Genomic DNA, 70,184 nt, shown 5'->3' with positions numbered 1-70,184 from the left:
GGGTGTGTATGGGGATGGATGGATGGATGGATGGATGGAGGGTGTGTGTATGGGGATGGATGGATGGATGGATGGACAGAGGGGTGTGAATGGGGATGGGTGGATGGATGGGTGGGTGGATAGAGGGGGTGTGTATGGGGATGGATGGGTGGACAGAGGGGTGTGTATGGGGATGGATGGATGGATGGATGGATATAGGGGTGTGTATGGGGATGGGTGGACAGAGGAGTGTGTATGGGTATGGATGGACGGGTGGATAGAGGGGTGTGTATCGGGATGGGTGGACAGGTGGATAGAGGGGTGTGTATGGGGCTGGATGGGTGGATAGAGGGGTGTGTATGGGACTGGATGGATGGATAGAGGGAGTGTGTACGGGACTGGATGGAAGGACAGAGGGAGTGTGTACGGGGATGGGTGGACAGAGGGGTGTGTACGGGGATGGATGGATGGATGGGTGGACAGAGGGGTGTGTATGTGGATGGATGGATGGATGGATGGATAGAGGGGGAGTGTATGGGGATGGATGGATGGATGGATGGATAGAGGGGTGTGTGTGGGGATGGGTGGACAGAGGAGTGTGTATGGGGATGGGTGGGCAGAGGAGTGTGTATGGGGATGGATGGATGGGTGAACAGAGAGGTGTGTATGGGGATGGGTGGATGGATGGATAGAGGGGTGTGTATGGGGATGGATGGATCTACAGAGGGGTGTGTATGGGGATGGGTGGACAGAGGGAGTGTGTATGGGAATGGATGGATGGATAGAGGGGGTGTGTATGGGGATGGATGGATGGGTGGATAGAGGGTGTGTGTATGGGGATGGGTGAACAGAGGGGTGTGTATGGGGATGGATGGATGGATGGAGGGTGTGTGTATGGGGATGGATGGATGGATGGATGGGTGGATAGAGGGAGTGTGTATGGGGATGGATGGACGGATGGATGGATGGACGGACAGAGGGGTGTGAATGGGGATGGGTGGATGGATGGGTGGGTGGATAGAGGGGGTGTGTATGGGGATGGATGGGTGGAGAGAGGGGTGTGTATGGGGATGGATGGATGGGTGGATAGAGGGGGTGTGTATGGGGATGGGTGGATGGATAGATAGAGGGGGTGTGTATGGGGATGGATGGATGGAGGGGTGTGTATGGGGATGGGTGGACAGAGGGGTGTGTATGGTGATGGATGGATGGGTGGATAGAGGGGTGTGTATGGGGATGGGTGGACGGGTGGATAGAGGGGTGTGTATGGGGCTGGGTGAACAGGTGGATAGAGGGGTGTGTATGGGGCTGGATGGGTGGACAGGTGGATAGAGGGGTGTGTATGGGGCTGGATGGGTGGATAGAGGGGTGTGTATGGGGCTGGATGGGTGGATAGAGGGGTGTGTATGGGGCTGGATGGGTGGACAGAGGGGTGTTTATGGGGATGGCTGGATGGATGGGTGGACAGAGGGGTGTTTATGGGGATGGCTGGATGGATGGGTGGACAGAGGGGTGTTTATGGGGATGGCTGGATGGATGGTTGGACAGAGGGGTGTGCATGGGGATGGATGGATGGGTGTACAGAAGGGTGTGTATGGGGATGGATGGATGCATGGGTGGACAGAGGGGTGTGTATGGGGATGGATGGATGGACGGACAGAGGGGTGTGAATGGGGATGGGTGGATAGAGGGTGTGTGTATGGGGATGGGTGAACAGACTGGTGTGTATGGGGATGGATGGATGGATGGATGGATGGATGGAGGGTGTGTGTATGGGGATGGATGGATGGATAGATAGAGGGGGTGTGTATGGGGATGGATGGATGGATGGATGGGTGGATAGAGGGAGTGTGTATGGGGATGAATGGATGGATGGATGGATGGATGGATGGATGGATGGATGGACGGACAGAGGGGTGTGAATGGGGATGGGTGGATGGATGGGTGGGTGGATAGAGGGGGTGTGTATGGGGATGGATGGGTGGAGAGAGGGGTGTGTATGGGGATGGATGGATGGGTGGATAGAGGGGGTGTGTATGGGGATGGGTGGATGGATGGATAGAGGGGGTGTGTATGGGGATGGATGGATGGAGGGGTGTGTATGGGGATGGGTGGACAGAGGGGTGTGTATGGGGATGGATGGATGGGTGGATAGAGGGGTGTGTATGGGGATGGGTGGACGGGTGGATAGAGGGGTGTGTATGGGGTGGGTGAACAGGTGGATAGAGGGGTGTGTATGGGGCTGGATGGGTGGACAGGTGGATAGAGGGGTGTGTATGGGGCTGGATGGGTGGATAGAGGGGTGTGTATGGGGCTGGATGGGTGAACAGAGGGGTGTGTATGGGGATGGATGGAGAGAGGGGTGTGTATGGGGATGGATGGATGGATGGGTGGATAGAGGGTGTGTGTATGGGGATGGATGGATGGATAGAGGGGGTGTGTATGGGGATGGATGGATGGGAGGATAGAGGGTGTGTGTATGGGGATGGGTGAACAGAGGGGTGTGTATGGGGATGGATGGATGGGTGGATATAGGGTGTGTGTATGGGGATAGGTGAACAGAGGGGTGTGTATGGGGATGGATGGATGGATGGAGGGTGTGTGTATGGGGATGGATGGATGGATGGGTGGATAGATGGAGTGTGTATGGGGATGGATGGGTGAATGGATGGATGGATGGATGGATGGATGGATGGACAGAGGGGTGTGAAGGGGGATGGATGGATGGATGGATGGATAGAGGGGGAGTGTATGGGGATGGATGGATGGACAGAGGGGTGTGTATGGGGATGGATGGATGGATGGATGGATGGATAGAGTGGTGTGTGGGGGGATGGGTGGACAGAGGGGTGTGTATGGGGATGGATGGACAGAGGGGTGTGTATGGGGATGGATGGATCTACAGAGGGGTGTGTATGGGGATGGGTGGACAGAGGTGTGTGTATGGGGATGGATGGATGGGTGGATAGAGGGAGTGTGTATGGGGATGGATGGATGGGTGGATAGAGGGGAGTGTATGGGGATGGATGGAGAGAGGGGTGTGTATGGGGATGGATGGATGGATGGATGGGTGGATAGAGGATGTGTGTATGGGGATGGATGGATGGATAGAGGGGGTGTGTATGGGGATGGATGGATGGGTGGATAGAGGGTGTGTGTATGGGGATGGGTGAACAGAGGGGTGTGTATGGGGATGGATGGATGGATGGATGGGTGGACAGAGGGTGTGTGTATGGGGATGGATGGATGGATGGATGGATGGGTGGATAGAGGGAGTGTGTATGGGGATGGATGGATGGATGGAAGGATGGATGGATGGATGGATGGATGCACGGACAGAGGGGTGTGAATGGAGATGGGTGGATGGATGGGTGGGTGGATAGAGGGGGTGTGTATGGGGATGGATGGGTGGAGAGAGGGGTGTGTATGGGGATGGATGGATGGGTGGATAGAGGGGGTGTGTATGGGGATGGGTGGATGGATGGATAGAGGGGGTGTGTATGGGGATGGATGGATGGAGGGGTGTGTATGGGGATGGGTGGACAGAGGGGTGTGTATGGGGATGGGTGGATAGAGGGGTGTGTATGGGGCTGGGTGAACAGGTGGATAGAGGGGTGTGTATGGGGCTGGATGGGTGGACAGGTGGATAGAGGGGTGTGTATGGGGCTGGATGGGTGAACAGAGGGGTGTGTATGGGGATGGATGGATGGATGGATGGATGGATGGAGGGTGTGTGTATGGGGATGGATGGATGGATGGATGGATGGATGGATGGATGGATGGATGGACAGAGGGGTGTGAATGGGGATGGGTGGATGGATGGGTGGGTGGATAGAGGGGGTGTGTATGGGGATGGATGGGTGGACAGAGGGGTGTGTATGGGGATGGATGGATGGATGGATATAGGGGTGTGTATGGGGATGGGTGGACAGAGGAGTGTGTATGGGGATGGATGGACGGGTGGATAGAGGGGTGTGTATGGGGATGGGTGGACAGGTGGATAGAGGGGTGTGTATGGGGCTGGATGGGTGGATAGAGAGGTGTGTATGGGACTGGATGGATGGATAGAGGGAGTGTGTACGGGACTGGATGGAAGGACAGAGGGAGTGTGTACGGGGATGGGTGGACAGAGGGGTGTGTACGGGGATGGATGGATGGATGGATGGATGGGTGGACAGAGGGGTGTGTATGTGGATGGATGGATGGATGGATGGATAGAGGGGGAGTGTATGGGCATGGATGGATGGACAGAGGGGTGTGTATGGGGATGGATGGATGGATGGATGGATGGATAGAGGGGTGTGTATGGGGATGGATGGACAGAGGGGTGTGTATGGGGATGGATGGATGGATGGACAGAGGGGTGTGTATGGGGATGGATGGATGGATGGGTGGGTGGGTTGATAGAGGGTGTGTGTATGGGGATGGATGGGTGGACAGAGGGGTGTGTATGGGGATGGGTGGATGGATGGGTGGATAGAGGGGGTGTGTATGGGGATGGATGGAGAGAGGGGTGTGTATGGGGATGGGTGGACGGATGGATGGGTGGACAGAGGGGTGTGTATGGGGATGGGTGGACAGAGGGGTGTGTATGGGGATGGGTGGATGGATGGATGGATGGATGGACAGAGGGGTGTGTATGGGGATGAGTGGACAGAGGGGTGTGTATGGGGATGGATGGATGGATGGATGGACAGAGGGGTGTGTATGGGGATGGGTGGACAGAGGGGTGTGTATGGGGATGGATGGATGGATGGGTTGCTGGAAGGGTGTGTATGGGGATGGGTGGATAGAGGGGTGTGTATGGGGATGGGTGGACAGAGGGGTGTGTATGGGGATGGGTGGATAGAGGGGGTTTGTATGGGGATGGATGGATGGATAGAGGGGTGTGTATGGGGATGGATGGATGGATAGAGGGGTGTGTATGGGGATGGATGGGTGGATAGAGGAGTGTGTATGGGGATGGATGGGTGGATAGAGGGGGTGTGTATGGGGATGGATGGATGGATAGAGGGGGTGTGTATGGGGATGGATGGATGGATAGACAGAGGAGTGTGTATGGGGATGGATGGATGGATGGATGGATAGAGGGGTTGTGTATGGGGATGGGTGGACAGAGGGGTGTGTATGGTGATGGATGGATGGATGGATGGATGGAAGGATAGAGGGGGTGTGTATGGGGATGGGTGCACAGAGGGGTGTGTATGGGGATGGATGGATAGATAGAGGGGTGTGTATGGGGATGGGTGGACAGAGGGGTGTGTATGGGACTGGATGGATGGATAGAGGGAGTGTGTTTGGGGATGGATGGGTGGACAGAGGGGTGTTTATGGGGATGGGTGGACAGAGGGGTGTGTATGGGGATGGATGGACAGAGGGGTGTGTATGGGACTGGATGGATGGATAGAGGGAGTGTGTATGGGGATGGATGGGTGGACAGAGGGGTGTTTATGGGGATGGGTGGATGGATGGGTGGACAGAGGGGTGTGTATGGGGATGGGTGGACAGAGGGGTGTGTATGGGGATGGATGGATCTACAGAGGGGGCGTGTATGGGGATGGATGGATCTACAGAGGGGGCGTGTATGGGGATGGGTGGACAGAGGGGTGTGTATGGGGATGGGTGGACAGAGGGGTGTGTATGGGGATGGATGGATCTACAGAGGGGTGTGTATGGGGATGGGTGGACAGAGGGGGCGTGTATGGGGATGGGTGGACAGAGGGGGCGTGTATGGGGATGGGTGGATGGATGGATGGGTGGACAGAGGGGTGTGTATGGGGATGGATGGATAGGTGGATAGAGGGTGTGTGTATGGGGATGGGTGGACAAATGGGGGGGGGTATGTGGATGGATGGACGGGTGGATAGAGGGGGAGTGTATGGGGATGGATGGATGGACGGGTGGATAGAGGGGGAGTGTATGGGGATGGATGGATGGACGGGTGGATAGAGGGTGAGTGTATGGGGATGGATGGACGGGTGGATAGGGGGAGTGTATGGGGATGGATGGATGGGTGGATAGAGGGAGTGTGTATGGGGATGGATGGATGGATGGATGGGTGGACAGAGGGTTGTGTATGGAGACGGATGGATGGATGGGTGGACAGAGGGTTGTGTATGGAGACGGATGGATGGATGGGTGGACAGAGGGGTGTGTATGGAGATGGGTGGATGGATGGGTGGACAGAGGGGGTGTGTATGGGGATGGATGGATGGGTGGACAGAGGGGGTGTGTATGGGGATGGGTGGGTGGATAGAGGGGTGTGTATGGGGATGGGTGGGTGGATAGAGGGGGTGTGTATGGGGACGAATGGATGGATAGAGGGGTGTTTATGGGGACGGATGGGTGGATAGAGGGGTGTGTATGGGGATGGGTGGATGGATGGGTGGACAGAGGGGTGAGTATGGGGATGGGTGGATGGATAGAGGGGTGTGTATGGGGATGGGTGGACAGAGGGGTGTGTATGGGGATGGACGGATGGATGGACAGAGGGGTGTTTATGGGGATGGGTGGACAGAGGGGTGTGTATGGGGATGGGTGGATGGGTGGATAGAGGGGGTGTGTATATGGGGACGGATGGATGGATAGAGGGGTGTGTATGGGGACGGATGGATGGATGGGTGGACAGAGGGGTGTGTATGGGGATGGGTGGATGGATGGGTGGACAGAGGGGGTGTGTATGGGGATGGATGGATAGAGGGGTGTGTATGGGGATGGGTGGACAGAGGGGTGTGTATGGGGATGGGTGGATGGATGGATGGATGGATGGGTGGACAGAGGGGTGTGTATGGGGATTGATGGATGGATGGATGGATGGATGGGTGGACAGAGGGGTGTGTATGGGGATTGATGGATGGATGGATGGATGGATGGATGGATAGATAGAGGGGTGTGTATGGGGATGGGTGGACAGAGGGGTGTGTGTGGAGATGGATGCATGGATGGGTGGACGGAGGGGTGTGTATGGGGATGGATGGATGGATAGAGGGCTATGTATGGGGATGGATGGATGGATGGATAGAGGGGGTGTGTATGGGGATGGATGGATAGAGGGGGTGTGTATTGGGATGGATGGATGGATGGATGGATAGAGGGGGTGTGTATTGGGATTGATGGATGGATAGAGGGGGTGTGTATTGGGATGGATGGATGGATGGATAGAGGGGGTGTGTATGGGGATGGATGGATGGATAGACAGAGGGGTGTGTATGGGGATGGATGGATAGAGGGGGTGTGTATGGGGATGGATGGATGGATAGAGGAGTGTGTATGGGGATGGATGGATGGATGGATGGATGGATGGATGGATGGATGGATGGACAGAGGGGTGTGTATGGGGATGGATGGATGGATGGATAGAGGGGGTGTTTATGGGGTTTGGTGGACAGAGGGGTGTTTATGGGGATGGATAGATAGATAGAGGGGTGTGTATGGGGATGGGTGGACAGAGGGGTGTGTGTGGAGATGGATGCATGGATGGGTGGACAGAGGGGTGTGTATGGGGATGGATGGATGGATAGAGGGGGTGTGTATGGGGATGGATGGATGGATAGAGGGGGTGTGTATGGGGATGGATGGATGGATGGATAGAGGGGTGTGTATGGGGATGGGTGGACAGAGGGTTTGTATGGGGATGGATGGATAGAGGGGTGTGTATGGGGATGGGTGGATAGATAGAGGGGTGTGTGTGGAGATGGATGCATGGATGGGTGGATAGAGGGGTGTGTATGGGGATGCATGGATGGATAGAGGGGTGTGTATGGGGATGGATGGATGGATAGAGGGGGTGTGTATGGGGTGGATGGATGGATAGACGGGTGTGTATGGGGATGGGTGGATAGAGGGGTGTGTATGGGGATGGGTGGATGGGAGGATAGAGGGGTGTGTAGATGGATGGGTGGATAGAGGCAGTGTGTATGGGGATGGATGGATGGATAGAGGTGTGTGTATGGGGATGGATGGATGGATAGAGGGGTGTGTATGGGGATGGATGTATGGATGGGTGGACAGAGGGGTGTGTATGGGGATGGATGGATAGAGGGGTGTGTATGGGGATGGGTGGATGGATAGAGGGGTGTGTATGGGGATGGGTGGACAGAGGGGTGTGTGTGGAGATGGGTGGACAGAGGGGTGTGTATGGGGATGGATGGATGGATAGAGGGGTGTGTATGGGGATGGATGTATGGATGGGTGGACAGAGGGGTGTGTGGGGGGATGGATGGATAGAGGGGTGTGTATGGGGATGGGTGGAGAGAGGGGTGTGTGTGGAGATGGATGGATAGAGGGGTGTGTATGGGGATGGATGGATGGATAGAGGGGTGTGTATGGGGATGGGTGGACAGAGGGGTGTGTGTGGAGATGGGTGGACAGAGGGGTGTGTATGGGGATGGATGGATGGATAGAGGGGTGTGTATGGGGATGGATGGATGGATAGAGGGGTGTGTATGGGGATGGATGTATGGATGGGTGGACAGAGGGGTGTGTGGGGGGATGGATGGATAGAGGGGTGTGTATGGGGATGGGTGGAGAGAGGGGTGTGTGTGGAGATGGATGGATAGAGGGGTGTGTATGGGGATGGATGGATGGATAGAGGGGTGTGTATGGGGATGGGTGGACAGAGGGGTGTGTGTGGAGATGGATGGATAGAGGGGTGTGTATGGGGATGGATGGATGGATAGAGGGGTGTGTATGGGGATGGGTGGACAGAGGGGTGTGTGTGGAGATGGATGGATAGAGTGGTGTGTATGGGGATGGATGGGTGGATAGAGGGGTGTGTGGGGGGATGGATGGAGGGGTGTGTATGGGGATGGATGTATGGATGGGTGGACAGAGGGGTGTGTATGGGGATGGATGGATAGAGGGGTGTGTGGGGGGATGGATGGATAGAGGGGTGTGTATGGGGATGGGTGGAGAGAGGGGTGTGTGTGGAGATGGATGGATAGAGGGGTGTGTATGGGGATGGATGGATGGATAGAGGGGTGTGTATGGGGATGGGTGGACAGAGGGGTGTGTGTGGAGATGGATGGATAGAGGGGTGTGTATGGGGATGGGTGGAGAGAGGGGTGTGTGTGGAGATGGATGGATAGAGGGGTGTGTATGGGGATGGATGGGTGGATAGAGGGGTGTGTGGGGGGATGGATGGAGGGGTGTGGGGGGGATTGTAGTGAAGGAAAGACTCACCGGTGCGGCGCCTCCTGCTGGTCATCTTGGGAATTATCTCTTGTTCAGTCCAGAGCGCCCTCTGCTGGCCAGTGTCCCTCCTGGACAGTAGTGCCCCTTTACCTCGGGGCTCTGCCCCCAGCAGTACCCCCACACTCTGGGTCTCCCCTCCCAGGGGAACCCCCAACCCTCTAAACCCACCTTGCCTCAGTGGCTACTGCCAGTCGTCGTCCAGCCCCCGCTCGCTGGGGCAGACAGACTCTGTACTGGCCACTCATCATCGGCAAGCGGGTAGGACCTGCTGCCTTTGCCTATCCCCGTGTGCACCGTTTGGGGCCTTTAACAAGTCCTCAGCCTGGGGAGTTACCAGCTCCCTTTGCCCTTCCCCAGCACAGCTCCGCTTCAGGTACCCCGAGCTCCGTGGCAGCCGGGCCCTTCCCACTCCAGGGCTAAAGTGGGACTCGTACAGCTCCTGGCCCCCAGCCCTCTTATCAGGGCCAGCTGGGCCCTGACTGGGGAGGCAGCCACCGGTGGCTGCCTCCCCAATCAGCCTCGCTTGGCTGCTTTTAACCCCTGTTCTCCAGGGGTGGGGCAGCCGCCCCGCTACAGGGATGGATTGATGGATAGAAAGGGGGGGGGGTGGATAGACAGAGAAGAGTACGTAAGAGGATGGATAGAGAGGTGTGTAAGAGGATGGGAGGATGGATGGATGGATGGAGAAGAGTGAACATGGGAGATGGATGAACTGCTACAAAGGAGTGATGGGCAATAGACAGGTAAATAACACACCCTCTGAAAATGTGTTGCTCCTGCCATCATGACATCAACTGTCCCACAATGCAGACACCACAGCAGTAGACAGCCGTGCCCGCCCCTTGATCACAGCTCTCCATCTATCATTGACCCGCATTTAACCCTGAGGCCCGTGGGCCCAGAGAGCGTCTTGGGTCCAGAGACTCAGATGAAGACCCCGGAACCTTGTTCTTTAAGGTCTACGGCCCCAACCCGGCCGAGACGGACACATGTGGTTGAGCATTTCCCAGTGGTCAGATGACTCGCGTGCAGAAAGTTAAATAGGTATGGAAGCTTTTGCAGGAACAGAGGCTCAGCTGGCCGTCAGGACGGTGTACGACAGATCTCTCTCTTTCTCAGGGATTTTGAACCCAGACCAATCTAGAGAGTTTGGACAGGAGGTTGGGTTTAGAGCTCGGAGACACTGGTTGAGTTGACCCAACTGATTCAACTGGACTCCCCCTGGTTTATGTGGTGGCAGGACTTGGCTCCATGGGACTGGATTCATGAATTTTCCGGCCGAGAACAAACGGCTGGTAACCGACACACGGTAGTCTTCACAGGAAGTATGATTTGGGGGTTTGACAACGACATGCCCTAACGTCAGGGAGAGCATGATAAATTGCATTTTCTTTGCAGTTGGAAGGTTTTCCTTTAACAAATTTTTTTGCCTAGGAATTTCCTTTTTTTTTGTTTTTTGTTTAAATGAGATCGGATCCAAAGTCTACAACGGGTTTTCTTCTCTCTCGTCCAGACGATGACACCGGAGCTCGTCTCGAGACCGGTAGTGCCTATCTAGCCACATCCTGCGATGCAGTGGAGTTAGGAAGCAAATAAACAAGCTGCTATTGTGAGATTGGAAATTTACCAGCTCTGGTGTTAAACCGATTTTGTTGGGAAACATCTGATATGGGAAATTGCTCCACATTTGTTCATTAAAGAAGCGTCTTTCAAAATCCTCTGTGAGATAGCTACTGCTTAAAAACCTGCATCCCAGGGCTCACCTCTCCGAAGATGCAATGAATCTTCAAACAGAAGCATCTTAATTCATGTGGTTTGGTTACGATGGAGGAGCATGGGCTGGCCGTGTGTAAGAGATCGGAGATTTACCCCTGCCAGCATTTCGCTGGCTGGCCTGCGGCAAGGCACAGCTGCAAAACTGGCCACTGTATTTTGATTTCCACTTGCCAAATTTATCAGTAATAGTATTCTACTGCTGCTAGCTCCTGCTGAGATCAGGGCCCCATTGTGCTAGGTACTGCAGACACAGAGTGAGTGACAGTCCCTGCGAGGAACGGCTTACCAAAACGACAGATGAAATTCAGTGTTGATAAGTGCAAAGTAACGCACCTTGGAAAAAAATAAACCCAACTACACATAGAAACCAATGGGGTCTAAATGAGCTGTTACCACTCAAGAAAGAGATCTTGGTGTCATCGTGGATAGTTCTCTGAAAACATCTACTCAACGTGCAGCGGCAGTCGAAAAAGCGAACAGAAAGTTGGGAATCATTAAGAAAGGGATAGATAATGAGACAGAAAATATCATGTTGCCTCTATATAAATCCATGCTACACCCACATCTTGAATACTGTGTTCAGATGTGGTCACCCCATCTCAGAAAAGATATACTGGAATTGGAAAAGATGTAGAGAAGGGGAACAAAAATGATGAGGGGCATGGGACAGCTTCTGTATGAGGAGAGATTAATAAGACTGGGACTTTTCAGCTTGGAAAAGAGACGACTAAGAGGAGATGGGATTGTCATGGAGTGTGGGGGGGACACAAGGCCCTGCACCCCCGGCTTCCTGCGATTCACCATGACTCTCAGCCAGCCAGTAAAGCAGAAGGTTTATTTAGACGACAGGAATACAGTCTGTGACGAACTGGGATTGTTCTTACTGTGGTCTGTGAATGCTGAGTGGGGAGCGTTGGCTGGGAAGGTTGCAGGGGAGTGTAGCTAGGACGGTCTGCATGGGGGGATGGGAGACTAGCCGTGAGGGAGAATACCTGAGCATGTAACATGAGAACCCAGGAAGGGGTTAGAGGCCAGGTGACACCTCTGCCCGGGAAACTGAACAAAGGCTGGGGAGGGAGTTTCAGAGCTGGCTGGTGGAAGGGCTGGGAGGCAGACGGGGCTCTGACCCCCAAGGGGGCTGTGGTGCCCTGGGACCCAAAGATGGACCTATCTGAGGGGGTCCTGTTGTCTGTGCCTGCAAGACCTGTCTTGGACTGTGTTCCTGTCGTCTAAATAAACCTTCTGCTTTTCTGGCTGGCTGAGAGTCATGGTGAATCGCAGGAAGCCGGGGGTGCGGGGCCTTGTGTCCCCCCACACACCGTGACACAGTCCAAGACAGGTCTTGCAGACACAGACAACAGGACTCCCTCAGTTAGGTCCATCTTGGGGTCCCAGGGGCACCACAGCCCCGTTGGGGGGTCAGAGCCCCATCCGGGCTCTCCTCCATTACCAGCCAGCTCCTGAAACTCCAACTCCCTCCAGCGTCTCCTCCCCCAGCCTTTGTCCGGTTTCCCGGGCCAAGGTGTCACCTGGCCTCTAACCCCTTCCTGGGTTCTCATGTTACATGCTCAGGTATTCTCCCTCATGGCCAGTCTCCCATCCCCCAATGCAGACCATCCTAGCTACACTCCCCTGCAACCTTCCCAGCCAACACTCCCCACTCAGCATTCACAGGCCACGTTAAGAACAGTCCCAGTTTGTCACAGGGATAGAGGTCTATAAAGTCATGACAGGTGTAGAGAAAATAGATAAGGAAGTGTTGTTTACTTCTTCTCATAACACAAGAACTAGGGGTCACCCAATGAAATTAATAGGCAGCAGGTTTAAAACAAACACAAGGAAGTATTTCTTCACACAACGCACTGTCAACCTGTGGAACTCCTTGCCAGGGGATGTTGTAAAGGCCAAAACCATAACAGGGTTCTAAAAAGAATTAGACAAGTTCATGGAGGACAGGTCCATCAATGGCTATCAGCCACGATGGTCACGGATGCAACCCCATGCTCCGGGTATCCCTGAACCTCTGACTGCCAGACGCTTTGGAGTGGACGATGGGATGGATCACGCGATAATCGCCCGGTTCTGTTCATTCCCTCTGAACCATCTGGCACTGACCGCTGCCAGAGACAGGACGATGGGCCATTGCTCTGACCCAGTCTGGCCGCTCTTATGCAAACAAAGTGGTGGGGAGGAGAAAATAAGGCATAGAGGGGAAAGGATTTGGCTGAGGTCACAGAGGAGGTCAGGAATAGAACCCAGGTGTCCTGTCTTCCCAGCCCAGCACCTAAACCATACTGCCTGATGTGTTAACGTAACATAAGAACATAAGAATGGCCATACTGGGTCAGACCAAAGGTCCACCTAGCCCAGTATCCTGTCTTCTGATAGTGGCCAATGCCAGGTGTCCCGGGGGAATGAACAGACAGGGAATCATCAAGTGATCCATCCCCTGTTGCCCATCCCCAGCTTCTGGCAAACAGAGGGTAGGGACACCATCCCCGCCCATTGATGGACCTATCCTCCACAAACTTCTCTAGTTCTTTTTTGAACCCTGTTCTAGTGTTGACCTTCACAACATCCCCTGGCAAGAAGTTCCACAGGTTGACTTCTGCTTGATCTAGAGCGCCTCTTTTAGAAAGCGTGACCCAGTCCTGATTAACAGACCCCAAGCGATGGAGAACCCAATTCTAATGGTTAATTCCCTTCCCGGTTAAAAATGTGCACCTTATTTCCAGTCTGAATTTGTCAGCTTCCGGCCGCTGCTAGATTAAGAGATCTTCTCCTCGCACAGGGGATGGATTCACTTCTTCACCTTCTCTTCCACCAGCTAAATAAACCGAGCCTCGTACATCCGCAATGTGAGAGAGAGGACTCAGGCAATCTTAAAGCGACCAACTTGCCAGTTCAGCAGTAGCTGCTAAGGAAGGTTGTGATTGATGCATCATGGAGAGGCTTCCTGCACCTCAAGAGAAACATATTTTCCCAGAGCCCAGGTCTTTCTTTAAAAGCAAAAAAAAGCTTTTACGAATCACGCACCGTGATTTATCTGAGAGGAAACCGCACAGAATCTGGGAGATGTAAATAAACCAGCATGACATGATACAACGGGGTCTAAATATTTAGCAAATGACAGAAGGAAAGGGGGGGTGGGGGTGGATTCAGACCTTGCCTGGGAATTTACTTTGAGAGCCAGAGGCCAAATACTTTAGCCATGAGGATTTCCCTGGCTTTAAGCGTAACGCATCGGTTCTGCACACTCATACATCTGTGACCCCCTGACAGTGAATTTTGGGATGGGATACAGGATCCATTGAAGTCACAACGCCGGCCTAAATTTTGATCTTCCGTGGCTTTGGTCAATTAGGAAATTCTTGTCACTTTTCTTCATGGTATAAGAAGTGTTGTGGATAAGACATTAAATTGCAAATCAGGAGGCCTGGGTCCTATTTCCGCTTTGCAGCCAGCTCTCATCCGTGCTACGTGCCTCAGTTTCCCCTCTATTTAGACTAATTTTTTTGGGACAGGGGCTCTTTCTATGAATGCGTACAGTGTCTGAAAGAACAGGGGGCACTCTGCCTGAGTCTACAGAGAGCCTGAACCAATTGCAACGAGAGGTAGAAAAGCCCTGAGTGTAACTGACACAGTGACAGCCGGAGACAAACGCTCTGAAAGGAGAGAACCACCCCTAGTGTAACTGACACAATCCTGCCTGAGTCTGCAGAGAGCCTGAAACGCTGTCATTCTCCATGCTATGTCAACTCTAAAATTCAGTGATTTTCGGTGCTGATGTGGCATGTTTCAGAGAGGATAGTTTTAGCAGATGGAATGGGGGCAACAGTAGGTGGGAGTTGGCTGGAAATTGGGAGCTGCTGTGGTGGGGGGAAAAAATGCAGAGGGAAGAACAGAAGAGAGACAGATGGGGAAGGAGAGAAGCAGAGAAAAGAGGGATGGGGGAAAGAAAGGATGCAAAGGAGAGAGAGCAGTGACCTAAATTTATCATGGAATCTGGCCCTCTGCCCCAAATTGAGCCTGACACCCTTGATCCAGACACCCGAGGCCCCCCTTTATGCATCCGATAGCGTGACTGAGAATTAGACTCATGAAGAACCAGCGGCCACAGGAGTAAAAGCCAAACTAATTCAAATACGAAATAAAGCACATTTGCAACAGGGTGGGCGATTAACGACCTCATGAATTTTGACCACTGCTCACTTAAAACCCAATACATGCACCAAAATTCACAGGCCGCAAGGCCATTGGCAAGTGAAACCTTCCCAGAGCTGTTGGGGATAATCTACAGTGTGGCTTCAGCTTTTCTGCTCAGGAATCTGATCTCAATCCCGGTTTTCTGCTTTTGAAAACTTTCAAGAAAAACGCCTGTACATTGTATTTTTGGGGGTCCCCCCCCCTTTTTTTTTTTAAAACACAGCTGCTGCATGATGTAGCTGCTAGGACTGACTCCTGGCATGACAACAATGCCAGCATTGTACGGCGCTGGCATTTTAAAAGCAGTTAGGCCGAGCGCCTGAGAGAAGGCAACTGAGTTATTGTACCTGCAGCGGTGGATGAGCGAGGGCAGTGAGCGTGAAAAGGAGAGACAGGATGGTGACACTTTTGAGCAGTGGGGATTAACGTCGACTCGGAGCAGCGTTTTGAACACTTGGAAGGAGCGATGTCTGGAGTTTGCAACGGAGGGGTGAAATTGGGTTCTTTTGTGCTACCCCCAGGCTCTGCCACTAAGCTTGCGGTGTGACTTTGGGCAAGTCATTTCCTTTCTCTGCCCCTCTGTCTAGTCAAGACTGTGAGTTCATGAGGAAAAATGCCTGGCACAATGGGAGGCCCTGACCTTGGGTGGGGAAAGCGCCCGGCGTGAGGGGGGCACTGATCTCGAACAAAGAAGTGATTTCAGTAAGAGGGTCTGTGCAGCGCCTGGCACAATAGGGCCCCTGATTCTGGTTGGGCTCTGATTGTTACGGTCATACTAAATCATAACAATACAATAAATACCTACCCCACCGAGACGTAATGGTGAGACGTAATGAATTGCTGACAGTCCGAGATAAAGTGTCACGCCTTTAGACTCAGGAACGTTCTCCACAAAGAACTGGTTCAATTCTCATTGCTTGAGACATTTAAAACTAGGCAAAATGTTGAGAAAACCACACCATCAGAACTGACGAGGTGCCAGCTAAGATAGACGGAGGAGAGACGATCTACCAAAATGGAGCTTTTCCGTCTCTGGGCCCAATCCAGAGCTGATATAAATTGGTGTCACTCCTCTGCAGTTTACAACCTTCTACGATTGGATGAGAGAACCCAACGGCTCCTGGAGTTTGATGATATCTGATGTTAGGGCAGAAGAATCTCCCCTGTAGTGTAGACCAGGGCACAGAAGGTCACTGTTTGGTTTTATCTTGACCTTTCTCTGGGATGTTTCAGCAAAGCAGTGGTAAGCCTTGGATTTTTGCTGGTCTGCTTCTTTATTGGGTCCTCTGATCCTTCCTTTTCCTCTTCCGTTTTCATACACTTTTTACCTCACGTAGGCTAATTTATCCCTGATTGCCTTGGCTTGATGTTGGACCTTTCCCCTCCTCAAAATTTACCCATGCCATAATGCGCCCAGAAAACTGCCGCTCCATGAGCTTGGCAGGTGGTGAGTTATCATGGCTGCTGCCGACTAGGAGGACTGAGCCAAAAGAAATCTGATGAGGTTCAACAAGGACAAGTGCAGAGTCCTGCACTTAGGACGGAAGAATCCCAGGCACCGCTACAGGCTGGGGACCGACTGGCTAAGCGGCAGTTCTGCAGGAAAGGACCTGGGGGGGTTACAGTGGACGAGAAGCTGGATATGCTGGAAAGGCATAACGAGTGGGGTTCCGCAGGGGTCTGTTTTGGGACCGGCTCTGTTCAATATCTTCATTAACGACTTAGATATTGGCATAGAAAGTACGCTTATTAAGTTTGCGGATGATACCAAACTGGGAGGGATTGCAACTGCTTTGGAGGACAGGGTCATAATTCAAAATGATCTGGACAAATTGGAGAAATGGTCTGAGTTAAACAGGATGAAGTTTAACAAAGACAAATGCAAAGTGCTCCACTTAGGAAGAAAAAATCAGTTTCACACATACAGAATGGGAAGAGACTGTCTAGGAAGGAGTACGGCAGAAAGGGATCTAGGGGTTATAGTGGACCACAAGCTAAATATGAGTCAACAGTGTGATGCTGTTGCAAAAAAAGCAAACATGATTCTGGGATGTATTAACAGGTGTGTTGTGAGCAAGACACGAGAAGTCATTCTTCCGCTCTACTCTGCTCTGGTTAGGCCTCAGCTGGAGTATTGTGTCCAGTTCTGGGCACCGCATTTCAAGAAAGATGTGGAGAAATTGGAAAGGGTCCAGAGAAGAGCAACAAGAATGATTAAAGGTCTTGAGAACATGACCTATGAAGGAAGGCTGAAAGAATTGGGTTTGTTTAGTTTGGAAAAGAGAAGACTGAGAGGGGACATGATAGCAGTTTTCAGGTATCTAAAAGGGTGTCATAAGGAGGAGGGAGAAAACTTGTTCACCTTAGCCTCTGAGGATAGAACAAGAAGCAATGGGCTTAAACTGCAGCAAGGGAGGTCTAGGTTGGACATTAGGAAAAAGTTCCTAACTGTCAGGGTGGTTAAACACTGGAATAAATTGCCTAGGGAGGTGGTGGTATCTCCATCTCTGGAGATATTTAAGAGTAGGTTAGATAAATGTCTATCAGGGATGGTCTAGACAGTATTTGGTCCTGCCATGCGGGCAGGGGACTGGACTCGATGACCTCTCGAGGTCCCTTCCAGTCCTAGAATCTATGAATCTATATGAGTCAACAGTGTGCTCTTGTTGCCAAGAAGGCTAACGGCATATTGGGCTGTATTAAGAGGAGCATTGCCAGCAGATTGAGGGAAATGATTATTCCCTTCTATTCGGCACTGGTGAGGCCACATCTGGAGTATTGTGTCCAGTTTTGGTCCCCCCACTACAGAAGGGATGTGGACAAATTGGAGAGAGTCCAACAGAGGGCAACGAAAATGATTAGGGAGCTGGGGCACATGACTTATGAGGAGAGGCTGAGGGAACTGGGCTTATTTAGTCTGCAGAAGAGAAGAGTGAGGGGGGATTCGATAGAAGCTTTCAACTACCTGAAGGGGGGTTCCAAAGAGGATGGAGCTCGTCTGTTCTCGGTGGTGGCAGATGACAGAACAAGGAGTAATGGTCTCAAGTTGCAGTGGGGGAGGTCTAGGTTGGATATTAGGGAAAAGTATTTCACTAGGAGGGTGGTGAAGCACTGGAATGGGTTCCCTAGGGAGGTGGTAGAATCTCCTTCCTTAGAGGTTTTTAAGGTCAGGCTTGACAAAGCCCTGGCTGGGATGATTTAGTTGGGCTTGGTCCTGCTATGAGGGGGTTGGACTAGATGACCTCCTGAGGTCCCTTCCAACCCTAGTCTTCTTTGTTTGTATGACTAGCTAAGAAATGACTCCATGTGCTAGATTCTAGAAAATATAAAGATGATCCCTGCCCCAGCGAGCTGACAGTCTAAGTCTAGGACAAGTGGCGAGAGACAGACACAAGGAAACAATGCCATAATGTTGGCCAGCATGATGGGCAGTGGTCTTTTATCAAATGATCTCTAGTCGGACATCAATTTACACTAGCTGGGTATCCGCTCCTATGGATTTATTATCATCTTGGCTGGCTAGAGTAAAACACCGTTCGATTCAATATTCGATTCCAGTATAAAATTCACACTTACAAAAAAAGCCAGCCAATCAAAGCTTTGTTGTATTAGGAACCTAACTAAGTGTGTCGAGATTTAAAGAATAATCAGAGAACCTTTTGCTGAATCACATCTGCTACATCCTAGGAACGATTCTAGATTCCCTACATTCTGTTTCCCAGACCCCTGTGACTCCCCTTGCTCCTTTCAAATATCTGTAGATGATTATGTCATGTCTAAGTCATTACTTAGTCAAGCTACTCTGATTGGTGTGGAAAACCAACGTTGTGACGCAACATTAAAAACAATGGAGTTAAAGACACTGTAATGAACCAAGAATTGGATTTTTAATCACACTTTAGCTTATCTACATCCAGGTAACAAGAACCCAGCCCGACTGCAGGATTTTATTAACATGTAAACCGTTACTTGTAAGTGAGTGTTTAACCGGATGGTGGTCACAGCCATAAACTCCTTAAGTCCTAGTTCTGCCACCTTTATTCAACCCTTAACTTGGGCTAAACTCTCTGAGTGTAATTTATCTCTGTGGATAAAGTCTATTTATGTCCAACTTATGGGTTGGTTCTCTCTACAGGGCAAATTTCACCCTAGTGGATGAATACAAGCCAGTCTTTTTTACAAGTTTGTAACAGATAAACATAAAACTACAAATCCAGTAACTAGTTAAACACAACAGTAGCAACTAGGAAGTCCAGGTATCACTGGAGTTAGAACATAACAGATTTATAGAACAGTAACATGGGAATCTAGATCAAGGACTCTGATGATGCCAAATGCTTTCAGATCTGGATACCCAGTTCCCGTCGATTTTACCATCCATATTCATCAGGCAACTTTGGAAATCTCAGCCTTAATGTACCACTTTTACAAATAAATGCAACAATTTATACATAGGGGTCGATCTGTAGCTGATGTAAATCCGTGTAATTCCATTGACGACGCTGTACGCTAGCTGAGGATCTGACCCCGTCAACCAACCCCCATCAACCAATTCCTTGAGTGATCAAAAACTGTTTTGTTTTGTTTTTAAAAATCACTCATTGCCAATGGAATCTAAGGAAACGACACATTACACGAGGCTGGAAGAATTAAACAAGATCCAGCACCCTAAGTTTTAAGAAAACAGGTCAAGTCACTTATTGTGGATTTTTTCCCCCTATCTTTACAGATGAATATTTGAGAAGGGGGAGAGGGAAACCTTTACAGTCAGAGCTGGATGTTAAAATCCACGTCTGCTGTCCCAATGGTCTCAGATCTTCATCAAACATAAACCAAGTTTAAACCAGATTGAATTTCCTAGTGGACACTTTTCTGGAACGCTTTCTAATTTTTCTCTAATCCCCACTACCTTCAGGGAGGTAGCTCTGGTCCCCCATGGCAGGTTTGTTATTTCAATGGCTACTCTTCAAACAAGACCAGGGAACACTCTTCCGATGATTCGTTTTTCTCCGCTTCCTGGCTCCCACGTGCTTCCTTGGCCTTCTCCAGCTCCCTCACTTCCTGGAATTCCTCAAAGATCTCATCACTGCTACTTGACTGTGGGTGGCTCCTGGTGGTATGGTCTTTCACCTGCAACATCTTCACCAGCTCCGGCTTCAAGCCGTCTCGACAGGACAGCGTCAGGTTAACTCTGTTGCCTCCTGCTGGCGGTTTGGGCTGGCTGGATCCTGAGCTGTTGCTTCCCAGAATGGTGAACTTCTTCTTAAGGCCTGCAAAGAAGAGAGACCAACGCAATCCTCAGAATCCAACAGGGAAAAGGAAGAATTAATCATATCGGAGATCCACAAACCCTCCCCTCCTCTCCCACTGGGAAATCAAGTGATGAGTCAACGTAGCCTCATAGATCAGGATTCTCCAAACTTTTCCCACAAGATCCCTATGGCACGGGGACAGAATGCGAAGATAAATCCATTAAAGGCTCCATTACTACATAAGAACAGCCATATTGGGTCAGACCAATGGTCCATCTAGCCCAGTATCCTGTCTTCCGACAGTGGCCAATGCCAGGCGCTTCAGAAGGAATGAACAGAACAGACAATCATCGAGTGATCCATCCCGTCGTCCACTCCCAGCTTTTCTGATTTGCACTCCTACTCCAACGTGTTTACGCTGCTCCCCGTGGTGGCTGGAGGGGATTCTGATCTCTGGGTCCATTCAATCCTTGGCCTCATGGCTGAACAGTACTCAAAACTCTCCTTTACCATATTCCTCAAGGAATCAATTATGAAACACTTAGAGGAGAAGAAAGTGATCAGGAACAGTCAGCATGGATTCACCAAGGGGAAGTCGTGCCTGACTAACCTAATTGCCTTCTATGATGAGATAACTGGCTCTGTGGATGAGGGGAAAGCAGTGGATGTGTTATTCCTTGACTTTAGCAAAGCTTTTGATACAGTCTCCCACAGTATTCTTGCCGCCAAGTTAAAGAAGTATGGGCTGGATGAATGGACTGTAAGGTGGATAGAAAGCTGGCTAGATCGTTGGGCTCAACGGGTAGTGATCAATGGCTCCATGTCTAGTTGGCAGCCGGTTTCGAGCGGCGTGCCCCAGGGGTCGGTCCTGGGACCGGTTTTGTTTAATGTCTTTATTAATGATCTGGAAGATGGTGTGGACTGCACTCTCAGCAAGTTTGCAGATGACACTAAACTGGGAGGCGTGGGAGATACACTAGAGGGTAGGGATCAGATACAGAGGGACCTAGACAAATTAGAGGATTGGGCCAAAAAAACCCTGATGAGGTTCAACAAGGACAAGTGCAGAGTCCTGCACTTAGGACGGAAGAATCCCATGCACAGCTACAGACTAGGGACCGAATGGCTAGGTAGCAGTTCTGCAGAAAAGGACCTAGGGGTCACAGTGGACGAGAAGCTGGATATGAGTCAACAGTGTGCTCTTGTTGCCAAGAAGGCTAACGGCATTTTGGGCTGTATAAGTAGGGGTATTGCCAGCAGATCGAGGAACGTGATCGTTCCCCTTTATTCGACATTGGTGAGGCCTCATCTGGAGTACTGTGTCCAGTTTTGGGCCCCACACTACAAGAAGGATGTGGGAAAATTGGAAAGAGTCCAGTGGAGGGCAACAAAAATGATTAGGGGTCTGGAGCACATGACTTATGAGGAGAGGCTGAGGGAACTGAGATTGTTTAGTCTGCAGAAGAGAAGAATGAGGGGGGATTTGATAGCTGCTTTCAACTACCTGAAAGAGGGTTCCAAAGAGGATGGATCTAGACTGTTCTCAGTGGTGGCAGATGACAGAACAAGGAGTAATGGTCTCAAGTTGCAGTGGGGGAGGTTTAGGTTGGATATTAGGAAAAACTTTTTCACTAGGAGGTGGTGAAGCACTGGAATGGGTTACCTAGGGAGGTGGTGGAATCTCCTTCCTTAGAGGTTTTTAAGGTCAGGCTTGACAAAGCCCTGGCTGGGATGATTTAGTTGGGAATTGGTCCTGCTTTGAGCAGGGGGTTGGACTAGATGACCTCCTGAGGTCCCTTCCAACCCTGATATTCTATGATTCTACGATTCTAAGTTGCTAGCCAGGAGGCCAGCTGGTGCCAACCGTGACGGGAGGGAATTGAACTGAGACTAAAAGCACTCTGTTTCCAATTGGACGCAACCAGATTTATCCACCTACAGATTCTGCCTCAAAACTCTCCTTTACCGTACGCTAAGACATCTGCCGGCCATGCTAACCCACACTGCCTCATTGTCTGCTTGTATTCATCCTTCTGTCTGTCTCTATCTCTTGTCTTATACTTAGACTGTAATCCCTTTGGGGCAGGGACCATCTTTTTGTTCTGTGTTTGTACAGAGCCTGGCACAATACACTAGAAGTAATTATAACACTACTAACCAGTAGACCATGCCTCCCTCAAAAACAACAAGTGATGGTGCTGTTTGGGAAGGAACGGTCAGCTGTCTGAAGCGGATACGAATTTCATCCTGGCTGATTTGGACAAGTATACATGAGTTTAAGGCAACTGAAAGTCAACTTCCCAATTCCTCCTGCCCCGTGAAAGCCAGGATGGTAGGAGAGTGAGCAATTCTAGTTTAAGTATCACACCCCAACCTTTCTTAATTTGTTACTTTACCTTACTTGGCATTGAAAGCCACTGCAGGAGTAGCTGGGTTGTATCACTAACCTTTCAGAAAGGTTTTCTCCTTGAAATCTGAAGTCGCAACCTAGAACCCAAGTATTGGTTAGTCAGACATGAAAGAGAATATATATATATTTTATACTGCCATGCTGGGTCCAGCTCCAATGCCCACACTTTAAATGGGTGTTGACCAATTGGAAATACACCTCTACCCCGATATAATGCGACCCGATATAACACGAATTCGGATATAACGCAGTAAAGCAGCGCTCCGGGGGGGCAGGGCTGCGCACTCCAGCGGATCAAAGCAAGTTCGATATAACACGGTTTCACCTATAACGCGGTAAGATTTTTTGGCTCCCGAGGACAGCGTTATATTGGGGTAGAGGTGTAGGTTCAGAAAAGAGCAACGAGGATTAATTCAGCCCCATGGCCTCTGTTATGCCGGGGGTCAGACTAGATGGTCTCTTCTGGCGTGATAATCTATGATCAATTTGAGGGCTGGAAAAGGCGCCTTGTAGCAACATAGTAAGGACGTGGTCTATCTAGCTTATCTGAGATTATATGATCCCAGTCTATGAATAGCTGATCTCTGAAAGAAGATCTCTGAAAAGGACTCTTTAGTCCAGCAGATAAAAGCAGAGCAAGATCCAATGCACGACAAATGCAGGCCTAAGCGGTACGTTTTTAACAGGAAGAGTAATTAACCCCTGGAAATACTACTGACCCAGGGATGTGGTAGATGTGCCAACACTTGACATGTTTAAATCATTGTTACACTGTAAGCTCATTTTCTCTCTGTTAGGGCAGCGCTGACTGAAATACAAATCTTAAAAAGAAATGAATGAATCGTACAGTTCCTTGATGCGGCTTGATGTAGTCCTCACTGATTAGCTCAAAGCACATTAATGAATTGTTAATACAAATTAGCAGGGTCCACGTGGACAGTTAGCTCATGCCAGATTCACACCCCAGCATGCTGCAAACTAATTGTTCATGTAGACAAGGATCTAAGTGACTTATGCAAAGTCACAGAGCGAGTGAACCGAACATGGGTTTCACAAATCCCAGGATCTTTTAGGAAGAAATCCAGTCTTGTTTGAAGGTCTTTTGAAGCTCCTCAATTTAAAGACGCTACAGCAGCCAGCCCTTGGAACTCCTTCTGCTTTTGTCTGCGAGATCTTCTCTTATTCGCTTGGATAAACTAAACAAACTGAGCATTCCCCTAGGGGCTAACAGTCCAATAATCTTTATGGGCACGGTTGTATCTGAAAGCATCGGTGACACATTTACTATATGGCATTTTTGTTAGGGTGGGTGGGGGGAGAGACGGAATCAATGGAGAGACAAGAGAACAAACCCCCTTCTTTTAAACCATCTTTTCCCATCTCCGGTTTGACGTACCATATTCTCATTTCCATCACAGGGCTGCTTCTCCTCACTGGCCACGTTGAATAGCTCTAGAAGACAAGAACAATAACTCACTCTCCAGAGCACATGTTTTAAAATCTTACGACAAACTTACTGAAGATTTGAACCAGCGTTCCTGGTTCTAGCGTCAAATCCTAGCAGATGTACCATTATTCCAAAAGGGAGCACCACTGGCGGCAGCAAGCCCGGGGGTGGGTGGGGGGGCAAAGGAGGCAATTGCCCCACCACCCGGGCGATTTAATACAGAGGGAAGAAAACCACCCTGTGGCTACTTTTGGCCACAGGGCCGCACAGGTAGCTCCTGCTACCAGTCTCGCCCTCATTCAGTTCCTTGCCATGCCACAAACTTTGTGTGGAACCTTAGGCAAATCACATAAATCTCTCTGGTATCAGGGGGTAGCCGTGTTAGTCTGTATCTACAAAAACAACAAGGAGTCTGGTGGCACCTTAAAGACTAACAGATTTATTTGGGCATAAGCTTTCGTGGGTAAAAACCTCACTTCTTCGGATGCATAGAGTGCATCCGAAGAAGTGAGGTTTTTACCCAGGAAAGCTTATGCCCAAATAAATCTGTTAGTCTTTAAGGTGCCACCAGACTCCTTGTTGTTTTTATAAATCTCTCTGTGCCTCGGTTTCCCCATTGAAAAATGGGAGTGATTCATAAATTCTAAGGCCAGATGGGACCACCATAATCCTGTAATCAGACCTCCTTTAAAACACAGGCTGCTAATGTTTCCTTTGAGTGAAAATCATGCTACAGGACGACACCACACAAGACTTAGCAGGGACTCTAGCCACTGAAGGCTGGGATTTTCATTAAATCTGCCTCCTTAGCCCCTCTGAGACGGGAGTGCTGAATGCAACCCTGACCCACTGCTAGATAGACACCAATGACCAGAATTACCATTATTTTTAAATGAGCTGCTTTACAATAGCACTGGCGGTCCCTGCCTGAAACAGTTTACAGTCTAAATAAACAAAGAATGACATGAGGTTCTGCGGCCTCTATCATACAGGAGGTCAGACAAGATCATCATCAGAAGGATGTTGAAAGACTGGCGAGGGGGCAGAGAAGACCTACCAAAAGGATTGGAGGGCTGGAAAAAATGCCGGAGAGTGAGAGACGTAAAGAAGCGTGCTCCGTTTAGCTTATGAAAAGAAAACGGAGAGGTGACTTGATCGTGATGTAGGGAGAAAAGACGGGGTACTAAAGGGCTCTTTAATCTAGCAGAGAAAGGCGGAAAAGAACCAGCGTCTGGAAGCTAAAGACAGACACGTTCAACTCACTAACAAGGCACCGATTTTTTCCCCGTGTGGGTGATTAACTTCCCAGGGCAGCAGTGGATTCCCCACCGCTTCCTCTCTTCCGATCCAGACTGGAAGATCCTTTTGTCCTGCACAAGTTAGTGGGGTCAATACAGCGGGACTTGGGTGAAATTCTTTAACAATTTGCAATTTGACCTGGAGGATATCGAGGGGGAAAGCTCCAGGCTACAGCATGATACCTTCCGAGTCCTCGTGAGCTTCTAGCAATCCTCCCTCACCGGATCGACTGATGAACCCAAATCTCATCACTCTCTCCTGAGGGAGGGGAAGAAAAAAAAGAGACATCTGATGAAATCCTGGGAGCGGTGAGTGGAGTCCACTGATTGCCCCTTGATTTAACAAAGGACTTAACTTCAAACGCACAAATGGGGCAAAGGTCGTAGGGTCAACATGATTGACCACAGGCAGAGAACTCCGGACAAGACCCATTGCTCCGAGATGGCGTCTAGGTGTTTAGAGGACACCGTGTGGACAAGGGACCAGGAAACGGCCCCATAGCCATAAAGAACCACTACCGCATTCTGAATAAGGCCCTCTTCTTCCAGAACCAAAAGCATCTACACAGGGAGTTAATCAGGCTCAGTGACTCAGGAATAATTCCTTGTGTAGACAAGCCCACGCCTCCTCATCTCAAAGCATCTTACAACCGTTGTATGATTAACCTTCACGATACCCCAGCTGCAGCCTCGTGCATCAGTGCCAGAGAGTTTTCCCCAGTGGTGCCCGTAGGGGCAGCCCCACCCAATGCCAACTACTTAAGCTGTGAGTGAGGGTATAAACTAAATCACCAGATGCTTGCCCAAGGAGGAATAACAGGGGAGGAGAACCCAGGAGTCCTGACTCCCCGCCCCCATTTTTTCTAACCACTAGAGCCCACTCCCCAACCAGAGCTGGGGATAGAACCCAGGAGTCCTGACTCCAGCCCCCACTGCTCTAACCCACTAGACCTCACTCCCCCCCACCCCCAGAGCCAGGGAGAGAACCCAGGAGTCCTTATTCCAAGCTCCCCCTCACTCAGGCTTTAGCCTGTATCCCAGCAAGCTCAAGTTACTAGCATGACAGAAGATGAGTGATGTGTGTGGATGGGGTCGAGTTAACATAGGGTGACCAGACGTCCCGATAAAATCAGGACTGTCCCGATATTTAGGCGTTTGTCCCACGTCCCGACGCAATTTGTCCTGATATTTTGCAGCACTCTGCTTTTTCTTGTGTGTGCGCGCACGCTCTGTCGGCAGCACTCTGGTGGGGTTTTTTTTTTTCCTCTTTGCTCCGCCGGCGGCACTCCGGTGTTTGGTTTTTTTTGCTCCGCCCCCCCATTGTGTCCTGATATTTTCTTCCTCTCATCTGGTCACCCTAAGTTAACAGGAGCACTCGATCGACCTAATACAAGTTAACCATGCCGTGAAGATGAAGCCTAACTGTCCCAGATCCAAAGAGCAAGCAAGCGTTCCCCCCCGTCCAACACCCGCAGGGGCCCACAGGGAAACCTGCAAAGATGCTGGGTGGATGCTGATTGGTCTGACCTCAGCAGCCCGGCAGCGTTCATACCTGAATGCTGATCCGCTCGGCTTCCTTCGCCATCCTCACAGCAGCGTCCAGTTTCTGGCGGGAATCTTTGCTCCTGAGCGTCTTCTGAAAGAGCAAGACAGTTGGTCTTCCCACGGCGCCTAAAATGCGCCAAAACTTTCTCTCCGTCACTCCCCCACCAGGGCCAGTGACAATAAGAAAGACAGGGCAGGGCATAAAACTTTCTGGTACCACCGGCTCCTTGCCAGGGGAAAAACTGACCCCTGAGGAGAGGAACAGCACCAGATGTTTGTTCAGCTGTCTAGCACAATTGGGTCCTGGTCCGTCCCCCGTGTGGGGAAATCGGGGGACACTAGGTATGGGGGGAAGAGGAATGAGGGGCACACAGAGCCCCCCGATATGAGGCCAAAAGTCCCTGAAACAGAGGCAGACGGCAGGGTGGCACACATAGAACCCCGGAGGGAGCATAGAGGCATCCGAGGAGCTCACTACTCAGGACACTACATGTGTGACCCTTTCCTTGCATTAACTTAGCACCCAGAAGGCCCAGTCAGAGATTGTGGCCCTAGTGTGCTGGGCCCGGCTCAGAGAGCGAGAAACAGTCCCTACGCCAAAGCGTGTAGCCTCTAGACAAACAAAGAATTGAACCCACAGCACCAGCAAGTCCTGCTGACCCAAAGGCCATGGGTACAATGAATCACAGGACCGCAAACAGACACGCTCGCCTTATCTAGAAATCAAGAGGAAGCACATTTCCTAAACGGCTACGCACCAGCTGGTTTTTAAAGGGACTGAAAAAATAGAGCAAAGCCGTAAAAAATGAAGGGGAAAAAGGGGCAGAAAAGAGTCTCACGTGTGATACAGAGTGGCACGAACTAGATCTCCCTGCTCATGACCTGACCTCCATGGCTGCGGGTGTGCGTGGGCCTCGTGCATCAGTGCCAGAGAGTTTTCCCCAGTGGTGCCCGTAGGGGCAGCCCCACCCAATGCTAACTACTTAAGCTGTGAGTGAGGGTATAAACTGCAGAGACGCCCCATCCCTCCTCCAGTTCCTTCACACCAGAACTCAGTAGCAGATGCTACGCTAAGGAAGGTGAGTCGTGCAATGGACGTACGCAATCCAGCCCAAAGAACCAACAGTCATCAGAAGGTAGGTAGCCGTTTTTATTTCTCTGAGTCCATGACATGGTAGCTGATTCTCGATCTGATACGCCAGGAGGAGGGACTTGGAGTCTCATCGGAAGAGGGACAGCAGGACTGCCTTGTCCACATTTGCCTCGAAGCGGCCGACAGTGAGAGTGTAGATTGACAAACGTCCACAATTGAGAGGTGTGCCAGAAAGGCTGCCGAGGCTGAGGCTGCTCTGTTGGAGGGCACCGTGAGTCTATCAGGAGGCGTTACTCCCACGGTGATGCAGCTGGGGATCCACATGGAGAATCTCTGAGTTATCAGATGACGTGCCTCATGCATTCCACGTGTGACACAAAGAGATGGGAAGATGCCAGGAAGGCTTTGTCCTGTCCAGGTAGAAAGCCAACGTGCGACGAACACTGAGTCTGGGAGGGTCTTCTCTTATCCCTGGTGGTATGCGGCTTTGGAAAGACTTGGAAGGTGGACAGATTGGTTCATGTGCAAGTCAGAGGCCACCTTGGAGAGGAATTTAGGGTGCGGCCTAAGCTGGACCTTGTCCTTGTAGAAAACTGTGTACGGTGGATCTGTGACCAACGCATCTAGTCTATTGGCCACTACAAATGTGACCTTTGCTGATAGGTGCAGAAAAGAGCACAGTGCGTAGAAGGAGGGTCCGTAAGAGCAGACAAGCCCAAAGTCAAGTTCCAAGATGGTGTTGGTTCTCTGACCGCCGGGAATAATCTATCGAGACCTTTCAAGGATCTGATTGCGAACAGGTGAGGAAAAAACAGCCTTGGCATCTATTCGAGGACGAACAGCCGAAATGGTCGCTAGACGCACATTAACAGAGTTGAGCGTTAAACCCGACTACTTAATTTGCAAAAGATGGTCCAGGGTTGTGTGAATGTTAGCCTGAGTTGGAGACACATGATGGAGAGCCATCCAAATGGAGAAGCGCTTTGTAGGTAGTTCCCGTGGAAGGTTTCCTACAGCTGTTGAGAAATGGGTTTCCTCTACACACAACCACTGATGAACCATGCTGTGACGTGGAACAGCTGAAGATTTGCAACACTCGTCCACGGTTCTGCGTCAGGAGGTCTTTGGCCACCGGTGACAGTAAGGACAGATTGCGGAGGTCTGAATACCACGTCTGTCTCCACCAAGCAGGAGCTATGCGGATTATTCGGCTGTGCTCTTGCTTGAGTTTGATAATGACCATCGGGAGTACTGGTGAGAAAAAATACAGGAGGTCCTTGTCCCACGGAAATAGGAAAGTGTCCGATATCGATCCAGGGCTGCAAGATGTTCTGGAGCAGGAATGGGGACTATGACTATGACCCAACTGGCAAGGAGGTGACAAGAATATCCTGATGTTAGTCTGTACATTCTGAGTCACCAAAGAATAGCATGTAAGGTCTTAAATGCAAGCGAAGGTCATGTAAGGTCTTAAATGAAAGGCAGGGTCATCTGCATCATTGTGAAATGCACGTACAAATATTATGTAAGGAGTTATGTATGAATGTATGCTAAAAATGAGTTCCCAAAGTCCGTGTTAAGGCAGGTTTCTCCTGACAAAGGATGTTTATTCTCCCTGTCTCTGTCAGTCCCCATGTAAAATAAGCATTATAAGTTAACATGATGAGGAGCCATTTACACATGAAGTCAGTGGGGGCATGTGAATGCGGCCGGTAGGCAGCACACTGGAGATCATCCCGACTCTGAGGTACTAACAATGAGCTTTGGAGAATATAAGGAGAAACCAAGGGAGACACCACTTTATCCTACACCGAGGATGTGATCAGGCAGTGCGATTACATTCATGAAAATGGGATCTCAGCCAGGCTTGGTTGTAATGCTGCAAAGGATATTTGGGTAAGATAAACTGATTTAGCCTGTTTAGTCTCTAAGAACCATGTTACGGTTTTATTTTAGATGTAACCCTTCTGTTTCCATTATCCTCGCTCGCTATCTCTTAAATCTTGATCTTTGATAACACACTTACGATTGGTTTCACTATAAATATATCTCAGTGCTGTGGTATTTACAAGGCAAGCCTGAGTTGAATCAAACAAGCTGGTGTTTTGGGGAGTGTGAAGGCTGGACGCTACAGCGGAATGCTTCGAAGGGGCATGAGGACGGGAGTGCACCTATTGTTAACCTGCAAGGCAAAGGAAAAGGAAGAGGAGACTGCTGGGCAGCTAACAGACCGGATGTGTCGGGGAGAGGACACCCAGTCTCCCTCTTGCTGGAGCTGGGGGGAAGACAGCGACTCACAGTCCTGGGTAGCCTAGAACCGTCACAGGGACATCACCTGTTCTGTCAAGTTGCAGATAGGTCCATGGATGGAAAACCTCCTACGTGAAACACTCAGGCCAGAATGTTTGCGTTGAGAGACCAAGCCTGGTCTAAACTGAAGGATCTGGTCAGACGATCCGTTAATCCATTTGGATACACCAGTTCCATAATCGACTGCCTCCTGGACCTAGCACCACCTTAAAACATCGCTGTGGTGTTGTGAGAACCTGGGCCATCTGGCCTCGGATATGGGACTGGAATTTCAAGTGATCCATCCCCTGTCATCCAGCCCCAGCTTCTGGAGGAGGTTTACAGACGCCCAGAGCATGGGGTTGTGTCCCTGATCATCTTGGCTAACAGCCATTGATGGACCTATCCTCCAGGGACTTATCTATTTCTTTTTTGAAGCCAGTTATACTTTTGGCCTTCACAACATCCCCTGGCAAGGAGTTCCACAGGTTGACTGTGTATCGTGTGAAGAAATACTTCCTTTTGGTTGCTTTAAATCTGCTACCTATTAATTTCATTGGGTCACTTCTAGTTCTTGTGTTATGCAAAGGGGAAAATAACACTTCCCTATTCATTTTCTCCACACCATTCATGATTTTATAGACCTCTATCACATCTATTCTTGGTCGTCTCTTTTCTAGAGTCCCAGGCTTTTTAATCTCTCCTCATACGGAAGCTGTTCCATACCCCTAATCATTTTTGTTGCCCTTCTCTGCATCTTTTCCAATTCTAAGATATCTTTTTTGAGATGCGGTGACCAGATCTGCACGCAGTATTCAAGATATGGGTGTACCATGGATTTATATAATGGCATTACGAAATCTTCTGTCTTGTTAGCTATCCCTTTCCTAATGGTTCCTAACATTGTTAGCTTTTTCGACTGCCGCTGCCCATTGAGCAGATGTTTTCAGAGAACTATCCACAATGACTAGAAGATCCCTTTCTTGAGTGTTAACAACCTGATTTAGACCCCATCCTTTTGGGATTATTTTTTCCAATGTGCATTAATTTGTACTTATCAACATTGAATTTTGTCTGCCATTTTGTTGCCCAGTCACCCAGTTTAATGAGATCCCTTTGTAACTCTTTGCAGTCTGCTTTGGACTTAACTATTTTCAGTAATTTTGTATCATCTGCAAATTTTGCCACCTCACTGTTTACCCCCTTTTCCAGATCATTTACAAATGTGTTGATATGACGAACTGGGACTGTTCTTACTGGGGTCTGTGAGTGCTGACAGGGGAGTGTGGCTGGGATAGTCTGCATTGGGGGGATGGGAGACTGACTGGAAATACCTGAGCCTGTAACATGAGAACCCAGGAGGGGGCTGGGGCGAGGTGACACCTTTGCCCGGGAAACGGGACAAAGGCTGTGGGAGGGGTCGCTGAAGGCAGAGTCTGAGGAGCTGGCTAGTGACCAGGGCTGGGAGGCAGACAGGGCTCTGACCTCCCAGGGGGGCTAGGGTGCCCGGGGGACCCCAAGATGGACCTAACTGAGGGGGTCCTGTTGTCTGTGCCTGCAAGACCTGTCTTGGACTGTATTCCGGTCGTCTAAATAAACCTTCTGCTTTACTGGCTGGCTGAGAGTCATGGTGAATCGCAGGGAGCCGGGGGTGCAGGGCCCTGAGTCCGCCCACACTCCGTGACAACTGGTGGCAGCGGCGGGATCTACTGCACCCCGTGGACGGCGCTTCCTGCAGTAAGTGACTGGGGAGAAGTAAAACGAAGGGGGATTGACGGGGACCAGGCGTGCTGAGGAGTCAGAGAGAGACGGTTATCACCCCTGGGAGTGTGTGACCAGCGAGAAGGATTTTTGCAGTAACAGGGTCCCCCGGGGGATCGCAGCGAGTGGTCCCAGGGGCAGAGGAGTCTGCAGCTCGACCCTGGCAGAGAGGTGGTGACCTCGAGAAGGGCTGGCACACTAGGGGTCTCCCTGGAAACTGTGGGGAGCGGTGAGCACACAGGCCTGTGAGTGGCCAGCAGGAAGATGTATGCCAAGCGGCTTAAGAGCGACCTGGTGGAGCTGTGCAAGCAGAGGGGGGTGCGCATTGGGAAGCTCACCAAAGAACAGCTCATTGCCCAGCTGGAGAAGGGAGATCGCGCGAATGAACTGATCCCTGTATCTGAGGGAAGCAGCCTGGCAGATGCAGCGCAGGCCCCAGTGTCTGTCCCAGCTGGGAGTGGTGAGCTGGCTGCTGAGGGCTTCCCGAGACCCCTCCTTCATATGCCTAGGGGAAGGGTGGGGAGGAGCCCAGCGAATACCGAGGGCGCCGTGACCCCCCCGGCCAGCAGGGGATCCTCCCGGCAACGCTCGCCGGCCAGCAGGGGATCCTCCCGGCCACGCGCAGCATCCATGGAGCGGAATGGGCTGGAATGGGAGATAGAGCTAAAACTGAGAGAGCTGGAGGATCGTGAACACCAGAGACAGCATGAAGAGAGACAGAGGCATCATGAAGAGAAACTGAGGCAGCATGAACGGGAGGAGAATGAGAGACAAAGGCTGCATGAAGAGAGAGAGAGGCTGAGGCATCATGAACTGGAGCTGGCGAGGCTGAAGGGCCGCGAGCCCCCGGCTGCGGTGAGTGAGGGGGGACCCAGGACTGCACGGAACTTTGATAAGTGCATCCTGGCCCCACGTAAGGAGGGGGAGGACATGGATGACTTCCTGGATGCCTTTGAGACGGCCTGCGAGCTGCACCAGGTTGATCCTGCAGACAGACTCCGGGTTCTCACCCCCTTACTGGACCCCAAAGCCGTGGCCTTGTACCGCCAACTGGAAGAGGCGGAAAAAGGGGACTATGAACTATTCAAAAAGGCCCTGCTACGTGAGTTTGGGCTGACTTCTGAGATGTACCGGGAAAGGTTCCGGAGTCAGGATAAAACCCCGGAGATCTCATATCTGCAACTAGCCGTCCGCATGGAAGGATACGCCAGCAAGTGGGCTGATGGGGCCCAGACAAAGGAGGACCTGGTTAAACTGCTGGTACTGGAGCAACTGTATGAGCGGTGCCCATCCGACCTGAGGCTGTGGTTGAGGGACAAAAAACCAGAGAACCCGCGACATGCAGGCCGGCTGGCCGATAAGTTTGTGAAGAGCCGGTCAGGGGCTGGCCGGGAGGAGTCCCAAAGGAACAGTCCCAGTTCGTCACAGTTGAACAGCACTGGTCCCAGGGCAGATCCTTGGGGTAACCCGCTATTTACCAAACCCAGGCTCTCTGTGGAAAACGCATGGAAGTTCCTCAGCATGGTCGCAGAGATCCAGGCGCGGCTGACAGATTCGCCGAAAAACGTCACATGGTACTTGGACTGAAAAGAGAAATGGACAGGACTGAATTAACTTTGTGTCAGATTGTTACATTAACTCCTAGAGACAGACAAGGTAGGTGAGGTGTCCCTGCTAAATCCACGGTGTCTGGTTGATGTCCTCAGTGAGGTAAGCCTTTCAGTGGGATGAAAGGTTTGGTTGGCATGGGATTGCAGAGACAGCAACCTTTGTTCTGTGAGGCTGATAAATGACCAGACAAGGTGTATATGGACTCGGCAGAAGCTGTGTCAACCACACCGGTAATATGAGGAGATGGGGAAGTCTGTTATAATTGGGGGGGGGGAGAAAGGTATGGAGGGTGTGACGAAGTGGGAATGTCCTTAATGTTTTCTCTGAATACTGTGTGTGTGCCTCAGTTTCCCCTATGCATTTCTTAAGTATCTAGGTGGTGGGATAAGGGGGTGTGATTGTTGCAGAGCCTTGGCCAGTGTGATGCTATCTGCACAGAGAATGGCCGACACGCTGTCTCCTGGGAACTGATGGCCTGGGCCCCTCCCTTGCAAAGGTGCCAACTGAAGGTGTTGGAGAACAAAGAGATCAGGTGACCTCCTGGCCCAGGACAGAGACAAAGGCCAGAGGAGGGGCTGGAGAGTTTCAGTTTGGAGCTGGCTGGGGAAATGGAGGGGGGCCAGACGGGGCTCTGGCCTCCCTGGCCCCAAGATGGACCTGACTGAGGGGTCCTGTTCTCTGTACCTACAAGCTCTGTTCTGGACCGTGTTCCTGTCATCTAATAAACCTTCTGTTTTACCGGCTGGCTGAGAGTCACGTCTGACTGCAAAGTTGGGGTGCAGGACCCTCTGGCTTCCCCAGGACCCTGCCTGGGCGGACTCGCTGTGGGAAGCGCACGGTGGGGCAGGGGATGTTGAATGCTCCGAGGTCAGACCCAGGAAGGCCGAAGCTGTGTAAGCTTCTTGCCCTGGAGATCCTCTGCTCCGAGAGAGGAGGCTCCCCCAGAGTCCTGACTGGCTTCATATGGAGTAGTTCCAGAGCATCACCCGGTGACTCCGTGACAGAGGAGTACACACAGAGCCCTGCCATGGGGAGGAGTGGTGGGAACAGGGGTAAGGAGAATGGGGGGCACACAGCCACTGTCATGGGGATGGGGAGCTGTAGGGAGTCCCCAACATAGAAGGGGATGGGAGGGTGGCACACAGGGGGCTTGTAGGAGGAACGGCGCCCTCTGGTGGGTGTAATGAGTTCACAGTGTGTGACCCCCCCTTGTGTAAAATACAATACTGCTTACAGGAAGAGAATCCAACCGGGATGAAAAGAGGAAATACTCCCCGATGTCAGGGTCACACTCCACCATGGCAGGCCACCTGCATGCACAACAAAAGGGGAATAGCAGTACGGGTCGGGCCATTAATTTTCTGATTTCCTCTGAGAAGTTAACACATAAAAAGGTGGGAGTTGGTTTACATGGTACCAACGTTTAGAGCACTGTTCAGTCAACCTGCTCCGTCCATCACTGAAATCAAGGATCCTTAGAAGAACGGGATGCAACAGAATAAAATGTGAGGAAGGGAACGAGATAGATACAGGCAGCCAGCGGCTGTGTTTTCGACTGTAGTCCACTCCCAGTAAGTCAGCTGGCCCCTGAAATGTCGATATTGCTTTCTAGAAGGGTACAAGAAGTGGGACTAGTGCAGTGGATAACACATTTGTGGTGATTTGTTGACACAACGACCTCTGAGGTAGCCCAGCAAGTTGTGCTGGTAAAGTATATCTTCCAGAAAAACATCCAGACAGATTGAGCTCCTTCTGGGCTTGTCTACACTACCGCTAAAGTTGATGTAACTTACTTCGCTCAGAGGTGTGAAAAAACTACACACACACCCCCGAGTGATGTAAGTTACATCGACTTAAAGCAGTGTCTCCCGCCGACATATCTTCCACCTCTTGGTAGTGACGGTAATGAAGACAAGCCCTAAATCTCTGAATTATTTTGGGGGCAGTCCCATGGCCCGTGTTATACAGCAGGCCCGACCAGATGATCACAACAGTTCCTTCTTGCCTCTGAACCTATGAATCTCTGAGTCGACAGTGCACGTTTTTGGGAGGTCGTTCTGTTTCAAAAGGCCCTGTTGGTGGGTTTTGTCAGGATTAGCTATCCCAGTATAGCTGTACTGGCAAACCCTCTACCGTGAACGCAGTTGTATCCGGGCAAACGCACTTACACCAATAAAGCTTATGTTGGTTCCCCTGTACTGGTATAGGCATGGTTAGCCCAGTATTATGATGTTTACATGAAGGCTTTGGATATGTCTGCATTACAGAAACTATTGGGGAGAGGGATAGCTCAGTGATTTGAGCATTGGCCTGCTAAACCCAGGGTTGTGAGCTCAATCCTTGAGGGGGCCATTTAGGGAACTGGGGTAAAAATCTGTCTGGGGATTGGTCCTGCTTTGAGCAGGGGGTTGGACTAGATAACCTCCTGAGGTTCCTTCCAACCCTGATCTTCTATGATCCCGACAGGAGGCGGACAGAGCCTATCCTGACAAAGGGGGGGGGGGGGGGGGTTCTGTTGCTGTCGGAACATCACCTCCCCAAACGAAGTTAGCTATTGGTATATCTACACTTCACACACTACAGCGGCACAACTGCCCCGACTGACGCAGTTAAGCCGACCTAATTTTCTAGTGTAGATCAGGCCTACCTTAACGGTCACAGCTGCGTCTACGCTAGGCTTTTTCACACCCCTGACCAAAGCAGCCATGCTGACGTAACTTTTCAGTATAGCCCAGGCCCTTCCCTGGCATAGCTCGGTCGGTTTAAAAAAAAAAAAAAAATCAAATCACACCCCTAACCGACATCCCTGTGCTGGAAAAATGTAAGTATAGCCTCGACCTTCTTGTTGCTGAGGTCCTGAGGTTTTAATAGCCGTCTGCCATCATAAAACCTTTAAATTCACGGGCCTGGCAAAACTCCCGCTAACAGCAACGGGAGAGGAACTGGGAGCTGTTCCCCTTCTAGACTGCGTAGTCCTAGAGAGTAAGAATCGATTGTCTTTTAAGCCCGGCGCCCTTAAATTTCAGGCGAACGCCCGCCCGTGCGTGGGTCTCCCTGCAGGGGCAAAGGGCCTGGGGGAGCCTACGCTGAGCGACTGAGATTTGCCAGCTTCCCGTCAGGGGAAGAGGCCCCTGTCTGTTTTTCAGCTGAAGACAGCAGCTGCGGCTGCAGAGTGCCCAGAAAGGGCGAGGGATTCCAGCAGTCAGCTGTTGTAAAGACCCAGCAAGCCAGTCTCAACTGGAGAGTTTTTTTGCTGGCATCTCTTTGATCCCACCGGCGTGGAATAAAACAAGATCATGTGGGAGGCAGGCCAGGCCTTCTGCACTGCAGCTTGTACTCCCAGCCTCTGGCTCCCCAAGCGGGCGTGGGCTAATGAGCACGTCCCAAAAGGGGGTGTGAGCACACCCTGCTGCCACACAACTGATATCTGCCAGCATTTCTAGTCTCTTTCACCCTGTGAAGATCACAGGACATCTGAAACACCGATATACACATATTACACGGGTATCACTTCCCGCACTGTTGAGATGCAGCCACCTCTGGGGTGGAATGAGGCAGCTGTTTATACAGGGATCCTTCACCGAGATGCAGCCACCTCTGGGGTGGGGCAGCTGTTTATACAGGCGCTGAGATGCAGCCGCCTCTCGGTCAGAACGGCTATACAAGGAACCCTCATCCAGTCCTGAGATGCAACTGTTTCTGGGCAGGATGGCTTCTTATATAGGTATCCCTCACCAAGTGCTGAGACACAGCCACCTCTGGGGTGGTGCACAGCAGCAGATAAACGGTGCACAGTAACACGGCTTAGCACTTTGGGGTGGGAGATGAAGAAAGATTTTCATAGCCCATTGAAACTGGAAGGGGGAATTTGGGGAAGCAGAACGGAATGAGCAGTGGGAATTTTACTTGTGAAGGGTAGATGTGATCTTTGGTTTTATGTCTGACTCAGAGGCCCGCGGCACCAGTATTTCCCTATGTAACACCAGAGGCCGTGGGTGGGAGGGATTTGGAAAAGTACTGCAGTGGGACTCACCCACTGATTCACAGCTCTGCCTCAGTCTCTGTGGAAGAGCCATCTTGGGTCTGTCTAGCCTAGCCCAGGCGCGAGCAGCCACTCTGCAGAGCCGTATCCGAGGGTGCTGAGTTCTCACCGGTGCCGAGATGCCCAGTGTGTCACCAGGGCTTCGGGGGTGCATCTCCTGGTCCTTAACACGGCAGTAAGCTGAGCCACTCTATGATTTCTCCCCAGTGAATTGTGGGCGAACGCGAACCTGTCTGTCCTTCTGAGCACACAGCCAGGCCAGATTCAAAAGCACCACTAAACTTGGGGCAGAGGATTGTGTGTGTGGACGGGAGCCGGGATAGGGGAAACACCCAAGTAAGAGCCCAGGTTATCTGTGCACTGAAGACGTAGCCCCAGTGTTTCTAGGCCCCAGCTCTTCCCCGTTCAGAAAAATAACCCTGTGCTTGTCTTATTTATTTAGCCTGTCTCTCACTACCTACTTGTGCAGCGCCTGGCCCCGATCTCCAATGGTGCTACTGTGTTATTTTAAATTATTTATATGAGAGGAACAGCAAGAGGCCTAAACTGAGATCAGGGCTCCCATTGTGCCAGGCTCAGCGTGAGAGACAGTCACTAACCCAAGAGCTGACTGTCTATCTAGCCAAAGGTTGGGAGGAGAAACTGAGGCACGGGGCGGTGACGTAATGTTGCCAATGTCACTTGGCAGCCAGGAATAGATCCCAGGTCTCTGCAGTGCCAATCCAGGGCTCTATCCCAAATGGGCCACACTGTATGTTTTACAAGTGCACTGTGCAGTCTGTTTTCAAAAGCTTCTACCTCTGTTTATAGTTAAGTGGCTTAACATTTTACCAGCAGTATTGACACCTACCATGGATAGCCAAACTGTTTGGCCCATATGATCGACCCAGGCACGTAGGTAGCATAGACGACCTCGTTTTCAGATCCCGACCACATCTCCTCGGGTACATCGCAGCTTTTGTACTGCAGGTCTGCAACAAACAAACCACATCAACCGTCACAGCTGAGCAGGAAATAGCCTCCCACGGGAAATTCTGAGAATTGCGACATTTTGTTTAATCTCGCGTCGGGGCGCGAAGTAGAAATATCAGAATTTTTCGTGAAATGAAATATTTCATTTCAACCTTACCATATTGTTTTGTTTCGACTTTATTGTTTTGATTCATCTAATATAATATAACGTAATATAACATAATACAAAAGTCAAACAGGTAACGCCGGAACCAAGTGTTCAACCTTGTCGAAATGAAACCTGCCTCGCAATGAGAGACTAAAGAAACTCAATCCGTTTAGTTCAAGGAGCAGGTTAAGACTTGACTTCATCAGAGTCTATAAGTACCTGCATGGGGAAAAAGGTTTCTAATACTAGACAGCTTTTTTAATCTAGCAGACATGTGGATTTTCCATCATTCGGAGGCTTTAAATGAAGACTGGCTGTCTTTCTCAAAGACCTGCTATAGCTCAAACGGAAGTTATGCAGGAATCCTTGGTGAAATTCTTCACCTTGTGCTACACAGGAAGTCAGACTATGTGCTCAGAATGGCCCCTAAAAAGTCTATGGATCTGTTTATCCTCAGCTAGTGGAAATCGGCATTGCTGGCTGCACTGAAGCCAATGAATGATTTGCTAATTCTGAATGTCAGGACACCTAGAGGAGAAATGCTCCTGGCCTGTCGGAGCAGGAACAACGGAAAGGTGATTTTTGCCTTAGAATTGCAATCGGGTTGGATCTACAGCCTCAGCACCAACCAGGACAAATTTCAAGACTTCTCGGCGCTTGCAACCAGGACTGGGTTTTCAAAAGAGAGCGAAACCGATTTCCAAAGGGTTTCCAAAGCTCTCAGGCCAGCAGGAAGGAGAGCTTTTGTGGAAAATCCAGCCCTAAACGTCCCTTGTTTGTGTGACTAAATGGGAGGAGAATGGCCTGGAAAAGCTGCTGTCTAGGCCCTACTGTGGAGGATTTTTGTGACAAGGACACTTGTGCTTTAGAATTTAGACTGAAGCTAACAAACTTGTTCCCCCCGACAACCAATCAAATAATCACTAGCAGCTTGGGCTAGATTTGAGCTGGTGACCTAGAGGCCGCTCTCCTGTTTACCTGTGTTTTGGCTGCACGTCCAGTCTTCGGGAAGAACGGAGGGATCCGTATCGCTGCTAAGACGCCGCCATTTCTCACAGCTGGGATAAGAACATTGGACCCACGCCACGCACTGATCTACAGCACAGCAACACAAACACACAGCAGCTGCAGGGGCCCGCTACTGGCGCCCTGCACAAACTGGAGGCTCCGGAATCGGAAGTCAAAGACAAGGAACCCGACGAAATGTAGTTAATCTCACCATTTGCGAAGCCGTCATTACACAGGGTGATTTACAGGCATCGCTAATTTCTGGCCTTGGAACCTACGAAACCTGGCAGTTTCCTGCAGTGCCACAAACTTCCGCTCCGTGCCTCAGTTTCCCACCTGTACCATGGGGATAACCTACCCCCCAGAGTGGCTGTGAGGATAAACACATCAAAGAGCGTGATGTGCTTTGAGAGCTACTGATTTCTAAACTCGGGGTTATTAAACAACGAAGGCCATTTTTATGCTGAACGGGAACATTCCTACATCATCCGGTTTAAATTCACACCTTTAATTAATCCAGATTCATTTTCTTGAGTGTAGACAAGGCCTCCCCGTGGTTTTGGAAGGCATGGGGCCAGTGCCAAATCAAGTGCTAGAAGTCGCCACGTTTCTTCAATTTACATCCAGGTTTCCCTCTCCCCGCGTTAAACTTTCAGAAACAAAGGCCTGAGCTCACTGAAAGTGCTTTCTCCTCCTTCCTCTGTTTCCTCTTGGTCAGCGATCAGGGTGTAGCCCTGAACTATTTTCTTCGGCTCTCCTTTCCGGTGACGCTTATGCCTTTCTTTGTTTGCTTCCGTGCTCTCATCTGCTAGCAACAAAGAGAAAACACAAGACTTAAAAACAGACAGGGGTGGGTGGGGACACAGCAGGCGGTGGAGTTATTGTTTGTCTTGATGGGGGCTCCGGTTTCAGTCACTGATCCCAGCGGGGGGTGGGGGGATGTCACCTTCCAGCAGCAACTTCCCCCCCCTTATTCCTGCATCCCCCTCGGGCTCGAAGAGCTAAGGCAGAAGTCTTCCCACATGGCAGGTCGAAGTCAGGGGCATCTCCCAAACCTAAACTCCTACACATCTCTGCTTCCATCCGGGGAAACGCACTCCAGTGCAGAGGGCTAGGAGGACAAAGGCCTATGCAGCACTTAAAATCCTACTTCAGCCCTGGCTTAAAGAAACTGCTTTGTTTCTACTGTGTTCAAGGAAACAAGACTTTGTGGACAATCTTTGTAAGTAAGCAGGATCGCACCAAAGAAACACCTGACTTGGATCATCAGTTTCTCTTCCTCACCCGGCAAGGCCCCGAACATTGGCCCTATCTGCATTTGCCCACACAAGGGACTTACGCATTTCCTTTCTCATCTTGTTTAAAGAAAGCTTATTGCGTTTCTTTGCTTTGGGCAGAGGCTCTTTTAGGTCCACGGCAGAGGCTGTTCCTTTTGGCTCATCGCTGTGCTGGACCAAACTCCCTGCAGGTAGGGATGTTTCGAAAGTCTCCCTAAAACAAACATTGGCGAGGATCAATTCATGATCGTTATTTATCATGTGGATTACCTGCTGGAGCTGTACAAACACACAACAAAAAGACGACTCCTCGACTCATGGTTCACAGGAGATGAACCTGAGTATCATAAAGATGACAGTACACCTGCCTACACCAATGAGAGAGAGAGGGTATGGAGATATAGATAGATCACATTAGTCAGTTACACGGTGCAAAAAAGATGTGGAATGACAACAGTTCTCATTTCACATCCGTTTTGCCCAGGGGGTGAGTGGGGGATCGGGTCTCTGCACCCCTTTGAATATCCTGCTTTTCGGTTTTTTCCAGCATTCTCCAGCAGTTCCTTTTGGGTGGATAATATTTTGACAGAGAACATGCACCACCTAGAGGCCAGACCGTATCTTACACTTCTAAAGCAAGTGCATTCCCCTTCCCACTTCCCCTGCAAAAAATGAAGTTAAAGGCAAAAGGTCCCAGTCGATAAGCTAAACAAACATGAGGAGGCTGGCTTATTTATACGCAATGCATGGGAATGGTAGCAGCTTCATACTCCGTGTGAATGGCAGCGATACACATCTGGTGATCGCAAGACGCTCGGGACATTTTCATTGAAGTCTCACAGCATTCCCTGCTACATCACACTCTCCCCTACCAGAACTCTGAATAAAACCCAGGGATCCTGATCCCAACTCCCCCCTGCTTCCCCTAAACAGCTGGGCAATAAAACCCAGGATTCCTGCCTCCCAGCCCCACCGCTGCTCTGATTCACGAGAACGAATGGAAATATGGATTATTCCTATCGATTACGTCTAAGGTGGCAGGACCCACAGGCCCCCATGTGCCAGGCAGAGCGTGGACACACTGTGAAAGAGACAGTCCCTGCCCCCAAAAGCATGTACAACTCCCAAGAAACCCTGTGGCAGCTGGCGTCAACCCGACGCGTCTCCATTTCACATCCCTGTTTCTACGTAGATCTGAATCACAATTTTGCAGAACACTGGCTCAAAATGTTGACCCTTTCCCCCAATTCAGGAGGAACGTGCACGTCGAAATATCAGGATTTCATGAGCTGACTGAGTCCAGTTCGAGGGCGCGTCCCTTTTCTGCTTCACAGCCTGAGCCCAGGATATGCGGGACGGGAACTGTGGGCGACCAGTCTTCTCAGAGCCAGCCACAGGAAGTCAGGACCATCCCAACCCCGGGAGCACTGCTCCGCCGTCCCTCCCTCCTTGGAAAGAAACAGAGCAGTGGGTGGAAGTATTGCACAACCCTACCAAAACAAGACCCTCCAGCACACGTGGGATCCTGCCCCTGGGGAGAGGATGAGAGAACACAGCACTCAAGACCGGCGGTCGCTTACTAATATAACAACACCTAGCTCTTATGCAGCGCTTTTCATCAGTAGATCTCCGCACGCTTTACAAAGGAGAGCCGTTTTCCTTACCTTTATACGAGGGTGATGAAGGTGGGATAAGACCCTGGACAGAACAGAAGAGAGCTGCCACAGGACAGAAAGTCCCCTATCTGCTTTTGGATTCCTTCCGCTTTAACCTCAGTTGTTAAAGTTCCTGGCTGCTCTGGTTTTCCCAGACTCTCTTTTAGGTAACAGGCCCAGTCTCTCTGTCCCTCCCTCCCTGGTCTTCTCTTCCCTGCTCCCCTGACTGTTCACACCACTGGCACTCTTTCTCATGGGTTCTTTTCCCTCTGTTTCCATGGCTACAGATCAGGGATGCCACCCCTATGTTTGCCCAGCTAGCGCTACTTGGAAACAACTAGCTAGAAGGAGGAGAAGAGCCTATTGTGTAACTTTGGTTCACACACCTCGTAGATAGACTTTATGCTGGGACTTATGAAATTTGGGCCAGATCCCCCAATGGTAGCGATCTGATTCAATGGAGTTACACCGGTTTATGCAAGGCGGGGAACTCGCCCTTTGGCTGAAGGACGTATTTTTCAGGGTAACTGGCCCTACAATTTTAACACAAGGTATAATCCAATATACTGCAGGATAATGGGGATTGATTGCCCAGGAACTGATATACACTCACTTCTTTAAACCTTGTGGTTCTGCCGCTTCGGTAGCTTCTGCCTGGTGAAATGTCCTCTTGGACTGTTCTGCAAATTGAGATTAGAGCTCACACATTTTATCATTTCAATGTGTGCCTAGATGGTTATAATCTCATGACGCGTCACACATTGAAAGGTTGGATGTCGATCGAGGTAATAATTGGATTACGGAGGGAAATGCATTTCCGGGGTCTGACAGATTTTCTGCACGCTGTCATTTCAGCTAGACAGGCTGCAACCCTGCAAAGTGACTCGCTGCGTTGCCCCGTTAAATAATAATACAAATCAATATCTAGCTCTTCTATAGCGCTCATCAGAAGAGAGCTCAAAGTGCTTTACAAAGAAGGTCAGTATCATTATTCCCATTTTACAGGTGGTAAAAATGAGGCACAGCGCAGGGAAGCGATTTGCCCACGGTCACCCAGCAGACCACGTCTCCTAGTCCTGAGACGGTGCTCTATGCACTAGGCCACGCTGCCGTTAAGTTTTCACAGGCCCCAGGTTAACCCCCCGTTGAGTCTTTAAGAGGATTTATTTGCTTTAAGGCCAGAAGGGAGCATTATGATGATCCAGCCTGATCTTGCGCCTAACACAAGCTGTGAATTCCTACCAAGTGATTCTCCTGCAGAAAGCTGAGCCAAGTCTAAACTAGGAAAGTTATGTGCTGCTGATAACCAGCGATTTTTGCTAGCACAGATCAGGACTGGCGTCACTAAAGTTAGCCTGCAATACAGGGGTGTTTACTTCTTTATACCTCCAAAGGCACAAGGCGGACCTAAAATTGAAAACACACACACAAAATATTTAAGCAGGAAACTTAACATGCTGTGGGATGGGGACAATTCACTTTTTATAACCTCAATTTCATGATGCCTTGTTTCTGATGGAAATGATTCCTCAGAGTCAACATAAAGTGAGGGGAGGGGCCACTTAATTTGCGTGAAACTTTATGTGCTTTGGCAGGCCGAGATGCCCCCAGCACGTGGAGAGCCCGAGACAAAAGCCAAGGCATGGTGATTCGGGCATGGTGGCCTTTGTTTTGACATGCCAAGGGAACAAGATTGTCTTAACTGGGCCCCGGGCCAGATCCTCAGCTGGCATAAAAAAGCCTAGAGCCATCAAAGAAGTGATGTCAATTTATTCCAGCTCACGATCAGGACTCATGATGTTTTTAAACCGCTGAAGAAGCTAAAATTCTAGCTTTCAGGCACGTTGAGGACATATTTTAGCCTGTTAAAAGGGACAGGAAACAATTCATATCTACAAAATGTCTGGCTCATCCAAATAAATACTTCACGGGGCACCAATTTAGCTGTTCTCATTTGAGGTTTCATGTGACGAGCTGTCTTGGAGTTGCTCAAGAGGCCCTGAAGATTTACCCATGCACTCTTGCAAGGACTTCTGCAGCACACTCTGGACAATTTCCTCAAACTGCAAGTCGGTGAGGTGACACATCTCCTAGAAACAGAGGCACAGGCAGGGCAGAGTGAGTGACAAATGGCATCCCCCATAACAGCTGGACTTAACTCTAACAGAGATCCAATAAGGGTTCTTTTAATTTAGCAAATTTAGAGCTGCTACACGGGGCTTCTGTTCGGGATTAAGCTCCTGGACACCTCTGCCCTCTGAGAAATTTCCATGATGTGGGGGCTTCTAAGATTGCTTTTAGGGCTACATAACACCATCCTTGCTACTATTTGCTTTCAGTCTCAAGCCGGGACGTTATTATTAACGGCGCTGTCAGAGACACACTCCAAATCCTGGGAAATAACATTATTAATATTTAATGCGACGACTTAGTACTTTTCCTACCGGAAGCACTTTGCATGCTTTAGTCCTCAGAACACCCCTTGCAAGGTAGGTTATTTGTCTTAGGGTGGACCCCGACTGTGAGCCTAGGTTCCCACACAGACATAAAACGCCCAGTATGTTACGGTTGTCAAAGAGTCAAGAGAGGACTTGATCACGGTGTATCAGTACTTTAACGGGGAGAAAATTCCAGATACTAAAGGGCTCTTTAATCTACTGGAGAAAGGCAGCAGCTGGAATTGAAAGTCAGACACATTCAAATGAGAAATGAGGCACAATATTTTTTAAACAGTGCAGATAAACTCCCAAGTGCAGGGGTGGAGACTCCATTTCTGGAAGCCTTCCAATCCAGACTGGAGCCTTTCTGGAAGATGCTTTAATCCAACACAAGCAATTGGGCCCAATAGGGCAGAAGCGGGTGAAATTCTATGGCCTGCATTAGGCAAAAGGTCTCTTTTGGCTGCAGAATCTAGGCTCAGGAACGAACGGGAATGTCAAATGGGCGCAGGGGATCAAATCCCGAAATGCAATGTGTAAGCCCATCCTGGCCCACGACAGACACCTGATAGGGTCTGGGTTTTCTTCACACTTTGGCAACGCTTTTCGGGCCAATAAAAGTCTTGTCGAACTGAAAATGGCAATGTCAGAGTTAGAGAGTTTAAGGCCCCAAAAGGGGACCACTAGATCAGTGGCTCTCAATCTTTCCAGACTACTGTACCCCTTTCGGGAGTCTGATTTGTCTTGCTTACCCCCAAGTTACGCCTCACTTTAAAACGACGCGCTTACAAAATCAGACATAAAAATACAAGGGCTTGTGTCCAGCAACAACCCCACTTCTTGGGTCAGGTTTATTCACATAAAACAAACTCAAACGTCACTTCCACCCCAGTCTCACACTGAGTGCATCTGAGGTTTGTCTTCTTGCTCCTTCCTGTCCTGGCCTTCTCCGCAGGTCTCCTTCCACGCCAGTGTCTCATCTGGCTTCCTCAACTCAGGGGCCAGTATCTGCAGGCATCTGCCAACATCCACCTGTGACCCCCTTCTCTCTCCAGGACTTATATATATATATATATACACACACTCCAGACGTGATTGGGTCCCCTGGCCCTCCACATTTCCCTGACCTGGAGAGAAGAGCTGGCTATTGGCAGCCCATCTCTCCTCGTGTCATGATCTTTTTAGCAAATGATTCGTGGATTCGTAGACTTTCAGGCCAGAACCATTACGATCCTCTCCTCTAGTCTGACCTCCTGCATCATACAGGCCAGAGGAAGTCAGCGACTGATTCTTGCAGCGAGACCATTGCTTCTGTTTGAGCTAGAGCAGCGATCACCAACCGGTCGAACGTGATTGACTGGTCGGTCCTAGAGACTTTTCCAGTCGATCGCGATCTCCGGCAGTGCAGCGGGGCTGCTGGTACCTGCCCCGGACCCACGCCGCACCCGCAAGCGGCCAGCGCGGCCCCGTGGGGGGAGGGCAGGGGTATCAGTGTGCTGCTCCTGCCTGCAAGCACTGCCCCCGCAGCTCCCATTGGCCGGGAACAGGAAACTGTGGCCAATGGGAGCTTTGGGGGCGATGCCTGCAGAGAGGGGCAGCGCACAGAACCACGTGCCCTCCATCCCTTAACCTTGCTGCGCCACCGACTGGGAGCTGCCTGTGGTAAGTGCCGCCTGGCGGGAGGCTGCACCTCAACCCCCAGACCTGAGCCCCCTCCCGGAGCCAGCACCTCATACCCCCTCCTACATTGCAAAACCCTGCCCAGCCCTGAGCCCCCTCCCAGAGCCAACACCACATATCCCTTCCTGCACCCCAAAACCCCTCCTGCACCCCAAACCCCTTCCTGCACCCCAACTGACCCCCTCACAAAGCCAGCACCCCATATCCCCTCCTGCACCCCAAGCCCCTGCCCCAGCCATGAGCGCCCTCCCAGACCCAGCACCCCAAACCCCCTCCTGCACCCCAAGCCCCTGCCCCAGCCCTGACCCCCCCTCCCAGAGCCAGCACCCCATACCCCCTCCTGCACCCCAACCCCCTGCCCCAGGCTCAGCCCAGAGCCCCCTCCCACACTGCGAACCCCTCGGCCCCAGCCCAGAGCCTGCACCCCCTCCCGAACCCCAACCCCCTGCCCCAGCCCTGTGAAAGTGAGTGAGGGTCGGGGACAGCGAGTGACGGGGGGGGGGGGAGGGGAAATGGAGTGAGCAGGGCAGGGCTGATCCTGGGTTGCTCTTAAATTCAAAAAGTGATCTTGGGTGTAAAAAGGTTGGAGACCACTGAGCTAGAGCATATCTTTTGGAAATATAAATCATCATCATCGCAGAAAGTCCTGATTCTTCAGGCGATGGAGAATCCACCATGTCCCTACCTCAACGGCTCCAACAGTTACTTTCCCTCTCCGTTAAAATGCTGTGCCGTATTTCCAGTCTGGATTTGCCTAGCTTCAACTTCCAACCACTGGATCTTGTTAGACTTTTGTCTGCTAGCTTGAAGAGCCCATGAGCGATATTTGATCGTCGACTTCTCAATCTTCTTCTGCCTTTGTCTGCCTCGGTCTTTCATAGCACACGAAAATAAAGAGCGCACAGAAGGGGACAAAAACCAAGGCTCGGGCTGGAAGTATTGTTGGTGTTTAAAGCCTTGGAAGGGACAGTTTTATAGGGACATAGGAACACAGGAGTGCGGGGAACATCCTGCTGTCACAGGCAACCCCATCGCATCATCCTATTCTTGAAGGTATCAAGCTCCATGTTCAAAACAGTTAGGTTGTTTGGCCCCCGCTCCTCCTGTTAGGAGACTTGTAAAACAAGGCAAAGCTCAAGATGAGTTGATGTACCCCCTGGAGGACCTCTGCGTACCCTTAGGGTACACGTACCCCTGGTTGAGAACCACCGCTCTTGTCTTCACTCACCACCCAAAAGCAGGAATGGAACCCCGAATTATAACATACAAAAACAAGTCAGAGAACACTTCAACCTCCCTGGTCACTCAATTACAGACCTAAAAGTCACAATTCTCCAACAACAAAAACTTCAAAAACAGACTCCAATGAGAAACTGCAGAATTGGAATTAATTTGCAAACTGGACACCATTAAATTAGACTTGAATAAAGACTGGGAGTGGATGGGTCATTACACAAAGTAAAAACTATTTCCCCATGCTAATTTTTCCCCCTACTGTTACTCGTGCCTTCTTGTCAACTGTTTGAAATGGGCCATCCTGATTATCACTACAAAAGTTTTTTTTCTCCTGCTGATAATAGCCCACCTTAATTGATTAAGCAGGGGGGAGCTGTGTGTGTGTGTGTGTGAGAGAGAGAGAGAACACCAGAGAATTGTGAGCGAAGGCAAGGAGAAAGCAGAAAAAGCACCGGCAGCACAACCCCGGGTAAAAGCCGAGGGAGAGGGAGCTTTTGAGGCAGAGTGCTGGTTGAAAGGAGGCTTGAAACTGTGAGAAAACAGGTGGATACAGGACCTCGTACGCTCTTTGTAAATAAACAGGACTGCATCATTAAAAAAACAACAACTCCAGCATCACATGCTCCTCCTAATGGAAGCAAACCAATAGATACTGAAATTTGGCTAACCACTCGGATCAAAAAGGGATAACAGCAGATTACAAAACAAACATACCCGTCTCATAGTATTGATTTCTCATCCTAATGCAAACAACCCCAGGAAGCCCCAAAAACAGGCTAGTGCTTGGGCCCAAGGGGCAATGGTTTGTTGATAGGATGGGAATCAAATATATTGCAAATAGTATTTTTTTTTAAATAGCTAAGCATATCCATCTAACGCTTAACACACAGAGTGTGTAGGGAGATTGTATATGCTAGTTTTTAGAGATGCAACTATATAGGAACTAATGAAAGGACATTTTTATTCATGTTATTAGATTCTGACGTTAAATCACCTTAGCTGACACGTTGCTTGAGTTCCTTTTGGGTCTCTTTTCTACATCTCGGGGTGTTGCTGGACCTTTCACGTGGCCTGTATCCTCTTCCTTTGCTACCCTAGATTTCTTCCACCGCTGCACATCAGTGTCTGGAAGGCCCACTTTCAGTTTTGTTTCGATCGAGTCTCTTGACCCTTGGCTCAGCGGATAGGTAATGGCCTCTTTTGCCCTCGCATCCTCCTTCTTCCCATGATGCTCAGGGCCTTCCCTCAAAGAAAGGACATGGGGTTTTGCCAGTGGAGGGGCAAACGTTTTCTTCATCATCTTCCCAAGTGCTGAAATTAAAGCAAGAAAGAAACACAATGCACCCCCCCCCACACACACACTTGACGCTGAAGCTCTGATCTTGTGGACACATAAAAGTTACACCCGTTTGTCCGTCCCTTGAGTGCAGAATCTTAAATTGATTTAAAAGGGCCATATAGATTTAGGTTGCATCCAGACAAGCATACACCCATTTAACTATCTCCTCTATTGCTTGCGGTCTTTACATGAAAAATGATCTGTTCTGGACTTAATATCTATGAATCTAAGAAATGAATTGATTTCTAAATTGAAGCAGGTTGTGTGTGAGAAATGCCTTCTTTTCTTTTCCATCATGTAACTATTTCCCAGTTTTCTGGTGGCACAAAGTGGCCAAGTGAATTAATGATCATATGTTAATTAAAGCCAATGGGCCCGAATCTCAGGTCTACTATAAGGTCTCTTTATACTTCTAGAAACTTTGTATAAATGAGAAGCAGGCTCAAGAGCTCCTTTGGTTGCTAGAATCCAGAGTCCACCTGGTCCAAAGACCTCTGCCCTACAAATTATTGCTACTGTTATTACACTTATGTCAGTGTAAATACAAAGAGGTGTAGCCAACTTACTGGAATTACTTTGGATTTACATGGGAGTACATTACTGTGCGTTCTTTTCATTGTTATAGCTGTACACACGTAACAAAAAGATGGCGTCTGTTCCAAAGAGCTCATAATCTAAGGCCCTAATTCAGCAAAACACTTAAGATGTGCTTAAACCCCAGTGAAGTTAATGGGAATTAAAGACGTGTTTATATACTTGGGTGGGGAGGCATGGCTACTGACACTGGCGCAAAGTTTGCCCTGATTGATAGCGAGCGAGTTAAATGTTTAACAATCTCTAGCACACAGGAATGTTGTGAGGATGAAATGTTTACATGCCTCTTATGGAAGATTTGCCAAACCCTGTGGGCCAGATCCTCAGTTTGGGATGGGCATTAATACGGCCTGCTTGGCCCAATTCTCCCCTCACACTGGGCCTCTGCTTTACACCAGTATACCTCGGTTGATTCTAGTGGAGTGACTCCAGATGTACACCAGCGTGAGCGAAAGCAGAATTGGACCCGGCTCTGTGGAAAGGTGGGATCAACAGGGCATCCCGTGGCTGTTGTGTTGTGCAAAACAGGGTGAAAACCATACCCATGTTCAACTCCATTTCCACTGAACACCCTAATAAGAATAGGGGTGCCATATCTATCTATCTAGCATCATTTTCTCGCCTCCTAAGTACGCATCTCCCATGAGACGACGACTAGGGAGTTTTGAGTATTTTGGGCGACCAAGGTCCACACTGGCACCTTTTAGGAGGTAAAATAGACATGATTTTTTAGCCTTTTTGCCCCATCAGCATTACTATCTTGGTGCTTTTCTGGCCAGGATGGGGGTGGCAAATAGGCACATTTTTGGTGCAGCCATGGTAGAGACTAGGGCGTCATACTGACGCAAGAGGCAATGCCATGGCCCCGCGGCGACACCTTTCATGAGAGAAGAGAGGTGGTCATTTGGGGGTTTGGTCCCTTCGGTGTGGGACATGATATTGGTGTGGTTTTGGTGCGGGGGCTGGGTGCCATATTGATACAACAGGCAAGGGGGGTGTTGGCGTCACTAGGCATAGCTACCAGGTAACTTTGGGGGTGGAAGGCCATAAGTGCCGATGAAACCCCCCTGCTCTGGGTCTAACTGAGCCACAGTAACTCCATCTTGTGAACTTTAACCAGACTCCATGCTAACAGCCTAAATGCTGAAGCAGAATAGGTAACAGTCAGCTATTTTAGCAGACAGCTGCAGTTTCGCTCACACTAGCAGAAGCAGTAGTGATAAGAAGGGAGAAAGGAGGAGGGAGAAGCCTACTACGTCTTAGCTTGCAAGGCCAAAAGATAAACATGCGGATGAGAACTTTTCTAACACGCCACAATGTACTGCCTGCTGTAACCGCTGTCGGGAAGGGAGGGGTAAGGGGGGAACAGAACAAAGGCTTGCACACAAACAGCTTGGAATATAAAATAGGAAACTTGCTTGTATTTGCTGCGCTTGATTTGAGACATGCTGGTCTCCTAGTGCCTATTCAGAGCTCTTGAATAAAATTTGGTTTGCTTCTCCACCCTGGTGTGTCTATTGGTGCGACGCACACCGGGCAACGAACCCTGTTGCCCCCTCGGGCCCTCTGGGCCGACAACAGGGGCAACCAGGCCCTATATCAACACCTTTCGTGAGGTAAAATAGACATGGGCATTTGGCCCTCCAATGTCTACATGTTGGCACTTTTTAGCATAGGAGCATCCGGGCGCCATATTAGTACAGGAAGCAACACCAAGCAGGGGCCCCCTTTTGACACTTTTATGGGGTAAAATAGACATAGTTATAAAGGTTTTTTTGGCCTTCCGGTGAGATTACATTGGCCCGTTTTGTGTGCAGGGGCGCCATATTGACACAGGAGGCATCGCCAAGCCGGGGGCGACCGGACCAAGTTTTCGTGAGGTAAAACAGACATGGTTCTCTTGGTTAATTGGCCCTCCAGCAATGCCATGTTAGCGTAGGTTCCTGGCGCCATATTGACACAGGAGGTATTGGCAAGCCAGGGGCGACCGAGCCAACTTTTCGTGAGGTAAAACAGACATGGTTCTCTTGGTTAATTGGCCCTCCGGCGACACCATGTTGGCGTAGATCCCTGGCGCCATATTGACCCAGGAAGGCAGGCCATGCAAGGGGAAGGGCGACCGAGTCTTTTCATGAGGTAAACCAGGCGTGGGGAGGCAATGGGTACCGAAATGGGGCGTGTTTGACCCAAGCTAGGATCTCTCTATTAGCTTCAACAGGTGGGGACAGCTTTGGCACCTTTTTTCCTTCAGCGCCCCCCGCGGCGCGCTCCCTCCCCCCGCCGCCGCGCGCACCTCCTCAAAGCGCCCTCGAGCCTCACGCGCTCCTAACGGCCCCTCGAGGCGCGGGAGACTCCAGTGCGCACGCGCAACCTCTCAGCCCGGCCGCTGCTCTGTCTCCGCGGCGACGAAGCTTGCTTTGAGGCCGGCTCCGTGCGCATGCGCGGCCATCAGCAGGGGGCGGGGGGAAAGACGCGCGCGTTGGTCGAACTCACTGCGCATGCTCGTCTTGGCAAAGGCGGGGTTTGGGATGGCGCATGCGTATTGCCTCAAGGGGAACTAAACCACACTGATGACCACGTGGTTTCACTATGCAGTGACCCTATAGATTATGGACCCTATAGGGGGGCTATATTATTATTTGTTACATATAACCCTATGGATCTGTATATGGACTGGAGCTCTAGATTATGGAGGTTTATATATTATATATATCTCCCTGTGGGTCTGTATATGGGTAGATTATGGACCCTATGGCTCAGTGTGTATATATATATATATATATATATATATATATAAAAAACTATTTCACTAGGAGGGTGGTGAAGCACTGCAATGGGTTCCCTAGGGAGGTGGTGGAATCTCCATCCTTAGAGGTTTTTAAGGCCCGGCTTGACGAAGCCCTGGCTGGGATGATTTAGTTGGGGATTGGTCCTGCTTTGAGCAGGGGGTTGGACTAGATACCTCCTGAGGTCTCTTCCAACCCTGATAGTCTATGATATGGAGTAGGCCCATAGATTATGGATTTTAAACAGCTTTATGTTATGGGTCTTTGTGTGCGTGGATCTCTGTAGCGGCTGGCCCCATATATGGGCCCTTCATGGCTATATATGGACTGAGATATGGAACCTGCAGATGGATCAACCATCTATAGTATGGACTTCATGGGCATGTATATACATTTATATTATGCACCCCCATGGATCTATATAAGTCCCTAGACCTTATGGGCCTGAAAAAGGGACCCCCCCAACCCCATATATGTGAGGCCCAATGGATTTATATATTATAGACCTGTGTATATGAATGTTTGAGGGTCCATAGATGGTCTGACCAGTATAGTATGGGGGCAATTTAACCATCCCTACCCTGAAATAATTTACTTGACCCTCATAAAACCAAATAAGCCTTATTAAATAAGCCTTTCATTACATTACGCTTTATAGAACATTGAGCGCATTCAGCCATGGTTGCTAACTCACCGCTGTGGCACCTCCTGCTGGTCATCCAGGAATTAGCTCGATCCCAGCACTCGAAGCGCCTCCTGTTGGCTGGTGTCTCTTCTACCTCAGGCCCCCCATGTCCCTCCCAGACCTCAGTGCCCTCTACCTTGGGGTTCTGCCCACAGCAGTACCCCCACACTCTGGGTCTCCCCTCCCAGGAGGAACCCCCCCTTGCCTCAGTAGCTACTGCCAGTCATTATCTAACCCCCACTCACTGGGGCAGATTGCAGTCTATCATGGCCACTTATCACTAGCAAGGGGGTTGGATCTGCCACCTCTGCCTATCCCCGGGCTGCACCTCTGCATGCCTCAGCCTGGGGAGATGGCAGGCTGGAGCTCCCCAACTCCTCCTGCCCTTCCCCAACACTGCTCTTTTTCCAGTACCCTATGCTCCCAAGCTGCTAGGTCTTTCCCATCTCAAGGCTGGAGTGAGACTCTGACCCAGCCTCTCCCTCACAGCCCTCTTATCAAGGTCAGCTGGGCCCTGATTGAGCTGGCCACACCTGCTTCCCTCAGCTGTTCTCACTCCTCTTATCTCAGGAGCAGGGTAACCTCCCCCCCTACACACGCTTTATGGGACATTTAGTATACAGACCCTGATTCAGCCATGGTGTACATATAGCCTCACTGTTATCTGGCCTGTAAAACCCTTTGTAACACAGCTTGATCATACAGCAGTTTTATAGATGATGTTAAATGTGATCTTTAATACACAAAACTCTAATGTGTACAGCTATTGATTAATTCAATGTGATACACCCAGCAGTTACATCAAGGAATTGCAAAGCACATATTCAGACTTACCCATGCTGCCCTTAGCATTGTATTACCTAGAAAGATACAGATTTGTATATAACCTAAGGCAACCTCCCTCTGCCTGCTCTGTTTTCCCTCTACCCCTTGCCTGTCTTATCTATTTAGACTGTAAAACCTTTGGGGCAGGGGATGTCTCTCACTATGTGCATCCTGGGACCTGTAGTCTCAGAGCAGGCAGGTGTAAGCAGACAGACCCCTTGTCTGGTATTAAACTGGACAGTCCTGCTTTTCTAGGGTTTGTTCCCTATCCAGTACTCAGACAAAACCATCTGTTTTTCTCTGATATTGGATGGAGGGGGTGCCTGTTTTTAAGAGGTCCTGCCCCAAGTGGCATGATTTTCCATGCAACATGCGTCTGAGGTCATGCGGGCGGGAGCAGGGTCACACCAGCTGGGGCAAGCGGGACCGTGATGTGCGAGTGGCCACCCTAGGCAGGTGCCTCCAATAATGTGTTCATCTTCCAGCCGGCCCCCCTTCACTAGGAGGGCTGGGGTCAGGGTGTGAGAGGTAGCAGGACCGCTCCTGGGGTCAGAGGTGAGAGGTCGAACGGGTCAGGAATCCCCCATCCCGCCCTGGGCTGGAGGTGGAAGGTCGTGAATGGGGAGAGGCGGCTGTTGGGGAAATTGCAAAGGTCAGAGGTCAGAGGCTGGAGGGGGAGCAGGGGTCAGAGGTCAGGCTCCTTCCCTTCATGTGAAAAGCCAGGTAACCTCCCTGGGGTGAAGGGGCAGGGGTCAGAGGTCGCAGTTCACTCGGCAAAGGCAGGGCAGGTGACCCCCACCTTCTGAGGGGTCAGAGGTCACCGTTCTCTAATCGGGGTGAAAGGTCGGGGGGAGAGGGAGCTACCCACCTGTCCACTCCTGGGGGAGGCCAAGTGATGCCCCCACCTCCTCTTTCCCACCCCTACAAAGGGGGAGGAGGGGAGCATATATTTACAGCCTGGCGGGGAAATTCGTTCTGCGCAGGCGCAGAGTCCACAACGGCGGGGGAAAACTACAACTCCCAACATGCCTTGCGCCTCCCGCGCACGTGACCCTTGTCCACTGCCTCTGGGCGGGGGCTTGATATTTGAGGTGAAAAACAACGAGCGGGCTCTGAATTCACCGTCCACACGGCGGGCGGCGTGGGGTTTGCACCCACCCCGCGCCGGGCGGGATGGCCCCGGGGGGGAAAGCAGCCCAGACCCCCCGCCCCTCCCCCAACAGGCGGCGGACTGAGCTGGACGGGGAGGTGTCCACGTCAGTGCCTGAACCGGCGTCGAGTGTTAAATCCGTTTCCACACACCACGTTTTTTAACCCGGTTCCTGCCACCGAAGCCCGGCTAGACACTGTTTAATAGGGTGTGGGGGGAAATCTCCCAACAGGCACGTTGTGTGGACAGCTCCGAGCTCGGAGGACCCCACCGCACGGCCCATGGGAGCTAGGCCGGATGAGAGTCGAGCGCTCCGATTGGCTCACGTAGTTTTCGTTGTGCTCCCTGATTGGCTTAGACCGCGGCGGCGGGGCGGGAGGAAGGGAGACGGGGGCGATGCTTGTAACGCGCAGGGGCAACGTTAGCGAAGGGGGCGTCCGTCGAGCGGATTGGCCGCCATTCCACGTGGGAAGGGAAAACACGGCGCCCTGATTGGCTCGCGGCCGCGGGAGGGGGAGTGGCTCCCGGCGTGCCCGCCCCCCGAGTATATCTACCGCGGGCGGGGGGGCCGCCTTGCCATCGCGTCTGAGCTGGGAGACGCGAGCCGTGGCTGTCTCTTCTTGGGCCTCGCGCGGGCGGCTGGGCCGCGCATGCGCCACCCAGACGCGGGGGCGGTGCGTCGTCGTGGGGAGGAGCAGAGCGCATGCGCGTTGGGGCCCCCGGAGGGGCGAAGGCCGCGGAGGAAAGCGAGTGCGGCTGCGCCGCCGGCCGGAGGCGCATGCGCAGGCGGAGCCCGTGAGGGGCGGGTGCGGCAGTTGAGCGAGTAAGCGGCGCGCGAGGGGAGGGAGGCGGCCGGATCCGGAGCGCGGCCGCCCGCCCCCATGCAGGAGATGATCGAGATGGCGGCTGATAAGGAGACGTTCCTGGTCCCGGCCCCGCCGCCGCCCCTCAAGCCCCCGCCCGCGGCGGGGGGAGGGGGCGGCCCCCTGGTGCAGCTGCACCAGGAGGCCGCCTCGACGGAGCTGCACCAGGAGGCCGCCCTGGCCAATCAGCGCCGGGAAGGGGGCGGGCCGCCGCGCGGGGAAGGCGGCAGGCGCGGAGGCGGCCCCCTCGTGCAGCTGCACGAGGAGGCCGCCCCGCTGGGCCAGCGCCGGGGCGGAAGCGGCCCCGCGGGGCGGCCGCACCAGGAGGCCGCCCTGCACCAGGGGGCTGGCCCCAAGGAGGAAGACAGCGTGGGCGAGCTACAGCGGCCTCGCAACGGCTTCCAGCCCCACCGGCCGGCCGGGGGCAAGCGGCGGAACAGCTGCAACGTGGGCTTCAAGCACCCGGCCTCCAAGCGCCGGCGCCGGGTCAACTCCGAGTGCGACCCGGTGCTGCCCTCCGAGTTCCTGCTGGGGGGCAACATCTTCGACCCCCTCAACCTCAACAGCCTCCTGGACGAGGAGGTGAACCAGGCCCTCAACGCCGAGACCCCCAAGTCGTCGCCGCTGCCGGCCAAGGGCCGGGACCCGGTGGAGATCCTCATCCCCAAGGACATCACGGACCCGCTCAGCCTCAATGCCCAGGATGGCGACGCGGCCCTGGTGCTGGCCTCGCCCTTCAAGATGGGCCGCAAGCGCCACCGCCACCGGGGGCAGCAGCGGGGCGGCGGGGCCGGGGACTGCAAGCCGGCTCCCTGCAAGGCCTGTGACGCTGCCTGCCCCACCCCGCAGCCCTACGAACTCAACACGGCCATCAACTGCAGGGATGAGGTGGTCTCCCCGCTGCTTCCCCTGGCTGCTGAGGGGGCGGGCTGTGTCACCCCCTCTTGCGCCTCCTCCTCCGGCAGCCGCCACCACCGCAAAAGGCGCCGGACTTGCAGCAAATCGGAGGCGGCCGGGGGGGCCAAGCTGCCGCCGCCTCCCCCCACCCCGGGCGGGGGCAAAGGCGGGGGCCAGCCAGGCAAGAGTAGCCCAGAAAAGGGCAAAGGGGCCGGGCGGCACCAACAGTTGCCCACGGTCAAGCGGAGGCGTCAACAGAGGAAGTTCCAATACGGCAACTATTGCAAATACTACGGCTACCGGAACCCCAACTGCGAGGACGCCCGGCTGCGTGTCATGAAACCTGAGTGGTTCCAGGGCAAAGAGGTGCTGGACCTGGGCTGCAACGTGGGGCACCTCACCCTGAGCGTGGCCAAGAAGTGGAAACCTGCCCGGGTGGTGGGGCTGGACATAGACGGGGCCCTGATCCACTCGGCCCGCCAGAACATCCGCCACTACCTGTCCGAGGAGATCCAGCAGCGGCAGGAGGAGGACGAGGAGGCGCCGGAGGGAGCTGGCTCCAAGAGGCGGAGGGGCTGCTTCCCCGCCTCGCTGGTGGCCAGCAGGGGGCCCATTGCTGCCCCCCGGGTGCCCCAGGACGGGGACGGGGACGGTGCCGCCGACTTCCCCGACAACGTGATCTTTGTGCGGGTAAGAGGCCTAGGACGTGGGGGGGGGGCGGCCCCACCTTTTCGGGGTGCCGCAGGTGTGGGTAGCAGCCGCCCACTCAGCTGCTGTCAGTGGGAGGTCACACAACAGCCTGGAGACACGCCCCCTAAAATCCGGGGGAGGGACTGGTGGTTGGTAGGAGGAGCCCTCCCATCCCATACGAGAGGGCGGTAAATACCTCATCTCCTAGGCCGGCCAGTGGCTTATGGGTTGGTAGGTCACGCAGGCCTTGCCTGGGGGCCGTGTTCAGGTGAGGGGGGTGGGTGGAATAGCTTCTTGGGCTGCTAACGCAGGCTATTCAGGGTGAGAGACTCCATCTTACTGGGGGGCGGGGGTGCATGTGGGGGGCCAGGATTCCCCTGCGCTCAGGAGACAGTGCAACTGCCCAGACGATGCCACTGGGGGACGGGTTAAATAGCTCCGGGAGGCTTGCCTGGAGGTCTCCTGGCTTGTTTCAGCAGAGCCCCTCGGGCGAGGGGCAGCCGGGTTGGCCGTCCATCCCCTCACAGAGTCAGAATTCCCCACTGGAAGCAGGAGAGACCAGAACTGTGTGTGGTGGTGGGGGGGGTGCCTGTGACCTTGGCCAGTTTGGTTCACCCCTGCCTCGGTTTACCTGAAATGGGCTGGCACCCGTTTAGCTCCGGGAGGCATGTGCTCTCGAGCTCAGCTGACGAATCCCGCAGTCATGTCTGAACCCAGCTCTTGACCGGGGCTCGGGGAGGGGGGCATGCAGCTGGGGGTAGATTCATTAACCGGGGAAGTGCTGCCCTGTACCCGCAGCCGGTGGGTTAACCGCGGGCGGGCCGGCTCCGAAAGGCACCCGCAAACATGGCCTTCTCTTAGGCCCTTCCCCTCCGGAGACCTGGCCGGGAGGGTAGCTGTTTTGGGTGTCAGAAGGCTGTTCGCTCCGAGCTTCAATTTTCACCTCTACCCTCGTCCCGTGGGGCTTGGAAATCGACTAAGGACGGTGGCCCATCCCAGGAGCAGTGTGGCCTCGCGTTGGGATTGGAACAGGAACCCCGCGTCCCAGGTTTCTCGGATTAGTTTTAGACGAGGGTGAGGCATATGGCAGAACCGGTCAGTTTCCCGGGGTGGCGTTTCCGGCTTCTATTCTCCACTCTCCTCTTGACCCCGTGCCTCAGTTTCCGCACTGTCCAATGCTGAACCTTGCGTGAGGCTCACGGGAGTTAAGGAGCCTAGCTCATTGGAGTCCCTGGAGCACCCGAGGACTGGAATTCCCCTAATGATCCTTACCAAGCCTCCGCCCGTGTGCTTTGAGATCTGCCGCCGAATGGGCGGAGAACTAGACGCGTCGGGGGGGGGGGTGGATGCTATGCGCAGGGCCGGGAGAAATCCAGCAGCCGGCATGCAGAGAAATGTTTCCCGGGCCGTGTAACAGCTGCGATCTAGCCCGCGCCGGCATTGGGGGGAAGCAGGTTCTCATCTCAGCGGGGTCGATAATCTATACGCAGGCACCGCTGGCAGATGGTCCTGCAAAGCCGGGCAGCCTGTCCCTGCTAGTGCCAATCTCCGGCCTGTCCCCGGCAGCGCTCCCTAGGAAATCCCAAAGCGGGGCACGCCTCCCCCGCGGACCAGGGGGGCAAATACGCCCCGCAGCTCTGCTAGGCGCGATCTCCAGCCGGCGCTGGGGGCTGAGGGGCGTTGAGGTGGCTACCCATGGTTCTTCTGAAGGCAGGCGCATTGGCTAGCAGCTGGAGGGAGGGGAGTCAGGACTTTGGGTTCTCTTCCTGGCCCTGTTGGCGGGTTTGGTGCCTGGACGGAAAGTGAGCAGAAAGCCTCCAATCCCCCTGAGCCTCCCGTCTATTGGCCTGGCGCTCGCAAATCAGCCAGAGCTGAGCATCCATTCCCACACAGGCCTGGCATGGGACTACGAGTCCCAGCAGGCCGTGCGGCCAGCAGGGCATGCTGGAACCCATAGCGTCCCCTCACCCAGAAGGCTTGTGGTAAAGATGCCTGACCCCTTCCAGCGCCTGAGGCTCAGGCAGGGAGCTTGCGGGTGGGTGAATTTCTGTGCTGGGTCCAGACTCTGACTTAGAGACGCCAGCAGCTGGAGGTGTAAGGGATAGAAATCTTTAGGGGGTCCCATATCTGGAACCACTGACCCCCAACTGAGATCAGGGCTTCCCAGACTCCTCCCTGACCATGATCAGGGACCCCCTTTGTGCCACCGGATCTCCCTCCCTCACCCAGACCCTGACCTCTTTTGTGCCAGCCGCTGCCCAGACCCGCCACCAGCCAGCGTCTGCCCTGAGGAGCCACCCATCTAAATCCCCACAGGATGGGAGGTGAAACTGAGGCACGGCGGGGAAGTGACTGGGATCACCCAGTAGATGGTTGATTAACACAGCCAAGCGTCTAGAGAAAGAAATGGGTCACAGACTCAACTCCGGGGGGGGGGGGGGGGGTTCGTGTAGACGCTCCCAGCATGGAGGCTGGCAGCCCCTCTGCTCCCCACTGCCCCAAACCGCGGTCCAATCCCAGATGTCATAGAATATCAGGGTTGGAAGGGACCTCAGGAGGTATCTAGTCCAGCCCCCTGCTCAAAGCAGGACCAATCCCAGCCAGGGCTTTGTCAAGCCAGGCCTTAGAAACCTCTAAGGATGGAGATTCTGGCCACTAGGCTGGGGTTTGGGACTCGGACGCCTGGGTTCCTTCCCTGGCTTTGACCCTGCTGTGTGGGCAAGGCGGGTCTCCCTGCCTCAGTTTCCCCTTCCATTCTTTGGATCGGAAGGTTTTGTGGGGAGGGTGTGTCTGAGTTGGGCATGAAGGGGGGGCGGTCCTGATCTTGACCTTTATGGGGACAGAGGGGGCCCATTGAGCTCTGGGGGCTGTGTGGTGTTGGGGGAATTCCAGATAGCTATGGGGAGCTGAGTGGTGTGGGCCCTGGAGCAGTGACAGGAGCGGTCTGGGAGGCTGCAGAGGGCCCTGATCTGAGGGTGGAGGCTGTGCGGGAGGGCCCCCAATCTGTCTGGAGGGGGGGGCTGATCTCTGGGGGGTGCCATGGAAATCAAACATCCCCAGCCCTTAGGGCTGGGAGCCAGGACTCCTGGATTCTCTCCCCGGCTCTGGGAGGGCAGTGGGGGCTCGTGGGTGAGAGCAGGGGGGGGCTGGGAGCCAGGACTCCTGGGTTCTCTTACCGGCTCCGGGAGGGGAGTGGGGGCTGGTGGGTTCGAGCAGGGGGGCTGGGAGCCAGGACTCCTGGGTTCTCTCCCTGGCTCTGGGAGGGCAGTGGGGGCTGGGAGCCTGGATTCTCCCAGCATGTGCTGGGTCTGGCTGGCTCCCTGGCCCCGCCCGTCACTCTGCCCCGTGCCCGCAGGGGAACTACGTGCTGGAGCGGGACGAGCTGCTGGAGACGCAGGGCGCCGAGTTCGACGTGGTGCTGTGCCTCAGCCTCACCAAGTGGGTGCACCTCAACTGGGGGGACGACGGGCTGAAGCGGCTCTTCAAGCGCATCTTCTGCCACCTGCGGCCCGGCGGCCTCCTGCTGCTGGAGCCCCAGCCCTGGTCCTCCTACGGCAAGCGCAAGAACCTGACGGTGAGCACCGGCCAGGCGGGGGGGGCGGGCGGGGGGAGCCCCTGGTGGCGGGAGCTGGGAGCCTGACGCCTGTCTCCCCTCCCCAGGAAACCATCTACAGAAACTACTACCGCATCAAGCTGAAACCGGAGCAGTTCCCCTCCTACCTGACCTCCCCGGAGGTGGGCTTCTCCAGCTGTGAGCTGGTGGCCAGGCCCTACAACAGCTCCAGAGGTGAGAGGGGGGACCCACTTGGGCGGCTGGGCGGATAACTCATCGGCCGGGCCGGCCTGGGCGGATAACTCATCGGCCGGGCCGGCCTGCTGGCAAACTGCCGCCAGGCCGAATAAGCCGATGGTGGATGACTGCCATCGGGAGAACTGAGTTTTTCTGACCTATGGGGAAACTCCACAAAATTTGGTTTTGTCCCAAATTGGGGCCAAAAAGTCCAATCTCTAAAGGAGAAAATTCCGAAAGACTCTGAGAAACGATGCGTGTTTTGTGTTATCAAAGCTAAACTATTGAATGTGGTGTTGAAGTGTTAATTTAGTTTTGATAATACAAGAAGTAACACGTTCCTTTCATATTTGTAATATCAGGCTTGGCAGAATTCGATTTCGGGATAGTGAGGTTTCTGTTTAAGCATTCTTTTCGGTTTTCATCTCTTTTTACATGTTCACGGTTGTGTGAAATTTTGGGAGAAGGATTTAGTGACCGTAGATGTTGAGTCAAAAAGTTAAAGATTTATAAACGGTTGAAACAACTGGTCAAGGCCCTATGTCGAAATACACAACGTCAGCGTCCTTAAATCAACAAATCCAGTCTGCGTTTAGTGTGCGTTGGCTAGTGCATTTGTAATGAGGCTAATTCCAAAGTCACTGGATGTTTTACTCCACTGTGCTCTCAGGCAGGATTCCCCTTCCTTTGCTTAGCCGGAAACGTCCGTTAGCCGTGGAAATATTTTTTGGTTGGTTTGTGGATATGGTGAAAGACATTTGCTGACCCATCTAATTTGTCAGGCCTAATTACCATAGAGCAACTTATCTATTTGTATTATTACACAGACGTTTGATATTTATCACTCACAAAGGCAAAACCAAATGCTTCATTGGATTTCAGCTAGTTTCCAAATGTTCCCGTCAAATACTGTCCGAATTGACACTTCCCCTTGAAACATTTGGCTTGTGCCAAGCCAGCCTTTCGCCGCACAGTTAACCTGTGGAACTCCTTGCTAGCGGATGTTGCGAAGGGTCAAAAAAGAATTCGCTGAGTTCACGGCGGACGGGGGCCCTCCGTGGTTATTAGACCCCCCATGCTCCGGAGGTCCCTAAACCTCCGCCTGCCAGCAGCTGACCCCGCTGACACAGACAAACCTAACAAGCCTCCAGTAACGAGCAGGCTTCATAGTCGGGACGCAGACAGATTCCCCAGCTCCTCGGGGGGGAGAGGGGGGCAGAGCTGGAGGGCTCTGGGGGTGTTGCTCACAGTCCCGTTCAGCAGCTCCTTGGCCACGTAACGAGTCAACATGTTAGCTGATTTGGGGGGGGGGGGTCCGGGGGCGGGAGCAGGGCCTGTACTAACCCACTGCCCCTGTCCCCCCGCAGGCTTCCAGCGCCCCATCTATCTCCTTCACAAAGGCCACCCTGCCGCCCACTGAGGGAGAAGCAGCCGACGCTCGGGCCCGGAACCCCCCCGTTTTTTTCTTTGCATTGGAGGACAGCTGGGCTGAGCCCGTCGGACTGGGGGCGGGCAGGACTGGCCCGGCCCGCAGGGTTTGCGCTCAGCGAATCTGCCGTGCGAGAGGCGCTGCCCCCTGCTGGACACTGCTTCGTGCTACAGCCTGGAGGAGACCTGCATGGCAGGGGGGCGGGCTACAGCTGCCCTGTGCTGAATACACAGCACCCCCACCGGCTCCAGTTGGAGCTTGTACAGCCCTTTGCATCTATTGTTAGAGGGGGGAGACCAACCAGGGCAGCAGCTGCCTCAGTTTCCCTTCTGCTGTCAAAGGGGAGGCAGCGCTGCCCTGCTTTCCGAGGGGGGGGGGCCCACAGTGGTGCCAGTTGGATGGCTGGGCTGGTTCCCCCCTGCAGCTGGGGGGGAGGGGGTGTAGGGCCCCCCCTGCAGCTGGGGGGGAGGGGGTGTAGGGCCCCCCCTGCGTGTGACGTGGAGTTTTATCTTTACAGATGTTGATTCTATTATATATAAATAAAAGCTACCAATTATTGCCTCCGCCTGGTGCCTGGGGGGCGGCGAGAAGGATCCAGACAGGATGCGGGGCAAGGCCGGAGGCAGCGTTTATTGGCAGGGGGGGGCAGCGGCAGCTCCTGTCTCCCTCCAGCGGTGGGTCAGGGCCAGGCAGCAGGAGCCAGGGGGGCCCCCGGGCCTGTACATGCGGAAGCCAGCTGGGCCTGGAATCGGTGCCACACCTGGGGGGGGAGAACAGCAGGCTGAGACGGGGGGGACATGGACCAGCTGTGGGGGTGCAGTGGGCTGAAAACAGGGGGTGTATGGACCAGATATGGGGGGGTGTGGACCACACCACAGTGGGGGCTGAGCAAGGGGGCACCTGGACCAGATGTGGGGGTGCAGTGGGCTGAAAACAGGGGGTGCATGGACCAGATGTGGTGGGGGGGTGTGGACCACACCACAGTGGGGGCTGAGCAAGGGGGCACCTGGACCAGATGTGGGGGTGCAGTGGGCTGAAAACGGGGTGCATGGACCAGATGTGGTGGGGGGGTGTGGACCACACCACAGTGGGGGCTGAGCAAGGGGGCACCTGGACCAGATGTGGGGGTGCAGTGGGCTGAAAACAGGGGGTGCATGGACCAGATGTGGTGGGGGGGTGTGGACCACACCACAGTGGGGGCTGAGCAAGGGGGCACCTGGACCAGATGTGGGGGTGCAGTGGGCTGAAAACAGGGGGTGCATGGACCAGATGTGGTGGGGGGGTGTGGACCACACCACAGTGGGGGCTGAGCAAGGGGGCACCTGGACCAGATGTGGGGGTGCAGTGGGCTGAAAACGGGGTGCATGGACCAGATGTGGGGGGGTGTGGACCACACCACAGTGGGGGCTGAGCAAGGGGGCACCTGGACCAACTGTGGGGGTGCAGTGGGCTGAGAAGGGGGGCACGTGGACCAGACCGCGGGGGGGGGGGGGACGGACACAGGCCAGACCATTAGAAGGGGGGGAGAACACGTGGGCCAGACCATTAAGACCAAACGGGGGGGGAAGTGGGCCAGGCCATTGGGATGGGGGGGTGAGGACACACGGGCCATACCATTAGGATGGGGGGAGAGCAGCAAGTGGGACAGACCATTAGGACTCGGGGAGAGCAGCGGGTGGCACGCACCATTGGGGAGAGGGGGGAACACACGGGACAGACCATTCGGGCGGGGGGGGGCGGTGTTACCTGGGCGAGCGCCTCCGGCTGCCCCGCCTGCCGGGCCCAGGCGCTCAGGTTCCGGTCCAGCTGCCCCATCAGCCCGGCCGCCTCCTGCAGCTCCTGGGAGAATCGAGAGGGATGAGAATCGAAGCCAGGCCCCGGGGAGCCTCCCGCTCCCCCGCGCTGCGCCCCATGGTCCGGCCCGTTACCTGGGTGATGGTGTCCAGGTAACTAAGCTTCGCCCGTTCGAATTCCGCCGCCGACAGCCGCGGCCCGCTCGCGCCCGCCATCCCTGCCCGCGGGGCACGACGGGAAAAGGGGCTTGGCCGCCGCCGGGCCTCCTGGGAAATGGAGTCCTGCCGCGAAAGGGCAACTGGGACATATAGGCGCTTTCCCCCCCCCCACCACCACGTGCAGAGACCTGCTCCATAGAGCCCAGGAATTATGGGCTGTCTCTCCCCTCCCCGCCCCCAGGAATGCTGGGAAACACACTCCTCCACCCCTTAGTGGCAGGGCCACAGCCCACGTGGGGGGTCCCCCAATGTTCAGGCACCGCAGCTGAGCCCAGAGGGGGGTTTATTGGGGGGCCAGGTACAAAGGGTGAGAATCCCACGGGTCAGTTGGGGTCAGGGAGGGGCAAGGACCCCTCCCCCCCAGAAACAGTCTCTCTCTCTCTCTCTCTGGGGGGCAGACGCGTCCCGGCCCCGCTAGGCCTCCCACTGCTGGAGCTTGCGGAACATGAGGAAGGTGGAGGCCGGGGGTCGGATGTGGGGCTGGAGCCGCAGGGGGGGCAGCCCCTCCACGCCCAGGTACGGGGTCTCCGCGACCAGCTCCCAGGGCTCGTAGAACATCAGCAGGTCCGGGCCTTCGGGGGCGGGCTCCTGGGAAGGGGGGAGACATCCCACTGGTGAGAACTAGAGCTGCCCCGAGCCCCCCATTGGCCAGTCCCTGCCCTAGGGCTGGGTGGAAGCCAGCGCCTGCCCCATTCCCCGCCCCCCCGAGCCAGCCAGTCCCCGCCCTGGGGCCAGGTGGGAGCCGGCGCCCCCCAGAGGGGACAGGCCCCTGCCCCATTCCCCGCCCCCCCTAGCCAGCCAGTCCCCGCCCTGGGGCCAGGTGGGAGCCGGCGCCCCCCAGAGGGGACAGGCCCCTGCCCCATTCCCCCGCCCCCCCGAGCCAGCCAGTCCCCGCCCTGGAGCCAGGTGGGAGCCGCCGCCCCCCAGAGGGGACCCCGCCCCCCTGAGCCAGCCAGTCCCTGCCCTGGGGCCGGGTGGGAGCCGGCGCCCCCCAGAGGGGACAGGCCCCTGCCCCATTCCCCGCCCCCCCGAGCCAGCCAGTCCCTGCCCTGGGGCCGGGTGGGAGCCGGCGCCCCCCAGAGGGGACAGGCCCCTGCCCCATTCCCCGCCCCCCCGAGCCAGCCAGTCCCCGCCCTGGGGCCAGGTGGGAGCCGGCGCCCCCCAGAGGGGACAGGCCCCTGCCCCATTCCCCGCCCCCCCGAGCCAGCCAGTCCCCGCCCTGGGGCCAGGTGGGAGCCGGCGCCCCCCAGAGGGGACCCCGCCCCCCTGAGCCAGCCAGTCCCTGCCCTGGGGCCGGGTGGGAGCCGGCGCCCCCTAGAGGGGACAGGCCCCTGCCCCATTCCCCGACCCTTGAGCCAGCCAGTCCCCGCCCTGGGGCCGGGTGGGAGCCGGCGCCCCCTAGAGGGGACAGGCCCCACTGAGGGTTACTCACCCTGCAGGGTTCAGGCTGCGATCGGACGAGTGACAGTTTCTCCTGCAGGGCGCAGCTCAGCACCTCCTCTGCGGGCACCTGCAGGCTCACGAGCCCCTGGTACAGCTGCTGCTCCCGGGGGATGTTCATACCTGGGCGAGCAGAGAGAGGCTGGGAGTGAGGGGCACCGGCAGGGCTGGGGAGGGGGGGGGGGGGGCAGGGCTAGGCTGGCAGGGGCTGCGGGTCAGGAGTGAGGGGCACCGGCAGAGATGGGGGGGCAGTGGGGGGGCTGGGGGGTCACCCCATCTCTCACCTGCGGCCACCTTGCCCTCCACGCTGCAGCGGGCGAGGAAGGACGTGGCCAGCAGCTCCTGGGCGGCCCGGTGGGCGTCGAAGCCCTGGTGGGCGGCCGCCCGAACCTCCTCGCCCAGAGCCAGGCTGGTGTGCAGCTCGGGGGTGGCCAGGTCCCCCGCCGCCCCCCCGAACCCCGTCGTCGCCTGCCCAGCCTCCGCCACGCCGGTGCCAGGGGGGGCATGGGGGGCCGGGGGCTCCGGGCTGGGGGGCGCCTCATCCGGGGCAGAGCCCAGCAGGAAACGGACCTGGGGAAGAGCAGGGGTGAGCCTGGGGTGGCGGCCTGTGCTATCCCAGAATCCCCTGGGGCACAGACACCCCCTCCCCCTCAGCCCCTGGGGCACTGAGCCCCCCCCACTCCCATGAGCCCCCGGGGCACAGCGCCCCCCCCCCCATTCCCATGAGCCCCCGGGGCACAGCACCTCCCCCCATTCCCATGAGCCCCCAGGGCACAGCGTCCCCCACCTCCCCCCCCATTCCCATAAGCCCCCGGGGCACAGCGCCCCCCCCTGCTCCCATGAGCCCCCGGGGCACAGCGCCCCCCACCTCCCCCCCATTCCCATGAGCCCCCGGGGCACAGCGCCCCCCCTGCTCCCATGAGCCCCCGGGGCACAGCGCCCCCCCCCCCCGCTCCCATGAGCCCCCGGGGCACAGCGCCCCCCCCCCCCGCTCCCATGAGCCCCCGGGACACAGCGCCCCCCCCTGCTCCCATGAGCCCCCGGGGCACAGCGCCCCCCCCGCTCCCATGAGCCCCCAGGGCACAGCGCCCCCCATTCCCATGAGCCCCCGGGGCACAGCGCCCCCCCCCCCCGCTCCCATGAGCCCCCGGGGCACAGCGCCCCCCCCCCCCGCTCCCATGAGCCCCCGGGGCACAGCGCCCCCATGAGCCCCCAGGGCACAGCGCCCCCCATTCCCATGAGCCCCCGGGGCACAGCGCCCCCCCCCCGCTCCCATGAGCCCCCGGGGCACAGCGCCCCCCACCCCGCACCTGGCGGCTCCCCGCGCGCCCCCCCTTCCCGCGCCGGCGCCGCAGGATCCCGCCCCCGGCGCGTGCGGGGCTGAGCGACAGGTCCAGGGCGGGCAGCGCGCGGGGGGGCGGGGGCCCCAGGCCGGAGCGGGGCGGGGGGGGGGCCCGGCCGCGGGGGCCGCGTCATCGCCGGGGGGCGCCAGCCTGGCCCGGCCCCGCAACGGCTCCCGCGAGCGGCCACCCGACGGTTGCGGCAGCTGCCCCGGGGTGGGGGGCGGGGCTTCGGCTCGGCCCCTGCCCCCTCCGGCCGGCCTCGTTCTCACTCCAAGATGGCGGCGACCAGCGGCCTCCTTCTGAGAACAAGATGGCGGCGCCCGTGGCGGGGGGACCGTGTCCGCCAGCTGCAGCCTCGTTCTCGCCCCACCATGGCGGCCATTGTGAATGGGGCCGATGGAGCTGCACCAAGAGCGGGGTTCGAGCCCCGGCCCCGCCGGACCCCAACCTCCCCCCTGGGGTCGGGCAGAAACCAGCCCCTGCTCCAACCCCCAGCCCCTCCCTCCCAGAGCTGGGGAGAGAACCCAGGAGTCCGGGCTCCCAGCCCCCCAACCCGCTCTCACACAGTTCCCTCCCCCAGAGCATTGTGGGAGATGTAGTTCCCTCCTCCCCTCCCCGCAGGGCATTAAGGGAGATGTAGTTCACGCCTCTCCCTCCCCATGGGGCATTGTGGGAGATGTAGTTCCCTCGTTCCCCCCCCTTCCCTCAGAAATCCCATGACCTCTGACCTCCCCTTCATACCCTCTCTTCATCCTGACCTGTGACCTCTGACCTGGGCCAGGGGGAGGGGACGCTGGGTGGTAGGGAAGCGCTGGGGGAGGGAAGGGTAGCTGGGGGGCGGGGGAGGGGAGCGCTGGGGGCCGGCAGCGGGAGGGGAATTGGGAGGGCTGGGTTGCAGGGGAGCTGGGGGGCCGGGGAGGGGAGCACTGGGGGGGCCGGCTGGGGGAGGGGAATCGGGGGGCTGGGTGGCATGGGGGCCGGCAGGGGGAGGGGAATTGGGAGGGCTGGGTTGCAGGGGAGCTGGGGGGCCAGGGAGGGGAGCGCTGGGGGGCCGGCTGGGGGAGGGGAATCGGGGGGCTGGGTGGCATGGGGGCCGGCAGGGGGAGGGGAATTGGGAGGGCTGGGTTGCAGGGGAGCTGGGGGGCCAGGGAGGGGAGCGCTGGGGGGCCGGCTGGGGGAGGGGAATCGGGGGGCTGGGTGGCAGGGGGGCCGGCAGGGGGAGGGGAATTGGGAGGGCTGGGTTGAAGGGGAGCTGGGGGAGAGGAATCGGGAGGGCTGGGTTGAAGGGGAGCTGGGGGGGCCGGCTGGGGGAGGGGAATCAGGAGGGCTGGGTTGAAGGGGAGCTGGGGGGTCTGGCTGGGTTTGGGGAATCGGGAGGGCTGGGTTGAAGGGGGGCTGAGGGGCCGGGGAGGGGAGCACTGGGGGGCCGGCTCGGGGAGGGGAATCGGGGGGCTGGGTGGCATGGGGGCCGGCAGGGGGAGGGGAATCGGGAGGGCTGGGTTCCAGGGGAGCTGGGGGGCCGGGGAGGGGAGCACTGGGGGGCCGGCTGGGGGAGGGGAATCGGGGGGCTGGGTGGCATGGGGGCCGGCAGGGGGAGGGGAATTGGGAGGGCTGGGTTGCAGGGGAGCTGGGGGACCAGGAGGGGAGCGCTGGGGGGCCGGCTGGGGGAGGGGAATCGGGGGGCTGGGTGGCATGGGGGCCGGCAGGGGGAGGGGAATTGGGAGGGCTGGGTTGAAGGGGAGCTGGGGGAGAGGAATCGGGAGGGCTGGGTTGAAGGGGAGCTGGGGGGCCGGCTGGGGGAGGGGAATTGGGAGGGCTGGGTTGAAGGGGAGCTGGAGGTCTGGCTGGGTTTGGGGAATCGGGAGGGCTGGGTTGCAGGGGGGCTGAGGGGCCGGGGAGGGGAGCACTGGGGGGCTGGCTGGGGGAGAGGGAATCGGAGGGCTGAGTGGTAGGGGGGCCAGGGAGGGGAACGCTGGGGGGGGCTGGCTCGGGGAGGGGAATCGGGAGGGCTGGGTTGCAGGGGAGC

The 70,184-nt window shown here is 54.0% G+C and overlaps 3 protein-coding genes across 3 annotated transcripts; 1 reads left to right on the top strand and 2 right to left on the bottom strand.

Moving 5' to 3' along the window:
- Nucleotides 1–20,112: 20,112 nt before the first annotated feature.
- On the bottom strand, nt 20,113–53,753 carry ZCWPW1 (zinc finger CW-type and PWWP domain containing 1). Its single transcript, XM_065417300.1, has 15 exons — nt 53,729–53,753; nt 49,310–49,626; nt 44,973–45,051; nt 43,575–43,641; nt 41,369–41,520; nt 40,706–40,834; nt 40,000–40,116; nt 38,752–38,872; nt 35,094–35,169; nt 33,727–33,831; nt 27,113–27,196; nt 25,744–25,819; nt 24,212–24,267; nt 22,853–22,892; nt 20,113–20,423 (listed from the first exon to the last, which is right to left on the bottom strand). Exons 1-15 carry the CDS (start codon nt 53,751–53,753, stop codon nt 20,113–20,115), a joined length of 1,755 nt encoding a protein of 584 aa, XP_065273372.1.
- Nucleotides 53,754–56,569: 2,816 nt separating this feature from the next.
- MEPCE (methylphosphate capping enzyme) lies at nt 56,570–63,557 on the top strand. The gene is made up of 4 exons (XM_065417296.1): nt 56,570–58,144; nt 61,500–61,718; nt 61,805–61,931; nt 63,302–63,557. Exons 1-4 carry the CDS (start codon nt 56,576–56,578, stop codon nt 63,352–63,354), a joined length of 1,968 nt encoding a protein of 655 aa, XP_065273368.1. The 5' UTR covers nt 56,570–56,575; the 3' UTR covers nt 63,355–63,557.
- A 2,084-nt stretch (nt 63,558–65,641) lies between these two features.
- PPP1R35 (protein phosphatase 1 regulatory subunit 35) lies at nt 65,642–68,540 on the bottom strand. Its single transcript, XM_065417347.1, has 4 exons — nt 68,529–68,540; nt 67,100–67,385; nt 66,808–66,938; nt 65,642–65,963 (listed from the first exon to the last, which is right to left on the bottom strand). The coding sequence occupies exons 1-4, from the start codon at nt 68,538–68,540 to the stop codon at nt 65,790–65,792; spliced, it is 603 nt and encodes a 200-aa protein (XP_065273419.1). The 3' UTR covers nt 65,642–65,789.
- Between the last annotated feature and the right edge of the window lie 1,644 nt (nt 68,541–70,184).

The sequence above is a fragment of the Emys orbicularis genome, chromosome 15 (assembly GCF_028017835.1).
Source record: "Emys orbicularis isolate rEmyOrb1 chromosome 15, rEmyOrb1.hap1, whole genome shotgun sequence".
Lineage (NCBI taxonomy): Eukaryota > Metazoa > Chordata > Testudines > Emydidae > Emys > Emys orbicularis.
This window is presented reverse-complemented; position numbering and strand designations above follow the sequence as displayed.

Excerpts from the sequence above, each read along its gene's own strand:
- MEPCE (XM_065417296.1), top strand. The coding sequence starts at position 56,576 with ATGCAGGAGATGATCGAGATGGCGGCTGATAAGGAGACGTTCCTGGTC. Across the intron at positions 58,145-61,499 it reads ACAACGTGATCTTTGTGCGG|GGGAACTACGTGCTGGAGCG; the intron begins GTAAGAGGCCTA and ends CCGTGCCCGCAG. Across the intron at positions 61,932-63,301 it reads GCCCTACAACAGCTCCAGAG|GCTTCCAGCGCCCCATCTAT; the intron begins GTGAGAGGGGGG and ends GTCCCCCCGCAG.
- PPP1R35 (XM_065417347.1), bottom strand. Across the intron at positions 66,939-67,099 it reads GGAGGGCAAGGTGGCCGCAG|GTATGAACATCCCCCGGGAG; the intron begins GTGAGAGATGGG and ends CTGCTCGCCCAG. Across the intron at positions 65,964-66,807 it reads CGCAGCCTGAACCCTGCAGG|GAGCCCGCCCCCGAAGGCCC; the intron begins GTGAGTAACCCT and ends CCCCCTTCCCAG.
- ZCWPW1 (XM_065417300.1), bottom strand. The coding sequence starts at position 53,753 with ATGACCAGCAGGAGGTGCCACAGCG. Across the intron at positions 33,832-35,093 it reads CCCGGTTGGATTCTCTTCCT|TCCAAGTACCATGTGACGTT; the intron begins GTAAGCAGTATT and ends TTCTCTTTTCAG. Across the intron at positions 22,893-24,211 it reads GTGATGGAAATGAGAATATG|GTTGCGACTTCAGATTTCAA; the intron begins GTACGTCAAACC and ends CTTGGGTTCTAG.